General features: G+C 41.6%; 1 protein-coding gene across 1 annotated transcript; it reads right to left on the reverse strand.

Annotated features, from left to right (window-relative positions):
- Positions 1-381: 381 nt before the first annotated feature.
- On the reverse strand, positions 382-41,465 carry PARP14 (poly(ADP-ribose) polymerase family member 14; the record flags this gene model as incomplete). Its single annotated transcript, XM_081139025.1, is given in 17 exon segments — positions 382-426; positions 428-1,270; positions 4,299-4,432; positions 5,929-6,525; positions 9,997-10,200; positions 12,519-12,686; positions 15,573-15,635; positions 15,979-16,128; positions 18,351-18,429; positions 20,412-20,633; positions 21,147-21,383; positions 23,378-25,629; positions 28,825-29,061; positions 31,548-31,781; positions 36,263-36,296; positions 37,024-37,157; positions 41,192-41,465. Coding segments are annotated over 17 exon segments (5,820 nt in total). The 5' UTR covers positions 41,379-41,465.
- Positions 41,466-55,193: the final 13,728 nt, after the last annotated feature.

Consider the following 55,193-nt stretch of genomic DNA (forward strand, 5'->3'; position numbering starts at 1 on the left):
CTTTCACACACCACAGTTATTTCATAAAATTTTTTGGTTTTACATTTTTTACACCAATGTAACAAAAAGGTGGGAAGGAAGGGGAGGAAGACAGTGTATTTTATGCTTATAAATGGGTGTGGGGGGGAGGACAGGGAGCTGGGCAAACAAAACACAATCTCTATGGAAACATCAAGTTCTGATAGCAAAACGTGGTGGGAAGACAGAGAAGGGTGTTTAGCCACTTTACTCTCAGGGTGTGATGATGCTGTGCAGGTCAGTGACGCAAGTTGTGTGACCTGGTCGGGGAGGGAAAGGACAAGGGAAAGGCGCAGAAAATGAGTTTTCTAAGAAAGGAACCTAATGAGTGCATGGCATATCCGGTTGGCATGAAGCAGAGGTTTAACACTGCTGCTTTCTCTTCAAAGCCTCCACCAGGTAATCCTTAAAGAGCTTCTTGTTTTGATTTGTTTGCAAAAGTCTGTACACACCTCAGCCCACTGACGATGTCCTTTGTTTTTCCAAAGTAGATCTCATTGAGCATACTTCCGATTTTGTCTTCCATGTCCTCTACCAGGCGCCCTATATTGGCCAAGTGTGGCGAGCAGTCGCTCACAGTTCCTTCTTTCTCCATCTGTCTGGTAAGGCTGCCTTCAAGGTTCATGATGCCAGCGCTGGACTTGTTGGTTTGCAGCCATAGCATCACGGTGGAGGTCAGCTTGTAACGGGCAGTGGAGCCGCTGGATTTCTCCTGCACTTCCAACACATGGATGGAATCCCAGAAGCCTTTGATCTTTGATCTGTCAGCAGCCTTCTTTATGAGGATCACTCCAGCAAAGCCATAATCCAGATCCCAGAGGTAGACAGATGAGATGCCACCTTCAAAATACAGGTCTCGATACTGGTCAAAGACATTGTTGGCTTCCACCTCCAGCTTTCTCAGCCGAGCAGAAGGCATGGCCCCATCTTCCAAGGGTGGGTCATACCTATTACTCCACGGTGACCTAAAGGAGTCCCCGTCTCTGTTGTAGTTACACAAAAGGTAATCCTTTCCCACCACCTTGTCTCTGGCGATTTTCAGTGGGGGGTCAACAAAAGACAGGAGATCTTCACATAGACTGGGGACCAGGTCGATCAGGTTGCTGAGGTTTTTCTCGATTTGCTGTGGAGGCAGGCGCCTCATTAAGTCCATGGCACAGTCCAGCTCATCCCTAATGGTCGTGGCATTGGCAGTGGTCCCAGTCCCAGCGTCTGCGGCTATACCCACCGCAGCAGGGCACAGCGCCACATACTGAATTTTTTTAAAGCAAAAGGGGAAAAAACTTCTTTACAAAAACGCCAGATAATAAGTGCAGAAGGAATGACAGAACTAGAAAATTACCATTTTTCAACCTCTGCAGTAATAACAGACTTAGGAAAGGATCATCAATAAATATTAAAGTCAATCGGTAAAAGGCTGTTGGGGAACAGGGTCCTTACTATACAGTGACTAAGTATCACCCCACAGATTACTGACTGACTCCAGTGGAGAGATGTGGTGGTCACCACCCTACCTAGTGATCAAACTTAGCATCAGCAGTAGTGGGACAACATTACCATATGAGGCTTCATGTAATGTATCACCTATGAAATATTCTTACAAAAAGTATTGATCTGAATTTACCCAAGCTCTTCAACCTAACTCCCAGTTTACCAGAAATAAAGAGGATAGAGGAATAAATTAAATAACACCATAAAAAAAAACACAGACAAATCTAGAACCTATAAGAAAACTGGCTTGGGTTCTTAAAAAAAAAAAAAAAAGAACTGACCAGACAGAGCCAAAATGTGTGACATTCTATAACATAACTGGCTTAAATTCCTTAAAAAATTCAGTATCATAAATTTTTTTTTAAATGCAGAAATACTGTTCCAGATCAGAAAAGATGAAGGAGACGTAATGACCAAATGCAGCATATTAACCCAGACTAGGGATGGGGGTGGGAGTGGAATGAGAGTTATAAGAAAATGTTTCAAGCAAATGGGAAAATTTGAATATGGACTTTATATTGGAAATTATTGAATTAATGTTATTTTCTTACATAGGTTAATGGTTCTTAGTTATTTGGGAGAATGTCTTTATTCTTAGGAGATACATGCTAAAATATTTAGGAGTGTCATGATGCCTGCAACTTAACTTTCAAATGCTTCAGCAAAAACTCAGAGTGAGGCGTAAAAAGCAAATGTGACAAAATTTTGAATCCAGGTGAAAGTTTATGGATGTTAAAAATCGTAGTCACAAGACGTGACAGTCATGGAGGATGACAGTCCATCCATTTTTCATGTTAATGTTTTCACATGAGGAGAGACCTCCACAGAGGTGCCTTAAGTACTACCTAGCTCTGCTTTTATTGGTGTCATACACTAGGATTTCACATAAAATTTTATTTGTAAAAAGGATTTCACTACAAAAAGGTGAAATCATTTCTCTGGCCAAGGTCTGACAACACAGGGCAAGCCTCCAGGGTCCACAGCAGACACTGCTGGTAAAGCGGATAGTCTGCTCAATCTGGGCTTGGCATCTCACCACAGTGTGCCAGTCAGCCACTATCAGATGGTATTTGGAATGAAACTTATTTGCCATCTCAGAACCAGATCATCAAAGAGCTGCATACTTAAATCACGTTGTCTTAGTACCTGACAGAATGGTTTTGCTCAACAATTAAGAGATTTAAAAAAAAACAGAACATAGTGATATAAAATTTGATCTTGGATGTATTGTGAAGATGATTTTGAAGATATTCTAACCTCTCAGGAGTCAGTCTCGGTATTGTTAAAAGCTGTGTGTTTCCTGATCAAGTGGTTTGCTTTCTGATTTATAGACAAGATTATGAATCTTGTAGCTGGCTATTTACTTCTGTGCTTTGTCTACTAGGAAGCTCAGGGACAAACTAGTGGTCCTCCTCTAGTAACTATCTAGGACTTCATGTTACGTATTTTTGTGAATTAACAATACTTCTGTGTTATCTTATTTTCACTACTTTCCTTTTCTCTGTGTCCATTTTTCCTCAACTACTTATTTTATCTGAAGGTATGGTCTATATCTTTTAGGACATTTCAAATCTTTTTTGAATTATTATGTGCTTAACTACATGAATAAACAGAATGGTGGCAGTCCAAATAGAAAGTAAGAGAAAATCTGCAAAAAAAGGAAACTATAAGACCTTATTGGCACACTCATTATTATGAATGAAGAGAAGGAACTCAAAAATCTCTAGCTGTACTCAGAGTATGGTAGAACCAAGGACAGAAAGGAGAAGGAAGGGGAAAGATTATTACTTAGAGATGATTAGTTAGGTTTTAGGGAAATTGATTTAGCAGACAGATAACCAAGTGGAGATATTTTTAGGCCGCTGGGAATATGTTCTAGAGCTGGAGTCAAAGATCCAGGCTGGTGATATGCTGATTTGAGAGCTATTAACATTGAAATAATGACTGCATCCAAGAAGGGTAAAAAGATTCCGTGGTGAAGTGCAGAGACAGAAGACCAAAATAGAAATCCTGTGAGTAAAGCTAGGATTAGGAGTTTTGAGAAGAAACAGATACCAGTGGTAACAAAAGGAGAATTAAAGAAGAAGAAAGCATCAAAATAATATTGCCATAGAAGTCAAGAAAGAACATAAATTTGCCCATGGTTAGATTCCTGGTCAGGGCACATGCCTAGGTTTTAAGCTCCATCCCCAGTAGGGGGCATGCAGGAGGCAGCCAATCAATGACTCTTATCACTGATTTTTCTGTCTCTCTTCCTCTCCCTTCCTCTCTCTGAAATCTTTTTTTTTAAAAAAGAAAGACCATAAATTTCAAAGAGCATACTAATTTTTTTAAGAGTGGAAGTTGCCAAAATAAATGAGATGAACAATGAAAGGTCCATTGGGTTTACTAAGGAAGCAAGCACTGTTCATCTGTGAACAGTGGGGCAGAGGCACATAACCCAAACCTGAGGAGCCTCCCTGCCTGTCTCTCTGTGGTGGCTTGCTAGTTATCAACTCCAACTCTGAAGCCATATCTTTGAATTTTTATTAGCTTGCTTCACAAAGGAAATAAGTGTCTTTAGAATTCTAATATCATATTGCAATCTATTATAACTTACACGAGAATCTCAGTCTTAATGTCTCAGTAATTATGGTGACATAAGTAAAATCTAAAATCTGAAAACTATCATAAAATATTCTAATTCTGGTTAAAAGATATTATAGGAAATCAATCAAAATGTATTTCTCCAGGACCACGATGCCCCTTATTTCCATCTTTAAGGAACTCCATGTCAGCAGAAGGCTTACCTTCTCTATCTTGAAATGTGAGCAGGTCTGATTGAATGTGTCTGCCACTTTGCCGTATTCTGGTTGACCAGGCTGTAGCTCAACAAGACAGACACGCTGCTGCTTCATATCACTCCAGTGTCCAGGGACTTCAACTGCAAAGTAGATATCTGAGGACACTCTTCACCAAGGAGGACTCATCTACACAGTCTACCTCCCTGGTATGCTTTGAAAAACCTAGTATCATTCATGTTCTTGTTTTACAATCTCCTAATTCAATGTATTCAAGAAATTTCTTATCATTCTGGGAGAATGTTTTTCAAAGTGTGGACCACACAAAACCACAGAACCAACCATAATGCTTAAGAAAGAAAAAACAAAACCCACAGATCCATCAACCAAAATCTCTGAGGGGTGGAACCTGTGTCCCCACATCTTCACAAGTTTTGATCGTGCTCATGAGAACTGCTGGTATCAGGTGACTCGGCTGCACATTCTGCTCAGTCTCTAATCTGTCATAATTTAATAATTTAACAATCGCCTGGCCGGGCGTGGCTCAGCGGTTGAGCATCGACCTAGGATCCAGGTGATCAGGGTTTGATTCCCAGTCAGGGCACATGCCCAGGTTGTGGGCTGTGGCCGATCAATGACTCTCATCATTGATGTTTCCATCTCTCTCTCTCCCTCTCCTTTCCTCTCTCTGAAATCAATAAAGATATATATATTTTTTAAATTTAACAATCAATTATTTCCTTATAATGTTTTAAATAGTTACTCTTGTACTGCTTACAAACACACGGATTTTTGCCTGAATGCCCACCACAAGGTCCTCCACATCTGTTCCTTCATTACTCTTCATAACATCCTTAAGAGTTGAGTGGGTGGCGAGTTTTGCTATGTGGTAGGTTGTGGTGGCAACTCCATCTTCCCTTCTGCTAAACAGAATTTTACTCTTGACTTCTCATTTCCCCAGGGTTGCTCAGGGTATGAGGAATTCGTTCACACTGATCTCCCAAAAGATGAAGAGAAAATACTGGAAGGGAAGCCATTTTTACTAGTTTTCGGTGGGAGATTTCAGTGGTTTGAAGGCAGGAGTGGCTGTCTATACAAGACAAGCATTCCCTTCTCAGGAAGCAGATCCAGTCAGAGAATCTAAGGCTGCTTCCTGATGTGTGTGTGTCAAGCAACTTTATTTTCAGGGCAGAGGAGGAAGTGACTTCTGGGAGAAGATCCTACAGGCTCCCGGTCCTCTCTGGGTATAATCACAGATGCAGAAAGTGCCCGCTCTCTGACCAGGCTGAAAAAACCTTGGGCCACTTTTCTTTAAAGCCCATGGCTTTCCCTCTCCCGACTAAAGCAGCCACTGCCTCCCAGAAGAACTGGCTCTGGGAAACTTGTAAACTGTAAAAATCAAAGGTTTGGCTATTGTTACCACTAAGATGGGTCATCCTTGGGATGTTGGGCGCACCCATGCTATATTTTCCCAGCCATAACGTAAGCTCCTTAAGCTCAGAGTCCAAGTTTCCTATTTTATTCCATAAGGTTACGTGAATTTTATATACTTGAATACAGTTTTGATGTATGTACAAAACAGTGTTAAGCCCGAAGTAAGTGTAAAATAATGGATAACAAGCATGGGAGTTTGACTTACCTTCAGGTTTCATGAGGCGCTGAACAGATAAGCTGTGTCCCTTTGCATTTGTAGCAATGAATGTTTTCAAGTCCACTGTGTAGCTCTGCTTATTAATTTTGACAACTAGTTTTCCCTCTTTTTTTCTTGCATCCTCCAATTGCAGATTGGTTATTTTGTCAAAATTATAAAAAGTGTTATTGTCGTTATATTGCCATTCTACAAAGTTACTGACGTAATCTGCTCTGGATTCCTGCTCTTTGACTAATCTAACTGTCTTGATCATTTCCTCAATTGTATTTCTAGCCTGTTCCACATCTCTGGTGATTCCTGAAACTTCAATCAGAGGTTTTTGATGGTCGAAGTGCACTGTAATATTCAAGTCCTTCTGCAGCTTATTCAATTCCTGACATTCCTTTCCATCAAAGTCTTTGATACATTCATCTACACTGGTGTAAGACCTCTGATCCTTTTTAATCAGATCCTGTAAAGTGGAGATGGCTTTTTCCACACATTTTTCATTTTCACCACACACCTGAAAAATTGCTGATTCTATTTTCTTCTCAAAAACAAAACACTTTTGTTTTGGGGGAGGTTGCTTTGAGAAGCCAAAAAATGCTAAAAAAGAAACGAAAGGGAATGTAATTGTTTTGGATTTAAAAAGAAAAAAAAAAAAGATTTAGCTATTTCTCCCTTTCTTCCTCCTTCCCCCCCTCCTCCCTTCTTTACTTCCTTTTTCTTTTATAGTCACCGTGCTGTATGTCACATCCCCAGGACTTATCTTATAATTGGAAGTTTGTACCTTTTGACCACCTCCACCGATTTTGCCCACCTCCCATCACCCCACCTCTGGCAACTACCAATCTGTTCTCTGTATCTATGAGTTCAGTTTTTTGTTTGTTTGTTTTAGATTCCACACATTTGAGATATCATACATTATTTGTCTTTCTCTGTCTGACTTGCTTCATTTAGCATAATGCCCTCAAGGTCTATCTATGTTGTTGCAAATGGTAGGATTTCCTTTTTTAGGACTGAATAATATTCCATCATATATACACAGTAAGGATAAAAGTAGGTTTACAGTTGTTCATATGGAAAATAATACAATAAAAAATAATAATACAAGAATTCTGGTTCACGTACTCACAACTGTAAACCTACTTTTGCCCCACATGTGTATATATCACATCTTCTTTATCCATTCATTTGCAGATAGATAATAGGTTGTTTCTGTGTCTTGGCTATGTAAGTAATGCTTCAGTGAACATGGGGGAGCAGCTATCTCTTCAAGATAATGATTTTATTTCCTTCAGATCAATACCTAGAAGTGAAATTGCTGGATCAGGTGGTAGTTCTATTTTTAATTTTTTTAGGAACCTCCATACTGTTTTCAGTAGTGGCTACACCAATTTACATTCCCACCAACAGTGGACAAGGGTTTCCTTTTCTCCACTTTTTTTTTTTTTTAAAGTCTTTATTGATTTCAGAGAGAGGAAGGGAGAGGGGGAGAGAGAGAAACATCAATGATTAGAGAATCATTGATTGGCTGCCTTCTGCAGGCCCCCAACTGGGGATCCAGCCCGCGACCCGGGCATGTGCCCTGACCGGAAATCGAACCATGATCTCCTGGATCCTAGGTCGATGCTCAACCGTTGAGCCAAGCCCAGCCGGGCCTTTTCTCCACATTTTTGCCAACATTTATTTCTTGTCTTTTCCATAAAAGCATTCTAACATGTGAGGTGATATTTCATTGTTTTGATTTACATTTTCCTGATGATTAGTGATGTTGAGCACCCTTTCATGTACTTGTTGGTTATTGGTAGGTATGTCTTCTTTGGGGAAAAAACGTCTATTCATATCCTCTGTGCATTTTAAAATTGAATTGTGTGGGGTTTTTCTATTGAGTTGTATGAGTTATTTATATATTTTTGATATTAACCCCTTATCAGCTGTATGACTTGCAAATATTTTCTCCCATTCAGTAGGTTGTCTTTTCATTTTATTGATGGTTTCCTTTGCTTTACAGAAGCTTTTTTATTTGATGTAGTCCCACTTGTTTATTTTTGCTTCTGCTGTTTGTGTTCTTGTTGTCAAATCCAAAAAAGTATTGCCAAGACTGATATTGAGTAGCTTACCCTGTTTTCTTTTAGAAGTTTAATGGTCTCAGGTTTTATATTCAAGTCTTTAATCTAGTTTGAGTGGATTTTTGTGTGTGGTGTAAGAGTGGCCAGCTTCATTCATTTGCATGTGGCTGTCCCAGCGCCATTTATTGTCCCAGCGCCATTTATTTTAGCATATGTGCTACCGAAGTGAGCGCCCAATACTATTTATTAAAAAGACTATCCTTTCCCCATTGTATATTCTTGACTCCTTTGTTGTAAATTAATTTACCATATATGCATAGGTTTATTTCTGGGCTCTCTATTCTCTTCCATTGATCTATGTGTTTGTTTTTAACCAATAGCATACTATTTTGATTACTATAGCTTTGTAATATATTTTGAAATCAGGAATTGTGATGCTTCCACCTTTGTTATATTTTCTCAAAATTGCTTTGGCTTTTTGGGGTCTTTAGAGGTTCCATACAAATTTTAGGATTGTTTGTTCTACTGAGAAAATTAAATTGGAATTTTTTTTTTTTTGTAATCCTCACCTGAGGACATTTTTCCATTGCTTTACAGAGAGAGTGGAAGGGAGAGAGAGAGATAGAAACATCAATGTGAAAGAGACACATCGATTGGTTGCTTTCATAAGTGCCCTGACTAGGGATCGAGTACATGCCCTTGATGGGAATCAAACTAGAGATTCTTCAGTCCATGGGCTGATGCTCTAACCACTGAAAACCAGCTAGGGCTCCACTGAAATTTTGATAGGGATTATACTGAATCTGTAGATTGCTTTAGGAAGTATGGATAGTTTAACAATATTAATTCTTCCAATATATGAACAGAATATCTTTTCACTTATTTGTGTCTTCTTCAATTTCTTTTATCAGTGTCATAACTTTCACCTCATTGGTTAAATTTATTCCTAGATATTTTATTCTTTTTGATGCAATTGTAAATGGGATTGTTTTCTTAATTTTCTTTCTGATAGTTCATTAAAGATTAGTCTTTTCAAATAAGACAGAAAGCCCGGCCGGGTGTGGCTCAGCGGTTAAGTGTCGACCTAGGATCCAGGCAATCAGGGTTCGATTTCCGGTCAGGGCACATGCCCGGGTTGCGGGCTCAATCAGTGACTCTCTCATCATTGATGTTTCTATCTCTCTCTCTCTCCCTCTCCTTTCCTCTCTGAAATCAATAAAGATATATTTAAAAAAAAAAAAAATCAAATAAGACAGAAAAAGACAAATATCATAAGATCTCACTTACATGTGGAATCTAAAAAACAACAACTGCCCTGCCGGGTGTGGCTCAGCAGTTGAGCGTTGGCCTGGGATCCAGGTGGTCAGGGTTTGATTCCTGGTCATGCCCGGGCTGCAGGCTCGATCCCCGGTCGGGGGAGAGCAGGAGGCAACTGATCAATGACTCTCTCATCATTGATGTTTCTCTCTCTCTGTCTCCTTTCCTCTCTCTGAAATCAATAAAAGATGTATTTAAAAATAAATAAAAAAACAACAAACAACCCAAACTCATAGAAAAAGAGATCAGATTTGTGGTTACCAGAGGAGAGTTGGGGGGAAGGGAAAATTGCAGAAAGGTGGTCAAAGGTACAAACTTCCAGTTACAAGATAAATAAGTACTAAGGATATAATGTACAACATGATTGATGCCTATAGTTAACACAGCTATATGATATACATGAAAGCTGTTAATTCTAAGAGTTCTCATCACAAGGAAAAAACTTCATCTTTTTGCTTTCTCTTAACTGTATGAGATGATGGATGCTAACTAAACATATTGCAGTAATATATGTAAGTCAAACCATTATGCTGTACACCTTAAATTTATACAGTGATGTATGTCAATAATTTCTCAATAAAACTGGGGGGAGCTAATAAACTACTGCAAAAAATAATTTAGAGTTTTAACTATTTCTCATGTGACATCAATAATAGAAACATGTAGTTCATAAAAATCAACAACTCACATGCAATTTTAGATATCACAGACTGTGGAGCAGCCTGAGCGCCTTCTCTTTTTTTCATGCTGGCACAAAATACGTCCAGTACTTGAGGCAGAAGGATAACAACTTTAACTTTTTTCACAGACTGGACTGATCCTTTCTGGATGAAGTCTTCAATGGCATCAATTATGGCTTCAGCAACCTTATGTGGGTCTTGGTTAGCATTTCCTGGAAAGGCAAATAAAAATTACTAGAAAAATAAAGACCCAACTGGAAAAGGCTGAGGAATAAATTAGGGATTCCAGTTCTCATAACTGGATTATAATACACCACCACCCCAAATTTTTCATCTCCATAGACTTTTCTAACAATACATCAGCAAACACTTTTGAAGTCCTAGACACAGTGGAGAGTTCTTGTTCCAGGATGCCAAGAAGCCAACAGCCCAACACTGAACAAAAGACTCATAAATCTAACCTAGGGGTCACCTGCATGTATACTTGACCTTTTGTTCCCCCTCTTTTGCCACCCACACACTTTCATGTGTATATCGTGGGCACTCTGTATTGCAGTGGTTTGTTTACATGTCTGTGTCTCACAATAGGCTAGGTGCTCCTTTTGGACTAGATCCTTTTCTTAGTCATCTTTTCTATCCCATGTGCCTCAACTCAGTGCCTGGCACTCAGAAAACATTTAATCAAGCTAATTAATAAGCTAATAAACATGGGAGTGATAAAGAGAGTAGAGTCAAGGATTCTAGATAGAAAGTAATGCTTTTAACATAATCAGAGATGTAACAGGAAAGTGTGGTTTGGGAGAGAAGACAGTAAATTGGAGTTTGGAGTTTGCACTGAGTTTAAAGTGCTTGCAGGTATCACTGACCGCCCATTCTCTCCCCTGAGGGTGGGTATCTGTAGGTAACAGGTAGAGGGCTTCCTTTACTGCCAGAAGCTGTCTTGATCCCTGCTAGTCAAACTCAACTCATAAACACCATTAAGGAAGAAAGCATCCCCATCTGTTAGTCTAAGGACCAGCTCAAAGGGTGATAGAGCTAGGTAAAGAAGACAAGCAAGGAGAACCTGCTAACATGCATTTATTTGTGCAGAACAGCAATGCTACCAGGTCAGTAGAAGAAACAAAAGATTTGCAGTAACCCAGAAATACTCAAACACGTGTACATATTTATATAAAACTAAAACTGCCTCATTTCCTGGTTTCTTCTTTGACGACACCCAGGGACTTCCTTGGGAAGGTCTCTATACCAACCCTGGGATGCATGCTTTCTTGGCCCAAATAAAGTTAAGGTAGAAACACAAGACCAGAAGAAAGACAAAAAAGCAAATGGAGACAAAGACTGAGGAGTCATTAGTGGGTATTCACAAAAGATGACAGACAGACAGGGAGACAGATAGATAGATGATAGACAGATAACATGTTAGCTGATGTGCTAGGATTGGAGGATACTACAAGGGAATAAAAAACATAAAGGGGCTATAAATTATACCTTTAGAAATAGGAAAGTAATAAAGTAGACATAGCATTCCACGTGGAAACATTAAGAGGAATGGTAGAGGATTACACAAATCAGAATGTGGGACATTCTGAAGAAGGCCCAGAAGGTGACAAGGATGGGTAAGTTATTGAGGCTAAACTTCTGGAGGGCCTAGCATGCCAGTGTAGATGTTCAAACTTAGATTCTTGGGCAATGGAATGATCAGTCCAGTGCCTAGCATTCTCTCTCTGGAACTGGTCAGCTCCATTCCATTTAAAGCCTGAGGGGATTTGCCTCCCCTGACCAGCTCTCTTAAGGGAGACCAAGCAAAAATTCCTGACCAACACGCATGACTCAGATTCCTGGGAAAAGAGCTCAAAGAGCACCACCTTACTAATGGTAAACCCAAAGCACATCTTTATATATGAAGAATCAATCACACAATCACTAGAGGAAAAGAGGAAACTTGAAAGAGGCAAGTAGGCTGAGAAGAGAAAGGTGGCAAGTTGAGTTTCTGGCCCATTAGAATCCACTGGGTTACAGTGATTGAAAGGCTTCTGTGCAGAGATGCCTTAAGGCCAAACTACAAAGCCACTGCTCAACAGGTAAGAGAAGAGGCCTGGAAATGCTCGTCTGGGAGTCAGTTACAGGAAGGTGGAAGTCAATGCACTGATGTTCTCCATGAAGAGGGGATGGGAGGGGGTGTTAAGGTCTAAATAATTGGGGATATGAAGAGGGTGGAAAAAGAGAAAAGAGCAGATCAAAAGAGGAGGGATGGTCTTTCTGTCTCTGCTCCTTTCCATTCCCCTCTCTTTCTCTCCCTTCCCCTCCATGTTAGGAAGCAAATGTCTCTCTAATCCAACACTCTCTTTGGGTTTCTTCATGTTTTTCCTCTTTTTCTAAAACTACCCACAGGCCTTGTTCATTCCCTCAGTGGCTGTCTTGGGGGTGAAGAAGCTGCCCTTACTCAGACTCAGCATGAACTACATTCAAGTCAGCAGGAAATCAAAGGGAAAAGGGACATCTAGGAATTTAGCCTTGAGAGGCTACCAACCTGTCCCAATGGCTGGGAGGCAAACGGACGAGTAATTCCGTTTTTCACACTCTAGCAAAACACAGGAAACCGATCTCTTGACATCATTTCCGCCAATGACATGAATAATATTCTTGCACTTCAGTAATCCACCATCAGTAATTATATAACCATTGTTTTGCTGTTGAGCTAAGAAACACAAAATGAAAAGATGCAAAATCAGATACTGAACCCACTCTGATTGTTTAGAAAGCAAAATGTCTGGTTTGGCAAATAAAGCATTTTACATGAATAAGAGACTCCTGAAATACTACCTTTGACAAATCTTTCTTGCTTACCTTCTCTTTTTTTTTAATCTTTATTGTTGAAATATTACAGATGACTCCTTTTTCTCCCCCAATCATCCCCTGCACCCTATATCCACCCCCCACCCCCGTCTTCTCCACACTAGTGATTGTGTCCATGGGTTATGCATATATGCACATAAGTTCTTTAATTAATCTCTCCCCACCCCCACCCCCACTTTCCCTCTGAGATTTGTCAGCCTGTTCCATGCTTCTATGTCTCTGGATCTATTTTATTCATCAGTTTATTTTGTTCATTAGATTCCACATATGAGTGAGATCATGTGATCCTCCATGTATTTGAATGTTTTTGAGTGTTTTTACTGTAGTTGATTTCTAATTTCATGCCATTGTAATCTGAGAAGATGCTTGATATTTCAGTCTTCTTGAACTTGTAGAAACTTGCTTTGTGTCCTAACATGTGGTCTGTCTTTGAGAATGACCCATGTGCACTTGAGAAAAATGTATATTATGCAGCTTTGGGGTGAAATGTTCTGTGAATGTCAATTAAACCCATCTGATCTAGTGTATCATTTAGAATTACTGTTTCCTTGTTGATTTTTTGTTTGGAAGATCTACCTAGTGAAGTCAGTGGGGTGTTAAAGTCCCCTAGTATGACTGTATTGCCATTGATCTCTCCTTTAAAGTCCTCCAGAAGTTTTTTTATATATATTTAGATGCTCCTATATTGGGTACATGTATGTTTATCAGGGTTATATACTCTTGTTGGATTGATCCCTTTAGTATTATGTAGTGACCTTTCTTGTCTCTTGTTATGGCCTTCATTTTAAAGTCTATTTTGTCAGATATAAGTATTGCTACCCCAGGTTTTTTTCATTTCCATTTGCATGGAAATTTTTTCCCATCCCTTCATTCTCATCCTTTGTGTCTTTTGTTCTGAGGTGGGACTCTTGCAGACAGCCTATGTTTGGGTCATGTTTTCTAATCCATTCACCTACCCTGTCTTTTGATTGAAGCATTTAATCTATTTACATATAAGGTTATTACTGATACGTGCTTATCTATTGCCATTTTAATTCTCTATGCCTATGTTTCTCTATTTCTTCTTATTACTACCGCAGTCCCTTTAACATTTCCTGCAATGCTGGTTTGGTGGTGATAAACTCCTTTAGCCCTTTTTTGTCTGGGAAGCTCTTTATTTCACCATCTATTTTGAATGATAGCCTTGCTGGATAGAGTAGCCCTGGTTTCAGATCCTTGCTTTTCATTACCTTGAATACTTCATGCCATTCCCTTCTGGCCTATTTAGTTTCTGACGAGAAGTCAGCTGACAGTCTTATGGGAGCTCGTTTATAGGTAACAGATTGCTTTTCTCTTGCTGCCTTTAAGATTCTCTGTTTTAATTTTTGGCACTTTAATTATGATGTGTCTGGGTGTGGCCCTCTTTGGGTTCTTCTTGCTTGGGACTCTGTGCCTCCTAAACTTGTGTGACTTTTTCCTTCAACAAGTTACAGAAGTTTTCTGCCATTATTTCTTCAAACAAATTCTCTACCTCTTGCTTACATTCTTCACCTGCTGGCACTCTTATGATGTGAATATTGTTATGTTTCATGTTGTCCCACAGCTCCCTTAGACTGTCCTCCTGTTTTTTAATTGTTTTTTTTCTTTTCGGTTCTCTGATTGATTTTTTTCTACCCTGTCTTCTAATTCACTGATCTGATCCTCAGCTTCCTCTATTCTGCTGTCTATTCCTTCCAATGAATTCTTTATTTCTGCAATTTCATTCTTAATTTCCTTCATAGTTTCCGTTGAACATCCTTACAATCATTATTCTGAACTCTGTATCTGATAGATTGCCTATCTCCATTTCATTTCTCTTTTCTTCTGGAAAATTCTCTTGTTCTTTCATTTGGGCCTTGGTTTTTTTTCTCCCGTTTGGGTTTGGCTGCCTGTTTGGGTTTGCATCTTTGTAGTAGGTAGTTCTTCTAGGACTTCCAGTCTTTTTGGGTGGTCTCTGGTGCAGGTCAATGTCAGATGCTGTTTGTGACTGGCCTTGAGTACCCTGTTTGGAGCTCTCTGTGATCCACAGCATGTGGCCCCCTTTATGAGGATGGGTGCGTTTGGAAAGGACTAATCTACTCTGCCTTCCCTCCACCAGAGCTGAAGTTGAGTGGCTGCACACAAAAATTCTGTGTTAGCCCTTTAAGAGGGTGCCTGCATTTCCAGCTGTCTCTTCCTGGCAGACAGAAACCCCCACTGTTTTTCACAACCATATATTATGTGGGCACCTTTCTCAGTTCTGGTGCTCAGCTTGGTGTTTAGGCCCAAGAGTTTTCAGTGGAAACCGCCCACAGTTGAGATATCCCTCCAGACCTTCCGCTGATATCTGCGGGAGCCTGGCCAGCCCTCTCATGCCTCTGCACTTCTCTATGTGGTCTCCACTTTTCATCCTTGGTTATGAGGATGCTCTCCAGCTAGTCTTCAGTTGATTATTCAGGATGGTTTTTCTATATTTTAGTTGTAACTCCAGTTTGGCCCTGGGAGAGTATCAGTGTAGCTGCCATCATTTTGGAATTGCTTACCTTCTCTTTTCAACCATTATTTCACTTTTCACTTCTTTTCACTTCTAATTCTCTATGAGTGGAATTCTTTAGTAAAATGTGTGATTTTAATATTAATATGCTGCCTCCCAACCCACAGCCTCTCCACAGCCTCCCATATTCAGCCTTCCACCTACAATTTAGGACCAAGAACCAGCATTGTGCCTTACCTAGGTGAGAACATTGCATTTCCACATTTTGTCCAGCCTGTTCCAAAATTGCTTTGGAGACCCCTACATGAGAACATCAACATGATTACAAACATGAATAAAAAAATCGGTACAGTACACTTGAATCAGAACGATTGTCTCATTATCTAAATGCTTTCCCCATCATCAAGGAAATCCTATAAAATGGGTATTTCTGATCACAGGGAAGAAAAACTCATGAAATAACTGTTACCAATTATAAGAAACCATGTCAAAATAATTTTAAAATTATTAATTAATATTAATAAGCCAAAGTTGTAGAAACCAGTTTAGCTATAGCAACTGTAGAATAGTTTGGCTATAGGAACCCTCCTTCATGGGATCTACTGTGACCATTACACTAGTAAAAACCCTACAATTAAAGTACCTGCTTTGAGATTAAATGTCTTTGATGTTGAATTTACAATCACATCTGCCTCTTCTTTAGAAATATCTCCAGAGGCCACCTGGAAGGTGATGGGGCCAATTTTCATTTCATGAACTCCTGAGCTAGGGTTGGTAACAGTCCCATAGATAACTGAAAAGAAAGAAAATGGCATCAATAATCAAGTTAACAAGAATGACTTAGGTCTCATGCTCCTCACATGTGCCCTCCCGTACTTCTCTTCCTCTCCCCCCCGCCTCTCCTCCCCAACCCCTCCTATCTCTGGCTTTTAACCTGGCCTTTAGCCCCAAGGACGGTATGTTTCTGCAAAGGATTATAAAATATAATACATATCAAATGTGGACTTCTGGTGCTGGCCAAAGTGAAGTCAGCTTGGGAGAGCTTATCTCTCCCACTGATTACAATTAAAACATGGAACAAATACAAAATCCACTTACTGAGGACCCAAAAGTAAACAACAGCAGGCACATTGGGAAGGCGAGTCAAAACGTGAAGAGGCAACTTATATAGAGAGGAGTTTTGTTTTGAAATTTTTCCTCTATTCCCTCCCAGCTTTGACCCAGGGGTGGCCCTAGCTGTGGAACTACACAATGAGCAAAGGTAGCAAAACTCTTCGAGGATCCCTGTCTTTGTGGCCAGAGCATTGAGAAAAGGGGGCCCTGTGAACTGAAGAGTATGTCAGGGATCTTCCTTATTTTCCATATTTATTCTTCTTTAATTCAGGTCCTATCCCCAAGGTGACCCCAGTTGCAGAACTCCATAGTGGCACCACCAGGAGCTAAAATTCTGAGAGACATTCTGTATTTCTATCCAGAAGAATCAGAGAAAAGCGCCCTTGTGGTCTGAAAAGTATATACGGGTGTGTGAGAAATCCTTGTTATTTTTTCTCTGTCTCTCCACTTTCCTCAAGGGGAGCACTGATTACACAAAGTTATGAAGCAACAGAACAGGCAGGCAGCTTAAACTCCAAGAGAACACTGTCTCTCTGGCTAGGGCCCTAGAAAATTGGCTCCTGCAAGCCACAGAGTGTGAGGGGAGTCCTGGAGAGGGGAGAGATGGAAAAGGTGAACCCATGTTCAGTGATGAACTGGAATAAATCCTGAGCCTACCCTGGAGCTACACATGTGGGAGCAGTCCCAAGCAGCACAACAAAGGCTCTGAGCACCTCAATAACATGGGAACCTTGGCCCACCCAGAAGGGGAGGCAAAACGTTTAGAATGAACTTGACTGACTACCTGCTAAAACAATCACCATTTTCCAGGGGATTTTAACAAGTCCCAAGTTTCACAACATAATAATTAAAATAACCAGCCTATAATCCAAAACTGCTTGTCAAACAAAGAACTGAGAAAATGTGAGCAGTTCTCAAGGATAAAGATACTCAATATAGATGCTAATCTCAAGATGATCCAGATGTTAGAATGATCAGACTTTAAACTATCTAGTATAAATATGCTCCCCGAGGTCAAAGTAAATATATTTGAGTGAGTGGAAATAATTTGGAATGAACAGAAAAATAAGAATCTCTGCAGAGAAATATAAATTATAAAATAAGAATCAAATGGATATTTTAGAACTTAAAAATACAACATCTGAAATTTTAAAAATTCACTGGATAGGCTCAATAGTATAGCAGACAGAGAAATGAGTCTCTATGAACTTGGAGGTAGCTCAATAAAAATTATCCAATCTGAAGAACAGAGAGAAAAAAAGATTAAAAGGAAAAAAAGAACAGATCCTCAGGACTGGTAGGACACTATCAAAAGGCTTAACATTCATATTATTTGAGCACCAGAAGGAGAGGAGACAGAGACAAATGCAGGAAAAGTATTTGAAGAAATGACTAAAAAATTCCCAAATTTGATGGAAGACATACATATTCAGATTTAGGAAGCCTCGGCAAACTCCAAATAGGATAAAGTCAAATATGTAACAGCAAATTTGATGGAGAAGCCACATTTGGTTGCTATTGTCTCTTTAAATGTGTCTATTTCTGAAAACACATGTCACATCATCCTTAGAAAATAGTAGCCTTATCACTACTTAAAACCCCAGTGTATAGATTACTTGGCCTGCTTATTCTTCTACTACAGATCACGCGAATATGGCCAGTGTCTTGTGTGCTCAGGTGTATGGAATATAATTTAATGTCTTCTTTATCACAAATTGATTTTTTTCATAAAAATCATCACTATCATCTGTCACTTATCATTAAATAATTATTTAGCCACCAGAACTAATTTCTCAATTTAAAAGCTTTTCTGAACTCCAAAAGAAACAACAAACAAAAAGGAAAAACAACAACAAAGAATAAAATAAAGAGAAAAAAGATGAAAAATTATCTTTACTGAACCTTGTGTATTGTCAGCCTTGGGACTTTTGTCACTGATGAAATTTCCATTAGCCCTTTTGTCAAATTCATCTGAAAATGCCTGGAAACACAAAGACAGTTTTAACTACTACAATCCTCAGTAGATGAATGAATGTGATTCATCATAGATTTTGATCCTGCATGTACAAATATGGAGGAGAGAACAATTCTCAAAGTATTGTTTATTATCATTATAGATTTTTAAAATTATGAAAGTACATATATTATTTATACAAATGCATCCCATGAAAATTATCAAAGATGGGAATGAAGATATAAATACAAAAAAATTCATTACGGTGCTATTTATTAAAATTAAAAAAAATAAAACAGTTTAAAATCCAATAGGGAAATGGTTAAATTTTAGTATATTCATGTGTTAAAATACTTAGCAGCCGTTAAGAATTGCATTTTCAGCCCGGCCAGTGTGGCTCAGTAATTGAGCTTCGACCCATGAACCAAGAGGTCGCCGGTTCTATTCTGGGTCAGGGCACATGCCCAGGTTGCGGGCTCATGATTGTGCAGGAGGCAGCCAATTGATGATGTTTCTCTTTCATCAATGTTTCTATCTCCTTTTCCCTTTCCTTTCCTCTCTCTAAAAATCAATAAAACATGTATTTTAAAAAGAATTGCATTTTCAAAGAGTAGTTAATGGAATAGGGAAATACTCATTTTGTACTATTAAATGAAAGAGGAATAACTTTAATTATATTATTATGACACCACTTTACATAGTATACATGTATAGAAGACTAGAATGAAATGACTAAAAGAATTTATGCATTTTGCGTTGTTCAAAGTTTCTACAGTGAATATGTATTACTTTCATAATCAGTAAGAGCAAATAATTTGCCAGTTGTTAAAAATACAGTATCATGAGAAAGACAATCACAAGAACCCAGACACTTCCATTTTTAACTTCTTATTTGTACCAGGAGAGGAATGGCTAGGGGAGTAGTGCATTTTGGAGCAAGAGGTTATTATTTTAGGGTTAATGAACCTGTGAATTCGATTTCTTTGCCTGGTAGTGACACCCCAAAAATCATCACTTTCTTCCTCCTTGTAAACAAGCAACAGAGAATATTGTTGGTAAAAAACAACTACCACCAAGTAACATCTTGGCTAAAAGGCTGATACAATAAACGGGGAGGGAATGGGAGAGACTATAGAGCCAGGATGTCAGACTCACAGACCTCCAGGGAGAGTAAGAGAAACGTCAGTGAGAGAGAAACATTGATTGGCTGCCTCCTGCATGCCCCGTATCAGGGATTGAGCCTTCAGTCCGGCCTGTGCCACGAATGGGAATCAAACCTTCAACCTCTCAGCCCATGGGACAATGCTCAACCAACTGAGCCACACCCACCAGGGCCATGGTGGTGTTACTTTTTAAAGAGAATTCCAATGTCTAAAATAAATAATGAATTGTTTATGAGTAAAATTTATATCTGGGATTTGCTTCAAAATAATATGGGGGCCCTGGTAGGGTTGCTCAGTTGGTTAGAGCGTCATTCCATACATCAGAAGATTGTGGGTTGGGCACATACCTAGGTTTCGGGTTCAATTCCCAGTAGGGGCACGTGCAAGGTTTCTCTCTCACATCTCACTTTCTCTCTCTGTCTCCCTCCCTTCCTCTCTCTCTAAAAAAAAAAAAAATCAATAAAAACATATCCTTTGGTGAGGATTAAAAATAAATAAATAATTTTGAAATAATACGGGAAGAAGGGAAATAAATGGAGATAGAGGTAAAACATATTAGCCATAGGTTGATAATTATAAAGGTGAGTGATGGGTGTAAGGGAGTTATTATTTATTATACTATTTTGTTTATGTTTGTACATGTTTGAAATTTTCCTAAATAAGAAGTTAAATTTTTTTCTACATCCATAAATTTCCTTGAAATTTGCCATGCTACAACTGGGCTACACTACTCTTTTATTTTCCTTATATGGGAAATACATGAAGAAACAACCTATTTGACCAAGAAGACATTGGATACCATTAGGGCTCAGTTGCCAAAATAACCAGAAATGAGTGAGGCTGTACCTGAATATTCTCATGATCTTTCGGATGCAGCAGAAAGCAAACCTCTTGTAGAGCTGTTGGTTGATTGTTGCTACTAAATTTGAACACTTCTGAAATTATTAATTCAGCAAAAATGGTTTTAGGAAACCCCAAATTGCCTGTTCCTATGGCTGGAAATGCAATCGATTTTAAGAGCATGCTCTCAGTGACTTCCAAACATTTTCTGATTATGTCTTGCATGATCTGAAAAGTACAAAGCACATCCTTATACATTTTGCCTAGAAATGGCAGTTAGGACAAAAAAAACAAGAATTTAGCAACTTCGACTGTGATCTCTGTCTACTCCTTTTTGCTTTCAACAAAAGACAGGCTAAGGGCATTCTGAAGGGGAAAGAGAACATGAGAAATCCTTCAAAAAGATTCAAATGCACTAAGCAAAGAAAGAAAAAAGCAAAGCAACTACTGGTTTAATCCCTCATGCTCTTCCATTCTTCATGCCCCTGCCTTGCCTTCCTCACTAAAGGTGTGCTATCTTCAATAACTCTTCCCTGAGCCCCAATAATGAGCACTATAATCAATTTATATTATTAACTTGTATTCAGGAGAAGTCAGCTACAGCTGAAAGAAAGGGCCATAATGATGGAACCTGCCAAGAATGTTATTACAGAAGCAAAAGAGACAAGGTGTGATCTACATTATACTGAAAGGAGACCAAAGTGGTACCCAATTTCCCGGAGAATTTAAAACCAGCCCCACCTTATATGAAGATGTGTCGCCACTATTCCAGCTCGGAGCCACCACATGAAGTACTGCGCAACATTGCAGATTATGACTTGTTGTTTGGAGAATCTTGCCCACGTCAATAGTCATCCCTTGTGCAGTTGTATTCAATTCCTCCTGGAGATTTGGCCCAGCTTTTGCCAAGAGGGCCTGAGAAAGGGGCCCACTATTAAGGTCGAGATTCCTAGGAATGGAGTTGACTACAACGTCGGTCTAAAGAAAAAACCAACAATTTGTTTCAAATTCTAACAAAAAGCAGTCATCAAAGATTACCGTATCTGAGCCATTGGATGTGGCACAATGGGGGACAACTAAGATGACTAAGTTTTCAGAGACTGAAATAACACCCAAGACAAAATGTTATTAGACACTTATTTAAATTACACTCCAGGACAAAAGTGAGCTGTCAAAAAGCAATGTATAAATGGTATGGAATCACTGAAGGAGTCCAGAGGAAGTACCTTCAGTGGCCAATGAGGATTCCATGAGTGATATGGGCTTAGAAATGGGAATAGTTGCAGCAGGCAGAGAGAGACAGGGAAGTCATTCAGAAGGGGGACACATATGCATGGTAGCTTGTGAGCTGTGAGCAGATTAGTCTGACCTGATAGAGAGCTTCTGCAGCAAAATGGTGCAAGCCAGGCTGGAAATGTTACAGTGGGGGGTAGACTGCAGAGGACCTCAAGTGCCAGGCTGTCTGGACTTCCCGACAGTGAGGAGCCATGGAAGCTTTTCAGCAGGACAGTTAATGTAAGCAGATTAATCGGGTAGATTAAGACCAGGAGAGGAAAGAGGGGGGAGGGGGAGGGGAGGGGGAGGAAGGGAGAGGAAGAGGAAGAGGAGGGAGAGGGAGAGAAGGAAAGTGACCAAGTCATTTTCAAAGCTGCCCTGCATGGGTCACAGAGGAGCAACACATGGCGGGTACTGTTGCATCGGAAGCCAAACATCTATGGGAGAAAAGAAATGGAAGGAATGTCTCACTATTCAGTGTTCAAAATGGACAAGGAACACAACCCATTCTAATTTCTGACTCGTGGTCAAAAGAGATTCTTATTTATTTGGGTTTTTAAATGAGAAACAAAATTATTTCATAATATTTTTGAATAGTGCCTGAACAAATTCCAACCCTGGTTCTACCATTTGTTAGCTATGGGAGTTGGGCAAATTACTGAACCCCTCTAAGTCTCATTCCTTCATCTAAGAAGAACAGCCCTGGAATCTGCCTCATGGCTCTGAATGAGAAAATGCAAGCCAAGCACTTAGCATAGTGCCTGGCACATACTAAATAATCAGTGTTAGCTATTATTCTTGTAATTATTACTTAAGCTTATTATATAAGGAAGATGACCCACAGAATGGGAAAAATATTTGCGAATCAGGTATTTGATATGGGACCTGAATCCAAAATATATAGAGAACTCTTAAAATTCAGTAATACAAAGATAATCCAATTTAAAAGTGGGCAAAGAATCTGAATAGATATTTCTCCAAAGAAGATACACAAATGGCCTTCTCTAGGGATCCCTTCCCTAAACCTGCCCACAATCCCCCAAGTAAGGAGGTAACATCTGGCACAGCAGGGGCTTCCACGACTGTTTCCGTTAGAGCCTGTGTTGAAAAGGTTGTTAAATACGTTTAAAAAACACATCACCCCTCTGGCAGATCGACAGGAATTGTCCCCACACAATACCCAGACCCTTCCCAGGTCCAGTCTACTTTCCTTCCCATATTTTCTTACTGGTATTGGGTGCTGATGGTCCCTCAGGCTCCAGCCTCCCTGCTCAACCTGGTTCAGTTCCCTTGACAAAATTCCTGTCCTCTGTCCCCACTTTACGCTCTAATTTTTCTATATCTGCTATCAGTACATTTGATAGAAAATTAACCTTAGATCTGCCAAAATATGACAGGTCTGAAGGCACTGAAAAAGTATAGAGCCTTGTATTTGTAAGCTATTATTGTGGATTTTCACATTTACTAGAAACCTAGTGACCTGAATACACTTCCAGTTCCCACACATAACTGGCCAGTCTCTATCAGTAAGTGCTGTGGTGAAGTAGCCCAGTTTTCTAAGGAAACCTGTTTCCAGGCCAGGATGGAGGGCATGGGATTCTTTCTCTTAATTCTCTCCGTGATCTTAATCTTCCTTTGACAACAGACTCCTGGAGTCGCAGCACCTTGGACAGTGTTCTGTAAAGGGGGACACTCACCGTAGCGTTCTGCACGCCATCTTTCACCAGCAGGATCCTCAGACCACCGGGGCACAAGAGCATTTTTCTGTTTCCATCGTTGTTTCTCAGGCTGGGCTGGACTGCTGCCGGCACACTGAGCGGGGAAGCAGCATCAGGCACGGTGTTTTTAAATATAATTTTCACAGCTTCAGCAAAGGCCTCAACAGTCTTCTCAGTTGAATCCACAAGGTAAACCTCTTTCAAGGTGCGTCCATCCCAGTTATACTGGAAGGTTTCCTTGATGGCCAAAACGATGGTCTCCACACATTGGGATAAGGGAACGCTAAAGACTCCAGAACTAACGGCAGGGATGGCTATGGACTGACAGTGGAGCTTTTCTGCCAAATGGAGACTTTTCTTCACTGCTCCCTTTAACTGTGACATACACCTCTGGGCATCCTCTGCCTTCCACTTGGGTCCTACTGCGTGGATCACCTGGTGGCATGGGAGCTTTCCCGCTTTCGATTCGATGGCATGGCCAGGTGGGATCTTGCCCTTTTTCTTCACTATCCGTTCACAGTCTGCTTGGAGCTCAGGGCCAGCTGCTTTCGAAAGAGCAGCACTCAGGCCGCCGCTGAGCCGGAGCTCCTCATTCGCGGAATTGACCACCACGTCCACAGGAAACTGTGTCAAGTCGCCTAGCCGCACGATCAGTGAGACTCCGGGGGCCAGTTCTGTCTGACAGTAGAACTTCTGCCCATCAGTGCCACCTCCCTGCGCCTTTTCTTCATTCTGCAGCAGTTCCACAAAACAACCATGTGACCGGATCTCACGTTTATAAAACCGTGCGTTATCCTGGAAGGACTGCCTGGCTCCTGGCTTATCAATAGTGATGCTTTTAACACAAATTGAATCCCTGGCTTCCTTGAGGATTTTTGCTCCCTCCAGGACTTCGGACTTTGAGCCAATTAGTAAAATGCCTTTTGACTTGTTCTTAAAATCAAAATCTACCTGAACATTTATCTTCTTTGTCTTTATCTTTTGCAAGAATAGTTTCTTCTCTGCCTTTAAATAATCAATAACTAAGGGATGCTTTACCTCAATGAGTCTCTCTATTTTCATATTTTTTTCCACAAAGTCAGAAAGGACTTTGTAGATTTCATCTACTTCTTTCACACAGCCTGCAATGATGACCTCAGCTGTGGTTTCTGAGGTTAACTCATTGATTATTACAGTCTTTGAGGAGGAATTATGTTTCCTGAGCAAATTGTGAGTGATTGCTTTCCATCTCTTGGCATTAAGAATTTCCCTGTCTTCAATGTCTATGCCCTTATAACTTAAGGCACTGACCATCTGCTTTTCAGCTTCTGATAGGAATTCAGAAGAACAGCTGGTTAAGACAACAGTTGTACCCTCTAGCTCATAAACTGCAAGAATTTCCTGTGCTATCAAAAGAGACTTAGAGAATTCTGAACAGTCAGCCTGTTGCAAAAACTGGAAAACCTCAGGGGGAAGCTGAATGCTCTTCTGAACCATGTTAAACACCTTATCCTGGACTTCACACTTTGCTTTATACACATCTACACCGAGTCCTTTAAAGCACATGTGTTGAGTGGCTTCGTCATAAAAAATCTCCATCTCTGGGTACTCCTTGTGGAGATGCTCCTGTACACCACTGTGGCACAAAAGAAAATACTTTCTTGGAGAAATGGACACTTCTACCTTCACACTTTGCTCTTCTCTTTTAATTTTTTGAGTGGTGTTTTCTATTAATTCCTTGATTTGTGGCTCAATGTTCTGTACATCCTTTGATTCTCCCACTAAGATTATAATCTCCATAAGTTTATCAAACTCAATAAAAAATCTTTCATCTTCTAAATCACTTTTTATGGTGTCCCACACTTTTGCATCCACTTTAAATAGGGTAACTTTATATCTAGACCTTATGTCAAAGAATGCTGTGGAAGCATCTTTCTTCCAGTTCTTTATTCTTTTTCTTCCTTGATTGACTAAGGTGGCCGCAGGTCTGATGGTAACTTCACCACTGAGTTCGGACCACGTTAGCTCACAGTGAAAACGTCTCACTTCTTCATTTATCTCCTTAATCAGGTGATTCTTTTTGTGTAAGAACTTCCATAAAGAAAGATCCAAAGATTCTTTAAATGGTGCTGGAAGCTTGATCAGAGGCTTCTCCTTCCCATACAAAGCTGTCCCCAAAGAGGCATAGTATGGGAACACGGAGAGTGGCATATTACTGAGGTCAAGGTCCTTGGTCATGATGGTGTCTAACACTTAAAAAGACAGAAATAAAATCATCTCAGTGTAATAGGTTTCGAATTAAAACAAACAAACAAACAAACCTTTCCTATTCTATAGGGGGAAAACACCCTAATGTTTGTAGAACTTTGATGTTATAACATGGCATTAAAAAGCAGCTCTACTCTCAAAGTGATCAAATATAAGTTAATATGTATTAATACTAAATAGGTATCCCTTGTGTATTGGAATAATTACTTTCTGGCCAAGGTCACTCTATGTTAAAATTCTGTTACATAAATTCTATTTTCTGTTTTTCTGATAACACTGATGTATCACCATCAGGTTAAGAAATAGAAATTACTTTGGTCACAAGCATGGGGGTACTGTTTGCACCAGTATAAAGAACAGTTTGGTGCTCAAAGCCAAGTGTGTCTAAGAATCATGCTATTTGCTGTTTCTTGTGCTTCTCACAACTATAGGCTTCATTGATGATTTGGATTCCATTAATATTTCTAAGGAGAGGAGCATAATCATAATTAGCATAGCTTACCATGTGTCAGATGCTATTCTAAGTGCTTTATATATATTTAATTTAATCTTTGTGCCAACCCTTTGAGATAGAGACACTATTATGATCATCACTATTTACAAATGCTAAAACTCAAGCTAGTAAAGATTAGTTAGATAACTCAAATAGGGTCATGTAGACTGTAAATATATGAGCTAAAATTCAAACCAGTGTCTGTCTGACCCCAAAGCCCATGCTCTTGCTCTTCTACTAGCGGTTCCAAACAAAGGTCATCCTCAAAGTCATCAGGCACCCCAGTTGAGAGACTGATTCAGTAAGTCCTGCACCTCCCCTATCCCTGCTACAATCCACCTCCTGTCACTTTTACTGGGACAGTCCCTAGGATGGTGTATGTGCACATCTGTGGGTGGGTAGATGGGGGGATACTCTTCTCCCCAAAACCCCTCCTCATTTTATGATAGTTATTGGATAGGTATAATAGATCTAACTAGAAAGGGAATTTGATTAGCATAATTGTGGAAAGATGTTAAAAATAACATCACCTCTGCAGGACTGGATCCTAGGCCTTGAGCCAGACATGATAAAAAGAACGTGGCCTTCAGAGTCCAGATACAGCTTCAACTTCCCAACATGGCCCAGTACAGGCTTGGAACCTGGGTAGTCCTAGTGACCCCTAACACGAACTGAGCACCTACCACATGCCAAGCACTTTGCAGTTATAATTTCATTTAATTCTCATGATGTTCCTGTGAAGTAAGTAATAACACAAACTCTGTTTTACAGATGAAAAAACAGAGGATGTGGTAGGTTCAGGTAACTCGCCCAAGATCACCAAAGCCAGGTGAGCACCAAAGCCAGGATTTAAACTTGGGTCTATCTGACCCAAGAACCATGAAAGGTGTTACTTTAATGTGCCTTAAATTCTCTATCCCATTTCCTCTTCTGTAAAGAAAGAGTAACTATATCTAACCATGAAGGTTATTGTGGGTATTCAGTGAGGTGCTGTGGCAGAAAACACAGCAAAAAAAAATCTCATGTACAATAGGTGTTTAGTAAGAGTTCCCTTCCTTAAGATCTTGTGAATCAGATTTTGTGAAGTTGAACCAAATAATTTCAGAGTGAAGTGCCTAACATTCCTCTCAAATAGTCTACATAAAATACAATATTGTTAAATAAATTCTGTTCTTAATCCACCTTTATCTACAGCTTGCCTCATTATTGGTAACCCACCCTTAAGTGGTGACAGAAGATTGGGAAAAAGTAGAGAATTTAAGAGCATAGATTACAGGGCCCAACTACCCAGGTTGAAATCCTGCCTCTGTCACTATCTGTGTAACCTTGGTCAAGTGATTTGACCTTTCTGCACCTCAGTTTCATCATTTGTAAAATAAGGATTACAATAATAGCAATGCCTATAAAGCAATGTATATAAATGCACTTTGTAGCACCCTGCAGAGCTCTGCAAATGTCCAGAGAGAGAAAGGGAAAATCAGTGTATCTCAGACTCTGGAGAACAGGGAATGAGTGAGGTTAGAGAAGGAGGCGTGGCCAACAGAGTCAGATGGTGTAAAGAGGTCAGGTGAAACGGAACCTTTGAGAGAACCCTATTATTCACAGGTGTAGCTCGGGTATAAAATAAACCTTAACTAAATAGTTCCTGTTATTAGTGGTACACATGTAACTAGACACTCTGAGGACATACCCAACTGCCCTACACCCTCAAAATGTTCAAAAGCCCCAAAGTTGTCAACTCCCACCATTAGTTGGGAGTTAACTTCTAGAGTAGACAGCTTTATGTAGCTCTCTACCTGGGGCCAAGATCAGGCTGAGGGAGATTTAGAGAACATGTGACAGAAACTCTTCTTTTGTTCCTTTGCCCAAGGAACACTAGGTCTTTCATTCTATTTTAATCTAAACCGTACCTTTGCCCCATTTTCTCCAATGTATAAAAGCTGAAGGGAGATTCCTCCAAGTACCCCATGAAACAATTCACCTTGAATGGGTGGCATATCACATGCTCCCCCCATTGATTCCAAGCCCAATGTTCCTTCTTTCCCTAGGGAGTCTGGTCCACTAATTCCTATTCCTCAGCCTTGACCTCTGAACATCAATGGAATCTCCAAGCCGACTTTGCATGTGCCTCAAAGAACTGGAAATCTATGTCTACAAGACCCTCACAAATGTTTCCCTGAGGTTCGGCCGGACATGGTTTTCACAGGTCATGTGAAATCCACTGATCATGTGAAATCACCCCTATTAACTTTGACAGATGAAAGGGGCGGTAGTGATATTTTCTAGGAACTGGATGTGTTTCTGAGTATTTCTTTACCTAACCTTGTTGAAATTAACTTGAGAATTTCTACCAAGTATACAGCTAAAATGTGGGTCATCTCTTTTTTAATACAGTATTTCCAGTATCCTAAGAATTATAAATTTTTCGGTTCATCATAGGTAGAGACTCAGGAGAGAAACTGTATCTTTCAAAAGCTTGACATTACTTCTTTAAAGTCTGAATCACTGGACACATTAAGCATCATATCCCAGATGAACAGGATTTCTAACTGGATTACCAATGAAATATAGGAATAAAAAATAAAACACATTGGAATTCAACTGATAACTATACTGATAAGATCTGCTAACATACTTTTTAGGTTGTGCCAGGTAAGGTTTACAAAATCAGGCTAATAGATATTACCTTTTCTGTCATAAAATTCAATCAGAGCTGAACTCTCTTCAGGAAAACATTCAATATTGGCAACTCTTCCCCCTCCATTTTGAGGATTTTCAAATAAACATTTCAAACTATAGGAGTTGACACCAGGCGGCAGGTTCTCGACCCTGATTATTTTTGTCTCTTCCAGAAGTCTTGGAGAAAGCTGAAGTTGTTTCACTGTATGGTGCATAGTACAATCTTCAACAAACTTCATGGCATCTGCAAACCAAAATCAATCTATCAGAAAATTATGATTATATCTTTATATTATACAGAAGAAACTGTCTGAATATTGAGATGAAGGAGGGAGCTAAGCACTCGATTTTTAGATGCAGATTTTAATTCCTAAATGAGAATTTACTTGCCTAAAATTCTCAGTGTCTGAACAACAATGCATATCTGAATGTCTTACCAGGATTACTGCCACCGAGCTGTTTCCCTACCTTTGCTCACAGCCCTCTCCAACCCTCCTTGGCATAACCACCGGAGGACTCTCTCTACTGTACAAATCTCCTCATTTCACCCCTTTCTCAAGTCCTTCAATGGCTCCCCATTACCTGCAGGCATGAGTTCACACTCCTTAGCTAGGCACACTATAACCTTGACTACCTGACTCCAAACTAATTTCCAAATATCACCTCTGGTTATTCCCTGCCATTCATTTTATTTTCCATATTCCCACAGAAACTAGTTATTATTTTGAAAACCCATTCTCTTTTGCCTTTGTATATATGATTTCCTGTGCCTGAAATGCCCTTCATTTTTTTATCTTGGTTCTACTCCTCCGTCAGTACTCAACCCAATGATCTCTTGCAAATAAATACTAATGTCAGGCCCACAGTGTGTCAGGCACTGTGCTAGGAGCTGGGGGAGAGAGATTAATATAGCAAGTCCCTGAACATTCACCTTCCAGGAGGGAGTCTTGAAAGCAAACAAGTGGTCTAATGTGGAAACAAATGAGGTGGGAAGACTAATATTGGCGTTCAGATAAGGATTCCAAGAGTAAGTGGTCACTGATTCGAGTTTTGAAGCATGAGGAAGAGTTTACCAGATAGGTAAGGGGAGGAAGCATTTCAGGCAGAGGGAACAGCAGTGACATGAAACAACACAGCATGTTTGCCACCTGATAGACTGGTACCGCTGGAGTCTAAGCTTCATAGGAGGGAGTAGGCAGGGCAGAGCCACGCCACCTTGTTTGGGTCCTCTTTCCTCCCGTTCCCCACAGCCTGCTGTTCCCAGCAGAGGGAGGCAGCTTCTCCTCTTGCATCTTCATTGTACACTCAAGTACGGGTTTCCTCCCTGCCCCGCAGGAGTTCCTCAGAAGCAGGGACCAAGAAATAGTCATCTCTGTACCCCCAGCACCTAGGCAAGTGCACACAGTAGGAGTTCAAAATTTTTGCTCAATGAACAAAAAGCAAGTCCATCTAGTTCTACCTTTATAAGGAATAATCATAAATTTGAAATAAGAATAGCTCCCTTTATTGAGTCCTTACCATGTCTCAGGAACTCTGTTAAGAGCTTTTCAAATATTATCTCATTTAATCCTCACAGACACGGTATCAGGTCGGGATTATTATTCCCATTTTATAGGGGGAAAAAGTAAAACACACAGAGGACAGTAACTTGACCAACCTCAGATAATTAAATGGTGAAGCTAGAATTTTGACTTCATGACCTGTGCCTTTTTTTTTTTTAATCCTCACCTAACGATATGATTATATTGAGGAAGGGAGAGAGAGAGACAGAGAGACATTGATGTGAGAGAAAAACATCAACAGGCAGCCTTCTGTAAGTGTCCAACTGGGGATCAAACCCACAACCTTTTGGTGCAAAGGACAGAGCTCCAACCAACTGAACCACCAGGCCAGGGCACGACCTGTGCTCTTAACTAACCATTCCAAGGCCACGGCTATGGAATACTGGGGGCTTGGAATTGGAAAATTTCACTGCTTTTCTGGAGATGGCTCTGCCAACTCACAGACACCTCCCAAAGGCCTCAAAGAACACTCATTTTCTGCATCACATACACTTACTCTCACTGCATATGGGGATGACCATGAAAATACTAAGAAGACGTATGGTAAAGGGGAAAACAGAACACGCTGTGTAAAGGTATGCTGCCTGGGCTCAAATCCAGTTCTTCCACTTATTAGCATCTCCGCACCTCTGTCTCCTCAAATGTAAAATAAGGAATAATAATCATCATCTCAAAAGGTTGTTGAAAAGAACAGATCAATTAATACATGTAAAAAGCTCAGCATAGTACCTGACTTATAGTAACACTCTACGAGTGTTTGTTATATTATCATTATTACCTTCAAGTCCAGTTTGGTAACACAGAGCAATACTTACTTCTCTCAATGAGGTAAAACATGTGAAAATGCTGACTCCTGCTCTCAGAATCACCTTAAGAAACTTGGACTTTAATATTTAGATTTTTATTTGGTGTTTTCTCTCTCTCTCTCTCTCTCTCTCACACACACACACAAAACTCATACAATAAATTTAATTTATTAAACATACCAGAATTTGGATTCAAAACAAAATTGCTTCTCTTTCAAATAAAAAAGAATCGATATTAACTTGGAGTCCTCTCTTAACAGCTACTAGAAAGAGTCAAACTTTCACAGACATCCCATTAGCTGGGTGTCCCAAATTCCAAATGTACGGTGCAAAGACAACTGAAAATGAAGTGTCAATCTTACCTATATATTTTCGAAAGGTAACTACAGCGACATCAAAATCTCGTATTGCTTCCACTTGAAAATCATTACTGGACAGACCACTTATGTTCTCCACCAACAAGATTATCATCATGTCAGTGACATGTGCTTTGAGATTTTCAAATGCAACCAAAGAGGGAATATTTTCACATTTTTCTGGGAAATCTTCCATTTTTTCTGATCTTCTATAGAGAGATTTTGTATCTTCCAAAGCATCTGATTTTAAGGATACAAAAGAGGTCAAAATGTTATATTTAACTACCATGGTCTTAGCAAAGTAAATTATCATAAGACACTGCCCTCTTTCCTTCCCAACCTCTTAGCTAACTCAAACAAAAAAAGATTTTAGAAGGCTTTTTGCTTAAATTAATTATGATGACGATATTCAATTTTATTCCACCTTTTTCTGCTGACCTGTACTTGTATCACAACACCATATTAAAATTATTGAACTCAGTTTTTCAAAAGCAAGGGACATGTTTATGCATCTTGGTATTGCTAACACATGGTATATACTTGAAGCTCAACAAGTGTTTGCTGAATTGGAGATTTACTGCTTGCACCACTGGAGAAAAGCAAGAATACCTGATGATGCCAAACCAGAGCATCATCTAACACTTTATGCTCTGAAAAGCAATAACTTACCATCACTGAAGAGAAAAAAAGATACTTGCACCGAATGACTAGGGAATACACAGAGAGAGCTGCATGTACACACCAAACTCACTGAATAGCAATCACTCCAGCCAGGCTGTTCCTCCCCATTGTTGACCATAAGTGAGTTACACATGCGCATAAGGTCATTCTCACTCTATGCTTGTCCAGGGCAGTGAAGCATGATGGATACGATATGATCATTAGACATTCTTGAACAACTGTTCAGTTGGAGCCCTTATTATGTTCAAGGTACTGGACATATGGAGAGGGGTGCAAACATAAAACATTAGATAAGGAACTTATTTTTCTAATGGAGGTATTCCAGAAAAATGAGAAAGGGAACTGACATTTGTAAATGTTTATTATGGCAGAATAAAATGCCATGTGCTCATCAAATCCATTTTATTTCCTTTCTGGGAAACATTGCCCAGACTTCCTACAGTTAAATTCCTACAGTAGTGTTCATGTAGCTAAAGGAATATGTGTGGAAGGGGTGAGTTCCCCTTCCAGGCATGGCCAATACAAGTCTCCTTCATATGGATCTCCATTCTCCCTTGCAGTGACCTTGGAGGCCATGTACCAAGGATAACAGTAAAAAAAAATAGGAGGAGCCTGGATCCCCCAATGACTGCATGAAGCTGTCTTGACTCTACCCACCACCCTAGCTGCCAACTGCTGTGACCTGGGGGGTTGTTTGTTACAGCAGTTTGATCACCCCAACAAATACTCTTGCTGTGTGTTGGATGTGGCACCACACACACACTCATGTCAAATAAAAAATAGTTTGAGGATTCAATAACAACATAAATTAGGATTCAGTGAGGCAGGTATGACGAATCAGAATGAGTACTGGGCTGAGGGAGAGGTTATATGAGCTCCATCCCTGACTCTGCCACTCCTTAGCCATGTGACCTTGGGCACTTCTATTTTTATTTATTTTTTAATATATCTTTATTGATTTTAGAGAGAGGAAGAGAGAGAGAGAGAGAGAAACATCAATGATGAGAGTCATTGATCAGCTGCCTCCTGCACACCCTGGACTGGGGATCGAGCCCGCAACCAGGGCATGTGCCTTGACCGGGAATCAAATCGCGATCTCACGGATCCTAGGTCAATGCTCAACCGCTGAGCCAAGGCCCGCCTGGCTAGGCACTTCTCTTAATTATAAAATGAAAGTATTGGACTAAGTGAATGGTAAGAGCCTTGCTAGCCATATAGTTTGACCACCCCATGACTATTAGAAGCTTCATCACAAGAGAAGCTTGGTTAACTGCCATATAAAGAGGACAAACAATCAAGAGAGGATTCTAAGAAAGAGAGATAAAGGGATTGGGCTAGTTTGGAAAGGCATTAGAGAAGAGGAAGCTAAGTAGATCTTCAAGGGTATAGAGAATTTAGGTAGAGAGAAAAGTGGGGTAGAAAGTATTGTGAGCCACAGAAGTACAGGCAGTGTCATGATTGTGCCAAACTATTTAGGAAATGGTGATTTGACCGATAAAGCTCAAGGAGCTCTACCGTATAGAGATGTAAGAAGTGAGGCCAGAAAAGTCAGCTTCATTCAGAACACGGTCTGGACTTCATCTTACAGCTGGTAAGGGTGAGTCAGGGAAGATTTCTGTAAAGAGGATGACCAGATATCCAGCAAACAAAGCTCTGATTTAAGAAGGACAGCAGGTGCAGAGAGATCAAGCAGGGCACTCATGGCATGCCGGATTTGTGAAGTAATAATGGGCGCCTGGGGTGAGGGAGGAATAGATGAGACCAACATATGTGAAAGCTTAAAGAGAAGACAGCCCAGCAGGGTGTGGCTCAGCGGTTGAGCGTCGACCTAAGATCCAGGCGATCAGGGTTCGTTTCCCGGTCAGGGCACATGCCCGGGTTGCGGGCTGCAGCTGATCAATGACTCTCTCATCATTGATGTTTCTATCTCTCTCCCTCTCCTTTGCTCTCTCTGAAGTCAATAAAGATATATTTTAAAAAATTAAAAAAGAGAAGACAAATTTCCAGTAGGTGATGGGCAAACTAGTTATGCACTTCAAGAGAAATAAAAAAAGACAGAAAAGGACACTGGGTTGGAGGCAGATGACACAGGTGGCTTCAGACACATTGGTTCTAACATATTTTCCAACAGAAAGGTCAGGCACAAGGTCTGGAATTTCGAAGAGTCCAGGCTGGAAACATAGGCTTGAAAAAACAAAATTTGCTGACCTCTAGTGAGCATATTTCTCTGCTCGTGTTCATCTCTTTTCTCCTAGTTCCTCCACTTGCTGGTTTCCACCTTTCAGGCCCAGCCCAGCTCAGCTTAGCCTGGGAGAGGGCACTGGCTTAGTGCTCAAATCCCCTGAGGTTGGCATGTGCCTTGATGGACCTTTCCCTGCCCTGGCACTGCCTGTCAATCTTTAACTTGAAGCTCTGGGTTTCAGGCATGCCTAATGCCTTCATAGTGCAGTGTCCTCTACTCTCCTCATCCCTGAGATATGAGACCTATTAGGTAACCACCATCCATCTGCACTTTTATTACCATTCCAATGTATTTCAAGAGTTCCAGCCTTAGGGACGTTGTCAGGACTCAGCGTGGAGCAACTGCTCAACAAAAGACCTCCTCTTCCATCTCTTAAAAGGGCCAACTTAAGTATCTTGTTAAAGACTACCCAACTTTTTGGCTAGTTAAGAGTCTGGGTCAGGTAAAAACAGGTTAGTAAATGGGTCTAAAATGTCTAGGACAATGAGAAGTCCAGCGGTGGAGTGGGGCTGGATGACTCTCCCTGAGAATATATACACTTGGGGGTCTTAAGCAAATCTGAAGCAGTGCTAATAAATCAGTAAAGACAGAGTTAGGGTAAATCTATGAAACCATAAGAAACGCAGACTAGATTATATTCTCGATGTGGGAAATGGTACAGATATAAATGTACAAATATAAAACCACTTCCTGGTCAAAAACTGAACTTGAGGGTACAGCATGTAAGGTATCATCCAAGAAGTAGGTAAGGATTTAGGGAGTCACAATGAACATTGGGAGTTGGGTAAGTCCGATATCTGAAAAATGAAAAAAAAAAATCTTCTCTCATTAGAATCATGAGCTTCTTAAGGAAACCATACATACTAGATTCCACAGTTTAACAGCACACTCACGTTAGGTAAAAACAACCTATACATCCCGATCCAGTCATTTTACCAAGTAAAGGCAGCTCTCATCCTAGTGCTATTTTCAAAACGAGAAAGTTGCAAAATTCTAAACATGTTCTCAAGACAATTTCTGTTTTGGAAGAAAATATTTACACATATTTTGGAATTCCTTTTCCCTAAGATCTGGATATATGTATCACTTTATCTCTCTTGCTCAGCAACTCAACATGTTTCATCATTTCCTCCCCTTTATAACGCCATGCTTACCCGGGAAAACTAGTCGCTTCTTTAGTAAATGTCAGGTGCTACAGGCCAACACCCAGATACTAGTTAAGCAACAGAGTCCACAACAGCTACTAGGTTTCAGGCTCTTTCTTACAGCAGGTGGGAGGAGAAGAGCTGCTGCTGGTCTGGAGGGCTGGACCCCCATCCTACACCCAGCGTTCAGAAGCTGTCATCCACAGAGGACCCACACCTTCCTGTTGTGGCTCCAGAGGGTAGCACTTTCCACACCCGGTGCTCAGAAACTGAGCCACACCCAGCTGCCATTGACATGTTATGTCCTTGCTTCTTGATGGCAGTTTGGGCACAAGTGGGTTCTAAAGGTCAGTTCATAACCACCTTCCGGGCACCTCTTTACCCCCCCCCCCAACTGCAAGGTGTCTTCCAGTGCCCACTGAGAAAGCTGTCCCCATCCCTCTGACCTGAGCCCTGAGAGCTCAAGTGGCTCAGTCCCCCAGTGTTCGCCCTCTGCACAGCTGAGAGTATAAAGAGGATGACGCCCAAGGGCTCTCCAAGCTGAGAAAACCCTGCCTGGGAAGTAAAGAAGGTAAGAATGGGGTCCACAGGTGCCATTTTTAATAAAAGCAAAACTGCCTCGCAAAGGCCAGTCATCTCAACTGAGACCTTACCTGGTTCCTTGGCATGGTCTTTGGTCTTGGATTCCTGAAACCCAAACAATAAAGTAGCATTAATATATTACTAATAATTTCCTTACATTAAGAAAATGTGCCTGGGACCAGCCTGGAGATGTAGGGTCAACAGAAACGATAGTGAAAAGCTCTGACAATGGCGCTTTTGAATGGCACATCCACTTACTCAGCACAAAAATCACTGGTAAACATGAGTTGCAAATAACAGAAACCCCAGTGAACACCAAGTGTCTGGGGCATGGGGTAAGACCTACATCTTTTCCCCATTTAACATTTTTTGAGTCTTCCTTATGAACAAACACTGTGCCATGTGCTTTACACACGTCGTCTCATCCCAACCCTCACAACAATCCAATGAGGTAGATACTATTACTATACCATTTTAGGAAATACTTAGTACATGCAGTATGGATCACTATCTCCCCGAAACAATGTAAAAATAAAACAAATATAGCAAGTTCCAGGTGAAGAGCAACCAGGACAAACAGACCCAAAATTTTACATCTCAAACCACCCTTATTATAACCCCCAAATCTTGACTTTTCCAAAAGTGTCTAAAATCAAACAAAAAGTGCCCCTTCCTTCATCATTCCATACCTATCACACCACATCTAGAAGCTGCATTTCTCACTCCAGTTTGATTTATATTTTTTATTCCACTAGGTGTTCCTCATTGCGCTTCTCATCCCACACACCTTGGGAGAGCACCCTACTTCCCTTTCACTCATTCTTTTTATTACCTTTGTTGGGATTTTCCCCTCAGAGACATCACGGACTTCATTTGGGGCTGTGGGCAACTGGACCGTTAACTTAAATGTTCCTTTTTCTGGCCATCCTAACTCATGGTTCTCTCTCTCCAGAACCCTCTGCCGAACTGAAAAAGCAAAAGAAAATGGAGAAGGAAAATAAGAGGGGGGGGGGCATCAAGCAATCTTTATTCACCAAATTATTCCATGATTTCTGTAGGCTTCGTCATCATCACTCAATTGCTTGGTCATTTCCCTAAGAGGCCTCATGTGGTAAAATAAGGAAAAGTTTAGCAAGCAGACATGGGTTTGAATTCTATCTTTAAACATATTTTAACCTTAAGCATGTTCCAAAGCCTCAGTCTTCTTGTATATTAATAAGCCATTAATAAAGATTGTGTTATACGGGTGTTACCAGGATTCAATTGAAGAAACATTATAAAGAATTTAGTACAGTACCTGATACTCAGCAGACACTCAGAAAGGGAGCAATATTTATTGTACAGTAAAGAAAATAAAAGCATCCATCATGGTGACCCAGTGAGGATTGGGTGCTGGGGCATGGCATGATAAAAGCCATGTTTTAGGAATGTGACTCAGGTAACCAGAAGCCGAATGGCCAGGAGCCTAGTTAAAAAGCCATTTCAATCGATTCTTTAACTTGTGAAGATAAGAGCCTCACATCTGATAGTAAAAGGAAAAGAAAAAAAAGGATGGATTTTTTTTTTTTAAATAGCACATGAGGCAGTTGGGCTTTAGTGAAAAAAAACTGAACAATAAATATCAGCGTTCAAAAAACCTGGATTCGAATTCCAACTGTGCCACAAACAAGATCAGTGACCTTGAGAAACGATCTTAACTTCTCTTAAATCTGTTGCCTCACTCAAAACAATGGTCTGTGAATGAATTTTGTAACACATACAAAAGGCATGAAAATGTAAGTTATAATTATAAGGAGCAGCCAAAGACAGAAAGGGAAAGTCAGTATATTTCAGACCGTGGAAGAACAGGGAATGAGTTTAGACAAGGAGGTGTAGTCGACGGATCAGATGGTGCAGAAATGTGAGGGCGAAGGGGAGCCTTTGAGAGTGCCCTACTGTTCACAGTGTAGCTCCTGCCGTGAGCACTGGGTTACAGTGTTGTATCCTGATAAGGTTGCCTGGTGAGGCCAAGGATATAGGCAGGAATCTTTCAAAAAGAGGGGCTTGAATAGCTTTTCCACTTCAACCATCCACGAAGGGGTAGGAGACGTGAGGTCTTAACTGGATGAAACAGACCCCCAGAAACAATATGAGAAGAAATGCCGGACCCTAATTTCACTCTTTATGGGAGGGCAGATGTCTTCATACAGACTCCTAAGGGGCTGCCCTAAGCTTGATGAGAGCTGAATAAGAACCTGAAGCCATTGAGGAAGCTAAGTTTTGTAAGCCAGCTTGTCCAGAGTCATGGGCCTCTGTGATGCATTTCCTTTATTGTTCCCTGGACTTTGGTAGAGTCCTATCCAGGGACTGTGCCAGCCTGTTCTGTGTGCAATATGCATGAGGATCACTACTTCAAGAGGACAGATGATAGCAAGATCCATAAGTGCTCCCCTACAAGGAGAAGGTGAATCTGGGAGGAAAAAGCTGAAACTCTGATGTACAGTCCCCCTTACCCAATGTGAACTGTTTCCCTTCTGCACAGTCCCTTATCAAACCATCCACACTTACTTTTATTTAAAGAGAAGATGGGTTTCCTTACCCCAAAGAGACTGACAATAATCAGGTGCCAAATTATGATGAAAGAGGATGATAAACAGACACATCGGAAATGAAATTTAAAATCTTCCAAGTCAATTTACACTTAATTTTTCAGAAATTCAGTGAACTATACAAAGGTAAGATACAGCTTCTAAATAGCTCCTGTGTGCTCTACTGTAATTTTTACAGAGAAATGCTGGTGAGCTCATTTTTGTTATGTGAATTACGTGTTACAGGATGAGCCTACACCTGCTGAGGCCACTTCCTGGTGTGGAGGGGCAGTGTCTCCCTGTAAGAGAAAATCTCCTGCCCCAGGACTGCTACCAGCAGGTCATTTATTGTTAGCAAATTCCTGGCAACTTACTGCTGAGGAAACTGAAACTGATAGGGACTTTCCACTCCCCATGAACCTTTGGCCATAAAAGTCTCGAGTAGCACTAAGTCTTGAAGAAGTCTGTGCTGGGGGTAACACAAAGGGGCCACTGGAGCAGCCTGGGGGTGCAGGAAGGGGGTCATGCGCTAGAACATGTGCAGGAAGAAGCCTGGCAGGAGACTGAAACTGGTTCTGCTTTGAGGGTTAGAATAGAATGACGTTATCACAAAATTATATTTTGCGCTGATTGCATTTTTATGCTGTTTGTATTTTCTGTAATCGGCTTCCTTTTTGTTCATCCAGAGTTGTCAACAACCAACCAGGATTCTCAAACTTTAGTGTATCAGAGTCACCTGAGGTGCTGGTTCGAAGTGCTGATGCCCTCTCACCCATCCACACTCAGGGTTCCTGAGCCTCTAGGACAGAGCTGGGCTGTTTGCTGTGAGTTAGATGAAGGGGATCTGTGGCCCCAATTTGAGAACTACTCCTGAGGGTTAATGGGATGCTAAAGAAGAAAGAAGTGTCCCTAAGGGCCAGACCCATGGTGATGATAACAGTTGGAATCAAAGTGGTAACATCCCTCGAGGAAACGGCTGTTATCGTACAGTTGCCCTTCTGTGCATTCCTTGATGAAATTACCCTTGGAAAACTTTGTACCTTGTTTTCACAAAGCTCCGAGCCAACAGTCTCCTTTCTCCTGCCCCCTGCCCGCCTCACTTCCTTCACACTTATCTGTGCACCCCCTTCCTCCCTGGGTTTCACCTTTCCTTTCTGGATCATTGCCTAAAGCTTTCCAATTGCTCTCACGGCCTTGTAAGCCTCCTTGCCTCTCCACTGGCCCAAATGCTTCTCCAATCCAGTGGCAAGAAAGCGGGATAGGTGTTGTCCACAGCCTGTCTTTCCTATGAGATTCCAAGGGGAAAAGGTGACCATTGCCTCCCAGTGCAGGACCTGGTGGGTGTCCTAAGCAAGCAGATATGTGGTGGGTATTTTGTCGTTCCCCTTTCTTAAACAGCAAAAGCAATCGGGAGCAGAGGAGAGCTCAGGGTCTCAACTGCCTGTGAGGAGGGAACTTCCCCCTTAACAGCTCAGATCTCCCAACCTCGTTCAACCCAGTCTGAGCACCACCCTGAAACTAAGGGACGGGAACCAGTGAATGACCAACAAAGATGCTGTGTTGATCAAGAGCAAACTGTCATCCCCCCCAATAATTCTATTTCACTCCGACAATGTGATTTTAAGCAGCGTTTCTGCCCCTCTCCCAGGCGACCCCAGAACCACTGGAAGCTCCATGACCCATGGGGGAATCCCCATGACTTCTCCCATTGCTTAGCCAAAAATTAACAGAAAGAAAAGGGGCTCTCCCTCTCCCTCCCTCTCCAATGGATCATTGCCCGTTCCCACAGAATCAGTTACCAAATCCAGAACAGCACACAAACGCGTCTCTTCCATCCCCACACTGACTTGCATTGTTTAGGGACTCACTTGGTCCTCACTCAGAACACTGCAAGAATCTCTTCAAAGGTCAGAGTTTCATGGTCTCTCCCAACAGAAATCAATATACTTATTGTCAACCAAATTTATCTCCCTAAAGTATATTTGGACGTATTATCCCTGGAAACGTTCTCTTCCCTTAAAATCGTGTTCCTAAAGACTGTGGAAGTTCTAGAGCTGCTGCTTTCATAGGCAGAAGACAAAAAGCGCACTAGATGCAACCCTGCCATTAGCGTACTACGCAGCCTTGTAAAATGAGGTGAGGGAACCGGCTATAAGGCAGCGCCTTTCGGGCCTACGCGGTTCTGCAGCCACCTCGGAGCCGCAACTCGTAGCGCCTGGAAGCGCAGGGCAGAGGAACGAACCGACCCCGCGCGCTCTAGGTCCATTCGGCAACCCCCAACCCCCCCAACCCCCCAGCCCCCCTCCCCACACACGCACACTCTGCTGCTGCTGGAGCCGGGTAGGCTGTCCCGCTGCGCGCCCCAGCCCAAGCTTCCCGGCGGGAAGAGCCCGGCTCCCCCCCCTCCCCCCCCCCGCCGCGGGCGCCCCTCACCGTCCGGCTGGTAAAAGAGCACCAGGAAGCGGCCCGGGCTGCCCGGCTCCTGGCGGACCTCACACTCCCCGCCTCCCGATCTCTTCGGGCTCTGGAAGTACAGATGCAACTTGGTGCTCAACTTCTTCGGGGGGTCGGCGCCCCAGGACCCGTCCACCAGCAGCGGGAAGTAGCCCGGGGCAGCCATCCTCCCGCTCCGCTAGCCTGGCCGGGACTGTGCCACTCCCGCCCCAACTCAGAAAAGGTTTCGTTTGCCTCTTTCGCTTTCGTTTCTGGTGAAACTCCTCCCTGGCCTTTGGCTGTAAACAGCAACCCAGATTTGATTAGTCATCCCCTCCAAATCTTCACTTTCATCCGGGGCCCAGCGCCACGACCACTCCGGGTATCTGGATGCGCGCGGGTCCCTAAGCCCAGGGCTTGTTCGCCACTCACACAAGCCACAGGTGAAATCAGCAGCTTTGGGTCACAAGACTTCCTGCAAACAAAGTTTTCTTTTAAGTTTTATTTTTGCCTCAAGTGGACATTTTACAAGGAAATAAAATGGCTCATCGTACTGTGACTCTTTAGAATGTTTGGGGCCCGTTTGGGAACTTCTTTTAACATCAATTGTCAGAATTTTACCTCGTTTTCTTTCGCTTGCAGTTTGTTCCCTGATCTTTAATATTATATGCTCATGAGAAGTTATGACACAGTGGAATAAGTGCTTTTAGAAGGAATATGCCGGTGTTCACGGAACAAATTGGGAGGCGCTTAGGCAGGGTTTATGGGGAGGTGACATGTAACCTGAGGCCTAAGGACCATGAAGGATAACCTTGAAGGATTGAGAACAGGGGCGTGCCATAATGTGATGCACTTGTACAGAATCACTGTCGCTGCTGCTGGCCAGCTAGAGTAGAGGCAGGGAGGCCACCAAGTGGCTGCTCTGTTGTCCCAGGTGAGAGATGGGAGTGGCTGAGATCAGGGTGCTGGCAGAGGACCTTCTGAGAAAAGGTAGGGTTCTAAGTCAATAGTGAAGGCACAGCTGCAGGACTGGCTGAGGGATATAGGCAGTGAGAAGATGCTCATGGACAACTCCATGGTCATCCACATGTGGCGTAAGCGACTGGCTAGATCAGCGATTTCCAACCTGTGTGCCTCAAGAATTTTTAAAACATGCAATGCCTGACTATTTAGTCAGGGATATTGACCTCTTTTCCCTTAGATTGTCAAATTAAAAATTGACAGTATGCCCTAGCTGGTTTGACTCCTTGGTTAGAGCGTCGGCCCTCGGACTGAAGGGTCTGGGGTTCAGTTCCGGTCAAGGGCACGTACCTCGGTTGCAGGCTCGATCCCCGGCCCGGTCGGGGCACGTGAGGGAGGCAAACAATCGATATGTCTCTCACACATGGATGTTTCTCTCTCTCTCTCTCTCTCCCCCTTCCACTCTCTCTGAAAAGCAATGGAAAAAGTATCCTTGGATGAGTATTTTTTTAAAAAGACAACAGCCATCCAGTGTGAATGAATCAAAATTATACCTATTTTTTTTATCAGCTTGGCAAAAAATGTGATATATTTTTGGTGTGCCACAGAATTTTAGTAATTAGTTTATGAGTGTGCTATGAGATGAAAAAGGTTGAAAATCGCTGGGCTAGATAATAATGACATCTACCAGATAGGAACACCAAGGGGAAGCCAGAAAAGGAGGACAGAGGCTAGGAATGTGTGTATCCTTGACCCACAATAAAAGAGTGTTTCCAGTGAGAAGGGGGAATTATCATTCAAATGCTATCAGTGCATCAGGTGAGAGAAGTGTTTTTTGGACTGCTGGGGACCTTGCAAGCACAGTCTCCTAGTGAGGGGACAGGAGACAAAAATGGCAGTGGACGGAAGCCTGAAAGGAAGGGAAGGAAGAGAAGGCAGCAAGCAAAGTCAGCTCTTCCAGAAGGGCGACTGAAGGGGGTTATGGGGTTATAAAATCAGTCAGTTGTTGTTATGTTTGTTTTCTGGCTTTTAAAATATTTTTAAGATGGAGAAGTCTTAGGCATGTTTAAATATTGGTAGAAAGAAGTGAAGGGAGGGTTGAAGACATAGGTTGTGGGAGAAGGTGGGATGGACTCTTGGAGGCAGTAGTAGTAACCTTAGGAAGGGTACACTTTTCCCACTGCACCAGGAACAAGGCGGAGATGGAGTCCAGAAGCAGGGAGCTCTGAATGACTGTTACGGAAGGTCTGGAAGTCCTTTCCTGATGGGCTCTGTTTCCTCTGCGAAGGAGGTGGTGAGGTCTCTTAGACCTGCCAAAATTAGAGCTGCTTCCCCCTGCAGGTCTGGATCTGACATATTGTCCCTTCATCACAAAGAAACTAAATTTCAGAGATGAAGAGAACCAGAGATGGGCCAACAAGAGTTTGCTTGGCTTTTGTTCCTGATCCATAATAATGCTAAACTTTATTCAATTCTTTTCTCCAGTTTTCTATCTGCAGGTGGCGCTCATCATTCAGTCCAAACCACCCTGGTCCACAGCAGAGGGAGTGGGGAGAAGTCAGAGGGGCATGTCATAGCTCTCAGCTACACAGCAGTGACTATTAGCCCACAAGGCTCCCCACCCCAAACCACAACTAAAATCAGCATGCTCTTCTCCCCAGAGTTTGGGGGCCCAGAACTGGGCAAACAGTTTATCTTTTTCCTCACATCATCATTTTTCAAGAAATAAAATTAGAGTGAAACTGAAACCTATTATTTACAGGGTGGGGCAAAAGTAGGTTTATAGTTGTGAGTACATGAAACACGGGGTTTATTCTTGTATCATTTATTAACTACTGTATTATTTTCCACAAGAACAACTGTAAACCTACTTTTGCCCCACCCTGTATAGCAGAAGTTTTAGTCAGCCATTTCTGTTTTTCTTTCAAGAATTTTTTTCATGATCAGCAATGTGCCTCGCCATTGCTGCTTATCATCCCTGCGTGGACTGGGGAAAAACTTTTCGAGGATTGGGAGGGCAGGTCTTGAAAGACAAGGAAAGAAAGTTCTATAAGAAGCAAATTGTTGACTGTCATCAGCCCCCGAAGTACTTTGTCTTCTCTCCTAAGTTGTTTTGAGCCTATTCACTGTTGGACTCGTACCCTCCCCCCTCCCACAGTGTGCTTATCCTGGGTCAATTCTCGGTCTCCAATGGGTGTGTACCTCCAGAAACTCCTTTCCTTCCAAGGAAGCAAGTGTCCTCTCCAGACCTGGGGATCATGGCCCTCCAACATAGGAGTGGCCATGTTCACGTGGCTGTTCTAGGCTCTCCTTTCACCTCATAGCAACAACTGATCTTAATATAAAAACCCACAGCTGCATTTCTGAGATGAGCTTCCCTTTCTCCTACTCATCTAAATTTCCTCTTTCGACTTCTCTACAACCTTCTATGCAAACTTCTAGCATCAGGCTCCTTTCAACTTCTCAACAAAGTTCTCTACAAACCCCACCCATTTCTCCCATTGAAGTGTGTATCGGGGAAAGGGTGGCTTCCCCTTCTGTTCTGAACCAGCAAGTTGTGAGCACCTCATGTCCACTTCTCTGTCTCACTTTCTCCCTGAAACTCCTGGCCTAGTCTCCCCAAACAGGATGTGACCAGAAGTTGGGCATGCCACCCTCTCTGTTACCGCTCCAAGTTCAGTCCTCAGAGGGAGTCACTTGATGGACCCACCCACTTCCTGGCTTTGTTTCCTGTGCTCATGTGCCTTTCAGAAAATTCATCTTCTTCAAACCTCCACAGAGAAAGTCTCTAATACCTTTCAGTCTGCCAGTACAGTAATTCCTAATGTACATTTTCCCAAACAGGAGTCATTTAGATTCACTAATACTACCATTAGGTGGGAAGTGGAGGGAGGCTTCTGCAGAAGAGTCCAGAATAGATTGGATCTTTCCAAGTTTGTGTGAATAAAAGGTAAAGCAGAGTAAAGATCCTTCCTGGTAATCCAGTGGGTAACCACTGAATCAGACAACACATGCATCTATCTCCAGACAAGCATTAACTCTCAGAAAGAGTACGATCTAGGTCATATTTAAAAAGAAAAACACAGTATTTTACTTTTACACCATGCCATACGTGATCATCAGTGATGTGCTATTAAATATTGAACAACCAGTTGTCTGGGGGGGAAAGTTTGCATATATGTCTTTGTTCATTATGAATTTTATGGATATAAAGTTTATAGCACATAATTTACAAATAATAAAAAATATACAACACCTTTTATTGTAAATTTCAAATAGCCAGTAGATTCTCACATAACTTTTCAAAGATTTTTGCTCATCTCATATTTGTACCTGCAATGAATGAGTATAGTTCTGACATAAAAGTTAGTTGATACTTTTGTTTACATTAACAAAGGAGATGAAAATGAGACAATGAAGACAGATGTAAAAACTTCTCTTATTTGTCAGTGACATGAGCTCCTGCTTTGCTGAATTGGATAATAGTTTTTAAATACTGCAAGAATATTTTCTCAGTTGTTTGTGCTCTTTACTATGTAATGGCTACAGACATGACACGCTTTTAAATTGAATTTGCCTTATTAACATATTCTCTATCACTTTCTTAAGTTCAGACAATCAACAAAATAATAAACAAATCCCTGATTTGTAGTGTTTGCCAATTCCATGGTGTAAATATTCCCATCATGGCTAATTTTAAGTTCCCAATGTGATATCACTGAATGCAGAGTTGGGAAGAGATGACCAGTGGCACACCCTTACATAATACTTCTACCTTACAGATAAAATAGACATCAATAACTCAAGAGTACAGATAATAGTAAAATGTAGTAAGTAATTAGGAAGTGATGAATTTTCAGTATTTATTATTTTTTAAGAGAGGATCTATTTTATTATAATTTTATACAATATAATTCTAAGTAACTGTAGTTAATAACTGACTCACAAAATTTCTGAAAATATAAAAATCAGCTCTGGTGAGCTAATGGGAGCCAGCTCCAGCACAAAACTCTACCCTTCTCCCAAGAGAGGTAGTATTACCAGATAGAGCAGTCAGTACACCCCACCTCCAGCTGCTACATCCACCTTAGTGCAATTGTACTAATTCTTCTAGTCAAATAGATTTTAAAACCGATTGCTTCCCTTCATTCCTACAGCTAATTAGTCATCAAGACAAACGTTCATTAATCTATTTGTGACTTTTGAGAAATCTATCCTGGAAGAAATAAATAAATCATAAAACAAAGATGAATGCAGTAAAAAAATTTAAAGAGTAATAAAGAGTCAAACTTATAAGAAAGTTAATATGAACTCCAATTTACTATGAGGAAACTGAGGCATAAAAAAAGGTTACCTATCTTGCCCCAAGTTTACACAGCTAGTGACTAGCCAGGCTGAGATACAAACAGGCAGTCTTGCTCTAGAGCTCAACAGTATGCTATACTTACATAGTGGTGCTCGGCTCAGATCCCTTCTATAGTGTAATAACAGCTGCTGGAGCTGTTGACAGCTCACCACAGTTTCCTCATGGCAGAGAATAGTTTCTGTCTCCTACATTTGAGTCAAGTTCCACCCACAGACCAAGTTAACCATATCTTATTTATGTGGTCCAAATAAAAAAGCTGTGGCAGCGAGCGTATAGGGTCTCATATGTGGTGCGTGACTTGTTAATTTCCCTCTGTAGAGTAGTCCCTCGTTATTTTCAGGGTGTACATTCCAAGACCCCTAAAACTGCAGATAGTAAAGAACCCTATATATACTATGTTTTTCCTATATGTACATACCTATGATAAAGCTTAATTTACAAATTAGGCACACTAAGAGATTAACAACAGCTAATAATAAAATAGAACAATTATTGTAATATACTGTAATAAAAGTTATGTGAATGTGGTCTCTTTCAACATTTATTATTGTACTGTACCCACTATTCTTCTTGTGATGATATGAGTTGATGAAATGCCTGGGTGATGAGATGAAGTGAGGTGAATGACATAGGCATTTTAATGCAGCATTAGGCTACTATTGATCTTTTCATAATACATAAGAAGGAGGATCATCTGCCTCTGGTGATCCTAGATCACTGAGCCATGACAAGGTTGGTAGTCGGGTGTCAGGAGCAAATGATGATGGTTGGGGAACTTTAATACTTGCGAACTGTGGTTGACCACGGGTAACTGAAATTTACTGTGGAAAGTGAAACTGGGTAAGAGGGGACTATTGTAATCTCACCACTTTTTCCTTCTCTTCTTTTGCTTTTGCTTAATTTAAGGCTCATAATTTTTGTATCATCCAAGTGAATTGTTTCTTTTTGTCATTAGTGAATATCACCCTTTCTCCTTTATTCATTCTCGTCTTAAAGTCCATTTTGTCTTGTATTAATGTTGCTATGACCACTTTAATTTGGTTAGTCCTTGCTAAATGTGACAGACACTTTGAGTAGGATGGTTACTTACTAAAGACAGTTTCTCCTTCCTTGTTAGGGGAACTTCAATTCTGTTTAGATACTGAGCAGCAAAGTGCTAAGGTAAAGTAGACAGATACCCTTTCAGACCCACACTTGACTAAATGGTTGGGCTAAGCCAGTTTTAGTCATCTCATTCCCCTCTAGTAGGATTGGTTTAGGGATGTCCACGGGACACAGTTACTTTCTTCCTCCATAAACAGAGACAATTAGGGAGAAATCCTTTTTCTATCCTGTTTTTGGGATGTTGTCATAGGGTACAAGAAAAATGGCTTTTAACAATGCAACATCCACACATGTTTTTATTAAAGCCTGTGTCCTTACTAATTTTACTTCAAAAATATTTTTCAAGCCTAATGAGCGGTGAAAGATGTGGTCAAATCCAAACATCAGAAACTAAAATATATTCATTCATAGACTTGAGTTGACGAAAGCTTTGTCCAGAATTTGTCCACATAGCCAGAAATTTCAGAATTCAGGTGTTCATAAAATCATCCCTAAAGCTCCAGGGAAGCGGTATGATCTTCTTGAGTCTCCTTTTCTCATGGCTCAGTCAGTTTCACTTAAAACTCATCTCCCTGGTTGGAATCCTGAGGTTTGTTCTCTAAAGTAGCACTTTGAAACAAAATGGAGATCCATAGTCAATCAAAGTTTTAATCTCTTTTGAAGTATTTAGCAACTTCTGGTGATCACAGTGATGCACCGCACAGAGTTCCCTTTAAGGAAGGGAACTCTTCCTTAAGGTCTGCTTTCTTTAGGTCTGCTTTGATCCCTGGAGAAACTAGTGCATAACAAAAGTGGCTGTGACATTTAAAAGCTCAATCCGTGTATGTTCACAGCCCAGCCAGAGCACCTTCTGAAGAAATGAGCAGTGTCCTTCCTCCTGCAGTTTAAACTCAGGATACTTGGATGTTATATCTATCACCATTCAGGAAGCACAATCTTCAGTAAATTATTCTACATACAGTAAGGTGAATATCTCACAGCTCTTACATCCTAGAAGTCTTTGATCTGTGTAAGAGGTTTGGTAAGTTTTTTCTATTTCTGTAAATCAGTCATTTGCCCAAATTAAAATAAATAAAATCTCCCTCCTACATAACAACCTCTTCCCTAAATCCCATAATCTGTCAGTGAAATAAAGGCTTGGACATAAAGAAATTTCAGTATAAATTACTCTCTTTTTATATCAGGCAATGTGCCTAACTTCTCAAAATTCTTGACCCAGTGGGAATTGAGTACATTATTCTGCCTAACTTCTACTTCTTAACAGCCCTCCCCCAAATTTAGTGGCATAGGACAACAACAATCACTCATCACTATATTATCTCTCATGATTTGAGGAGTTCACTGGGCTCACCTAGGCAATCTCCCTCAAGGTCTCTCGTGTTTGTGGTCTGACTGTGGCTGAGGCAGGAGTCATCTTGAGGGCTCCTTTACCACATGTGCCTGGTGCTTATGCTGGGACAACTCAAGCAGCTGCGGGGACCGGGGGGGGGGGGGGGGGGGGGGGGGGGGTGTAACTGGAACACCTGGGGCTCCTCCGGCATCTCTATCAATATGTGGGCTCCCCACATGGTCTTCCAGCATGACAGCCTCAGGGTAGCTGGCCTTGTATCATTGCAGCTCAGAGAGAGAGAAAGAGAAAGAGACAGAGAGCAAAACTGCATCATTTTTTGTTGCAGTTATCAGAGTTATCAGTGACACTTTGGTATTTTATGCATTAGCGGCGAGTCACTAAGGCCAGCCTCCATACAAGGAGTGGAGAATTAGACTCCATTTCTTCATGAGAGACGTGTTTAAGAATTTGTAAACAGATTTTAAAACCACCACATGCACCAAGCCTTTTCCTTTTGAGCTGAAAGGCAGTTGAGCTTTCTTTGTTTCTTTCTTGGCGGGTGTTGCATCCTGGTCAAGTGATCTGTGTTTCTGGATGTATTCCAGAAAACAATAGCTAATTACAAAAGCCAAAATGTGTTGAGGGCTTATTATATGCTAGTCTTTACTCCAAGTCCCCAAGTTCACTGTCCTGCATGAATTATTCCCCACTAATATCCACATAAAGTATCCCAGGTTCCCTTCCGATGCACTGCAAGAAGGTTCTGAGCCCTCTCCATCATATCCCTTTTCAGGGGACTACATCTTTCCAGAGAAAGTCCACATTAAAATCAGCATCTTGGCTCCTGTTTTCACCCTGCTTTTATGCTAGAGACACTACCCCCTTTTTTTCCTTCAAATCATCACTAACACATTCACTGAGGGTTTACTAATTACATCTCAGTGTAAGAATCAACTCCCAGGTCAATGTCACACATAAGTATTTATAGGAATTTATCAGCCATTTCCTACCCAAACCATTTCCTAATTCATTGTGAACATGGAGAGACCCTCCCCCACTCTCTAGATCAGAAGTTAAACTTGGTAATCACCAAACTGAAGCCTGCCCTGAGGCCTGCTTTTCAAATTTGATTAGATGCTCACATTTTAACAGTGTGAAAGTCCCAGCTTCTCTTGGAAAAAAATTGGTTGGTTTGCCAATACTTGGTTCGTTTACTTCCTCACATGTCCGCGGTCAAGTGGAGCCAGGACCAGCTGACTCCTGGCTTCTAGTCACTAAAATTTCCATTTGGCCCACTTCACTCATTTACTTTAAATTTCAGCCCCTCAAGGCATTTGGGTTTGCACCCCCTTGCCCCAAGATCCTTCCTCTATACCTTCCTCATGTCCCCTACCACAAAAACCCCAAATTCTCTTAATTATGCTGAAAAACTTAGCTTTTCCAGGTACCTTGTGCACATGCCTAGACCAGAAGTCAGCAGCAGCTTTTTTCTATAAAGAGCCAGATAATAAATATTTAAACCATTTATACAATCTCTGTTACAACTACTCAATTCTGCCTTCATAGACCAGAAACAACTGCTGGGGAAATATAAGTAAAAAACAAATCTTCTGCCAACCCAGAAAACCTCTCCACAAAGTAGAAGAGAAAGAAAATAGTTTTATTATTGATTAAGCATTAAACCTGAGTGTGATACTCATCACAGGCAATCCACTAAAGGGATTGCCAAGACAGAAAGAAATCTCGCCTTTTTATATAGCCAGGCAGATACAATCCATTACACACATGTTCTCAAGACAAATGATAACTAGTCCTCAAATAAGAGGACTTGACAACACCATTTGTCACACATAGTTCATCCTAAATTCACCTGGTAATTGGGGTGTCTATCTGTGTTAGCTAATTACTTTAATCAAAAGAAGTTTCTCATGTCTCTACGACAGGTACTAGTTACAACTTGGAGCCGGGTGGCGTGGAAGTTTCGCTCCTGCCCTCCCAGGGAAACTGGGAGGCGGGATGCCACCTTCCTTGATGATGACATTTCAGAGACGGCTCCCTGATCCTTGAGAAAACATTTCTGGGTTGTAAAACTGGCAAGAGGCTTTTTTAGCTTTCAAAAACATTCACATACACCTCAAAGAGTCAGAAAAAAAAGGAACAATTCATTGCAAGTTTTCTAAAGTGAAAATGAAGAGTGGAGATTTCTTCCCTTTTTAACACCTGAGAAAAAATTTTTAAATTTTTTATTTATATTCACCCTTATGCAGCCATAGAAGATATGTAAACAAATGAACATGACTGTGTTTCAATAAAACTCTATTAAGGACACAGAAACTTTAATTCAATTTAATTGTTACATCACGTGTTATTCTTTATTTATTTATTTTTTAAATTTATCTTTATTGTTGAGAGTATTACAGGTGTCCCATTTTCCCCCCCAATTGACCCCCGCCACTTCACTCCTACTCCCTCCCCAGGCCTTCACCCCATTATTGACTGTGTCCATGGGTTATGCATATAACTTCTTTGGTTAATCTCTTCCCACCCTCCACCACCTTTCCCTCTTTCCTCTAAAATATGATCGTCTGTTGCATGTGTCAATGTCTCTGGATCTATTTAGTTCGTCAGATTCTTTTGTTCATTAGCTGCTTCTTAAAGAAGACCCTGTAGTCTTAAAGAACTTAAAAAGTTCTTAAAGAACTTTTCCTGTAGTGCTGGTTTGGTGCTGATGAACTCCTTTAGCTTTTTCTTATCTGTGAAGCTTTTTATCTTACCTTCAATTCTAAATGATAGCTTCACTGGGTAGAGCTATCTTGGTTGTAGTTCCATGTTTTTCATCACTTTGAATATTTCTTGCCACTCCCTTCTGGCCTGCAAAGTTTCTGTTGAGAAATCAGCTGACAGTCGTATGGGTGCCCTCTTGTAGGTAACTAACTGCTTTTCTCTTGCTGCTTTTAAGATTCTCTCTTTATCTTTAACCTTTGGCATTTTAATTATGATGTGTCTTGCTGTGGGCCTCTTTGGGTTCCTCTTGTTTGGGACCCTCTGTGCTTCCTGGACTTGTAAGTCGATTTCTTTCCCCAGGTAGGGGAAGTTTTCTGTAATTATTTTTTCAAATAGGTTTTCAATTCCTTGGTCTCTTTCTTCCCCTTCTGGCACCCCAATAATACAAATGTTGGGCCGCTTGAAGTTGTCCCAGAGGCTCCTTAGACTATCTTCATATTTCTGGATTCTTTTTTCTTTTTGCTCTTCTGGTTGGGTGTTTTTTGTTTCCTCATGTCCCAAATTGCTGATTTGATTCTCAGTGTCCTCTACTCTACTGTTGATCCCCTGTAAATTATTCTTCATTTCAGTTTGTGTAGCCTTCATTTCAAATTGGTACTTTATTATGTTATCAATTTTCTCAGTTATTTCCCTAATAGTATGCTTAAACATCCTTGTAAACAAAATTCTGAACTCTGTATCTGTTAGCTTGCTTGGATCTATTTCATTTAGTTCCTCTTCTAGAGATTTTTTATGTTCTTTCCTTTGTGACATGTTTCTTTGCCTCCACATTTTGGCTGCTTCCAGGTGTTTGTTTCTATGTATTAGGTAGAGCTGCTATGTCTCCTGGAATTTGTAGAGTGGCTTTGTGTAGTAGGTGTCCTGTAGGGCCCAGTGGCTCAGCCTCCCCAGTCACCTGAGCTGGGCCTTCTAGGTGCTCCCCTGTGTGGGCTGTGTGCACTGTCATGTTGTAGTTGAGCCTTGGTTGCTGTTGGCGTCACTGGGAGGAATTGACGCCCTGGCCAATCAGCTGTGAGGACCAGCTGCAACTACAGCCAAAGAGCTGCTGTGCTGGAGACACCCCTATGGAGCAGGATTTACTTCAGTGGGGCTTTGGTGTTCACCAAGTGCGCCCCTTGAGTGTGTCACTCGTGGATGTGGTAGGGTTGTAATCCAGCTTGGTCAAGTCTGATCACCAGGTGCACTGTCTCTGGGGCCTCCCGGGAGGTGCAAAGTCAGCCTCTGCCTGTGCCTTGCCCAGGGCCACCCAGCAGGAGCTACACAGCCAACCATAGTTGGCTGCTACTTGTTCTGGGTTTGGCGTTGTCCAGGAGAGGCCAAGTTCTGAACCAATGCAGGCTGCCACTAGTGCCAGGCCTGGGGCCGCTTATCAAGCCGTATGGGACACGCCGCTGCTTGTTTGAGAGATTTTAGGAAAGTCCTAAGCATGAGGCTCGAGAGGCCACTTGCACAGAAAAGCCCCTGGAAATGGCCAGGATGAGCCTGCAGGTGGGGAGGGGCGGGGCCTCCGGGAATCACGGGGCGGGGCCAACGGTGCGAGTCAGGTGCTGGCAGTTCAAATATGGCGCCTGTGTGCCGGCTCTGCGCGGGGAGGACTCGCCAAAGGAGCAATGGCCTCTGCCAGCTCCTCTGCCTGGGAGAAAGCTGCCCCTCCACCTCTCGCCCAGATTTCAGGCAGGTTAGTTCCTCCCCAAGTGTCCCAGGTCCTTTCCATCTGCTGCCCGGCGCTGGGCTCAGAGGGAGCGCGTCTGAGTGAGTCCGTGCGCGGGCCCTTTGAGAGGAGCTGCTGGGGCTCCCGCAGCCTCCGCCACCCTCAGGGACAGTCCCCGCTGGTTTCACAGCCCGGAGTTGTGGGGACTTCTCTTCCCGGTCCTGGAGCCCTGGGCTGGGGGCCTGCTATGGGGCTGGGACCCCTCCCTCTTCCGGGAAACCTCCGCCACCGAGATTCCCCTCCCAGGTTTAAACCGTGGCCCGTGGCCGCGTCTCCATGATTCAGCCCCAACCCGCCCGCATCTCCGCCCCTCCTACCGGTCTCGATACTTCTTCAGTTCCCTGGTAGTAGGGCTTCTGTTCAACCAGATTTCAGGAGGCTCTGAGTGCTGGTGGTTTAGTTGTAATTTTGATGTGGTTGCGGGAGGCAGCGGGTGCAGCTGTTACCTACGCCGCCATCTTGTTTCTCCAATCGATCTGTTCTTGGGGGACCCTCGACAGACGACCACCAGAGTTTGTGTTTGAATTTTTGGAGCCTTTATTAGCTGGCCAGAGGCTACAGTTGCAGCGTCTCACCCATGTAAGGGCCGAACTGCAGCCCTGACCCTCAGTTCTTCTCTCACTTTATGCTCAGTAACCACAAAGGCATTGCAGTAAAGGGGTTTCCAATAATTTGTCAGGCTTTCACCTTTTGGTACAGGAAACAAGGGGGGACCTTTAGCAACACAAAAGGAACAATTTAAACACAATGTCTTACAATGAGTAACGGGGTTATTGTTGGCAGGAGTGTGACTGGTTGGTTTGTTCTTTCTATGGGAACTTGGAGGGGGGGTAATTATTGGCCTAGCTTGTCGGGCCTTGTCCTGTACAGTAGGGATCTTGTTCTACCTTTACTGTTAGTTCCTTAGGTATATTCTTCTGGCCATGGTGGCCAGAACAGATCTATTCTTTATTTTTTTACTTCTTCCCCCAACCATTTAACAATGTGAAAACCATTCTCAGCATGTGGGAAATAGGCTGGATTTGATCTGCAGGCCATAGTTTTACTGACTCCTGACCTAGACTATGGCAGGGGTGGGGATTCCATATAAGGTGCTTTCCTAAAAACAATGCACCATAGGTTTTGCCACTGCCTTGGAAGCCAGTAGTCAGCTATAGTCAGTTTTAATTAGTATTTCTACCAGATTATTCACATTTAGTCCCTGTATTAATTTCCTAGGGCTGCTGTAACAAAGTACCACAATCTGGGTAGCTTAAAACAACAGAAATGTATTCTCTCAAAGTTCTAGAAGCCAGAAGTCAAATCAAGGAGTCAGCAGGGTTGGTTCCCCCTGGTTCCCCCCGGCCTCTGAGGGAGAAACCTTCCCCTGTCTCTCTCCTAGCTTCTGGTGCTTGCCCCCAATCCTTGGCATCCTTGGCATCCTTGGCATCCTTGGCTTGTAGCTGCATCACCCCATCCCAGTCTCTGCCTCCATTGACACAGTATTTTCCCTGTGTCCAAATTTTCATCTTCTAGTAAGGACACCAGTCATCAGATTAGGATTTACCCTAATCTAGTATAATTTCATTTTAGCTTAATTACATCTGCAAAGACCCTGTTTCTAAAAGTTGCATTCACAGGTATGGGGTTAGGACTTCAAGATATTTTGGGGGGGACACAATTCTACCCACTGTAGTCCCACTTCTCAAATTACTTTCTGGCAAGTGTCTATGACCTAAAAGTTCCTTTCTGCTCACCAACTAGGCAA

The sequence above is a fragment of the Miniopterus schreibersii genome (genome assembly GCF_964146895.1).
Source record: "Miniopterus schreibersii genome assembly, chromosome: 5".
Classification (NCBI taxonomy): domain Eukaryota; kingdom Metazoa; phylum Chordata; class Mammalia; order Chiroptera; family Miniopteridae; genus Miniopterus; species Miniopterus schreibersii.